Source organism: Magnolia sinica, chromosome 7 (assembly GCF_029962835.1).
Source record: "Magnolia sinica isolate HGM2019 chromosome 7, MsV1, whole genome shotgun sequence".
NCBI classification, from domain to species: Eukaryota; Viridiplantae; Streptophyta; class Magnoliopsida; order Magnoliales; family Magnoliaceae; genus Magnolia; species Magnolia sinica.
Window position 1 is genome coordinate 94,597,114 of NC_080579.1, and position 72,089 is coordinate 94,669,202.

At 39.2% G+C, this 72,089-nt stretch overlaps 3 protein-coding genes across 3 annotated transcripts; 2 read left to right on the top strand and 1 right to left on the bottom strand.

The window, feature by feature from the left end:
* The first annotated feature begins 12,427 nt into the window (after window positions 1-12,427).
* Window positions 12,428-21,235, top strand: LOC131251794 (uncharacterized). The gene is made up of 10 exons (XM_058252754.1): window positions 12,428-12,509; window positions 14,367-14,772; window positions 15,474-15,677; window positions 17,698-17,755; window positions 17,951-18,013; window positions 18,708-18,783; window positions 18,931-19,046; window positions 19,515-19,604; window positions 19,723-19,854; window positions 20,866-21,235. Exons 2-10 carry the CDS (start codon window positions 14,396-14,398, stop codon window positions 21,001-21,003), a joined length of 1,254 nt encoding a protein of 417 aa, XP_058108737.1. The 5' UTR covers window positions 12,428-12,509; window positions 14,367-14,395; the 3' UTR covers window positions 21,004-21,235.
* Window positions 21,236-22,870: 1,635 nt separating this feature from the next.
* Window positions 22,871-29,488, bottom strand: LOC131251795 (17.4 kDa class III heat shock protein). The gene is made up of 3 exons (XM_058252755.1): window positions 29,291-29,488; window positions 24,430-24,685; window positions 22,871-23,349 (listed from the first exon to the last, which is right to left on the bottom strand). Exons 2-3 carry the CDS (start codon window positions 24,655-24,657, stop codon window positions 23,092-23,094), a joined length of 486 nt encoding a protein of 161 aa, XP_058108738.1. The 5' UTR covers window positions 24,658-24,685; window positions 29,291-29,488; the 3' UTR covers window positions 22,871-23,091.
* A 29,107-nt stretch (window positions 29,489-58,595) lies between these two features.
* Window positions 58,596-59,442, top strand: LOC131251796 (auxin-responsive protein SAUR76-like). Its single transcript, XM_058252756.1, has one exon. The coding sequence runs from the start codon at window positions 58,788-58,790 to the stop codon at window positions 59,166-59,168; it is 381 nt and encodes a 126-aa protein (XP_058108739.1). The 5' UTR covers window positions 58,596-58,787; the 3' UTR covers window positions 59,169-59,442.
* The last annotated feature ends 12,647 nt before the right edge of the window (window positions 59,443-72,089 follow it).

Genomic DNA, 72,089 nt, shown 5'->3' on the forward strand with positions numbered 1-72,089 from the left:
TTTTTAATAGTCTACGTTCATTCAACACTGTTTCCTGTAATGTGGTCCACTTGAGAATGTGATATACCTCAATTTTGGTTTCATATCACAAAACGATATATAAAAATAAAGGGACGGCATGATAAAACATACATAATGGTGAGGCCCACATCCGTTTCCTAACAATGTTAATGATAACTAGGGTTTCAGTCCGAGTGATAGACTATGAGAAGTTTCAACATGAGGTCTTGGTTCGAAACCCACAGGTGGTGAAATCCCACTACTGTGTGCACGGACGCGTGTGTAAAACAAAAAATTAAAAATGTTACTGATAACTAGTGAAAAGTGGACTAATCATGATGCATAAAATCAGGATTTTACTGCTTCCATCAAGCTGAGGATCCGGATTCCTCTCAAATATACTCTACATGAGTACAATTTTCGGATGAGTTGCCTTCCAATCAAATCCACCATGATTTTTGCGGATTTCTCAACTCTTATCCTTGAGGTACACATCCATACACAAGCACTTATTTCACTATGCCATATATATGTGGGTAATCTGTACTTTTTAGATATTGAGGATAAAAATCAGGTCATTTCATACCTCAGGTGGGCGACGCTATATCAAAACAAATGAATGGCTAGAAAAGCTTTATCCATCAGCGTGATCCATCAGAGTGGAAGGTCAGACTTTACACGTGTGCTTCATATTTGCACGCGTTACCGCTTGTGGATGTACACGTGTGTATCACTTGTTATGTGAGGATGTCCATATTTAGAGGTGTACATGAGTTGAAACGGCTCGGCTGAGCTCGGCCACTAGCTGAACCCAGCTTGAACTTGGCTTGGCTTGGTCCTGGAGGGCTTGATTAGCCAACTCAGCTCAGTTTAGTTAGTATCTCAAGCAGTTCGAGCCAAGATTAAGCTGTGTTCGCCTTTACAGTATTTTTACAAACACATAAATTACGCCCTCAAATTCTTACTGTATATAAAATAACAACAACAATTTTATAAGTACTTCATTAAATACTTGTGAGCAACATCAAAATTAAGAAAAAATGGTATTTGTTTCCTATACATGCGTACCTTCTTTGCCATCAGTGTTGACTCATTTTGTCAAACAATTGGTGAGCAACATCACTATCAAAGCAACTAACTCATCGAACTGGTTCGATTTGAGTTGAGTTGACCTCGGGCAAGCCTGAACTCAATTTGAAATTTGATCCTGCTATAAAAAAAATCAGCTCTGCTCGGCTCGAACTCAGCTTCCAACCGAGTTGAGCCCAGCGAGCTAACCGAGCTAGCTCGGTTCGTGTACAGCCCTGTCCATCTTCTCGCAATCCTATGTTCACGCGCGTGTAGACATCTACCCAACCACACCATGCACACGTGCCACATTGGTCCCGTGTGTCAATCTGATCTTTCCATCAGGCGAGGGCCACACTATTTTGGGCCTTCCAGCCTCGAAATCAGACTGTTTCTTTCCTGAGGTGGGTCACGATGTACGGACCAAACGGACGTCTATAAAAGGATTGCTCTACCTTTCCGTTTGTTTTGGGCATCGTGATCCAGCCGAAGATCTAATTAGGATAGCCCACCTGACAGAAAGCCCTCATTTTGCATTTTGGCACGTGGGCTCATTAGTGGATGGGTAGGATCCTACACACGTGTGCCTTCAGTGGCTTACTATGTAATATGTGTGTGCTGGATCACGATTATTTATGTGGTGGGCCATGATGGGATCGTACTGATTGACGAATCCTAATTATCTTAACCTGAGATTAACAAAGAAAATGATCAATGGTGTTCATTTAGTGGGTACGAAAAGGTCTCCAATTAGATGGTTTGGATTTTATGTAGGCCATTCCGAATGGGCCCATCCAATGAAAGGTCTGGATTTCATACAAGTTGAAGGAAGAGTACCAAAGGGTTGTGATCCAGTGAAGGGCGGTTCTTGTGTAGGTGTGGAACACGTGCAGATATCGGGACCGCACGTGTGAGAGATCCCGGCCATTCATTAAGTAGGCTACTCGGTAAAAATGCCATGGACAAAAAAGAAAACAGGGAAAAAAAGGAAGCTGGCTCACTGATCAGCAGGCCAAACATGTATGACATAAACGTATGGTTAGAGAAAGACTCTCAACCGTCCAAATTCAAAGTACTCGTGTCGGTCGCTTCACGAGCGTATTGGCTAACGGACGCTGCTACTGGTGGGTGTTCTGTGGCCCCATTTACTTAAGTGTTTTATCTACTCCGTCCATTCATTTTGCAAGATCATTTTATGTCCCAAGCCAAAAAATGAGGTAAATCCATATCTCAGATGGACCACATCCTAGGAAACAGTGGGAATAGAACTCCCACCGTTAAAAAACTTACTGGGCCACTAAAGTTTTGAACCAAGCTAATATCTATGTTTTCATTTCATCCAGGTCCATATGACCTAATCGAAAAATGGATGGACGGATGAAACATATACATCATTAGAACGGCGTGGATAAAACACATACATAGTGGTGGGCCCACAGACCACCTACCGGTAGCCACCTCGCAACTTGAAGCGTCTGTAAGCAATCTGCGTTCCTCATGAATGGTCCTGATCTCTGACACATCTGCCACGCACGGGATATCTGACACGTTTCAGCAAGTACACATGAGCGGCTTCCGTCTGAAAAACTTGATACTCTGCGGAGTGTGATGGATGGTACGCATGTACTTAGAAATTTCACATGTGCATACAATTGATTCAAATTAGACGGTCCAAATTATGGGCCCTAATTTAGATACATCGCAAACCAAAAATTGAGCTTATTTTATCATCTGAATATCTGAATTTTGGACATTTAATGGACGGTTAAAAATAAAAAATTATCCTGTAGCTCCATTTAAGTAAAAAGTGTTCACGAATCAGAGTTTTAGACTGTCCGACCAATTTGACTTTGTGACTGTGAATTAAATACAATAGTTTCCACAATATACCCGGTTTAATTCGAGTTAATCTAAAGCATGTGTACAATTTTCGGAGTGCCTGCTTATCAAACGTTGTACTCCGCCAGAGTATCGAATAACTCCCGTCATTAATGATCACTTATCCGTCCGACCACTGCTCGTGGCAACATCCAATTCATCACGTGCTATCCAACTCGGACGCGGACGGAATCCATTAAAGGAAAAATGATTTCGTCGATCCTTCTGCATTGAGATTGCAAAGAACTCAACACACGAAGAAATAATCAGCATGAGATACAGAAAATCTGAACCGTCCATATAATTGTAAATACTTTATTGTGTGACATAAAATCATAATTTTACATTTTATTTCTTATCTGTCCGGATTATATGCTTTTTTACTTTTTTTGTTCTTAATTCAATCACAAAAAAGGGATAATATAGATAATTTGTTCCTTTTAGAATTATAAATCTTCATTCCCATTATTTGGACGGACTAGATTCATCATATCCCCTTATACATCTGTGATAGAAGGTAAGGCGCATGGAAACTCAGTGCAAACGGTTTCACTGACTGTTTTCCAGTCTTGAGCACGTGAAACATGCACTACTCTCGTGTCTTTCGCCGACACCGTCGACACGTGTCTGCAAAACGACAGAGCGGGTCCACCAGCCCAGTGCCTCTGGAGGCATGTATTTTCGTGCATCTATGTCGTAAATCTCATATGTAGAACGTAGTTATGAAGATCTGAGCCATACATCATGTGGGACCCAAGGTTGATTGGTGATTTATAAAATGTTAAACAAGTGGAATATCCTACCGAATGAAAGAACCTGCTTTTCTTTGTACTTTGAGCCATTGCTGATTTTGTCATTTAGCCCTTTCGAACCACTGTCTAAAGGCATTGTATCATCCAACTACTATTATTTTTCGTAATATGGTCCATCTACTATTCGTGTGATGAACGGCTTTGATGTTGCCTATGTGTGCTTCTTTGCGAATCGGTCACGTGAAAATATGGTACTTCCCATGCCTCCCACACGAGCGCAGATTAGTTGTTAACCAAACCGTGTGGGGTCACCTTGATGTATTTGTAATACATCCGCACTTTTCATATATTGCTTCGTATTATTTTAGAACGCGATCCTAAACTTAAAAAAATAAAAAATTCAGTTGACCATATTACAAGAAATAGTGACGAATGACGACTTACTATTGAAAATTTATTATAAATAACAAAACTTTTGGACGAGATCTTTTCTGTATTTTCCCTTCATCGGAGTCTTCCTGACATTATCAATAGGTTGGGTTGTAAATAAACGGTACCAAAACCTTAAGATGAGCCTTTGGAATTTTTAATAGTGAGGCGTTCAATCATCATTGTTTCCTGCGGTGTGGTCCACCTGAGATTTGGATATACTTAATTACTTTTTGGGACCAAGTCCTAACATTGTCCAAATAAACAGATGGACAACGTGGATATACAATACATCATTAAAGTGGGCCCTACAGTAGGGTAACACCTAATCGCCACCCTCGCAAGCGCTGTATCCAGCCGCAAAGAAAAAATTAGCAGGGTAGACGCTTACTTTTTATGCATTTTTTATTTCTTGTCTAAACAGCTAAAAATTTATGTTACGAAGATAGATTTTTCCAGTACGGAAAGAAAATTTTGGATAAAAACATCCCTAGTTTTTAGGTAAAAATAACTGTAAAAGTAAGAGTATTTTCATCTTTATTAGGTTGACCGTATGAGTAAAAGCCTAGATTGGTAATATAGGTTTTGTTCGGGTCGAAAAAAAGAAAATAAATAGAAGGTCACATTTATAGTAAAAAAATAACCAGCCACAAAAGTAACAGGAACGAAAGAAACAATACAAACCGTTGTGTTGAAATTCCCATGCGACCTACCTCCCTAATTGCTATTGGAAAAGGAAAATCTGTATCAGAATGAAGTGGATTGCTCACTAACAAGAGCTCCCATGGGGCCATTGTAATGTATGTATGTATTCATGTTGTCCATTCATTTTACCATATCATTTTAAGATATAAGCTAAAAAAATAAGTAGATCCAATTCTCAATTAGACCAGAGATGACTCTTGGATTTAATGCATTTTGGATTTATTCATTATGTATTTAATGCAAACCAAGTTCACTATTTGGTGTGGTCCACTTCTTGCTTCATTTTTAGACTTATACCTTAAAATGATATGAGAAGATAGGATGAAAAAAATGGGTAAATAGATACATAACGGTGGGGTCTACCAGAGCGCTTGTGGGGCGACTAATTGTACAACCGTGTTATGCAATCTGCGGATTACATACACATTAAACTCTATGGGCCCACCATCATGTTTGTGTCTTATCCACACCGCCTATTGGTTTCCCTCATTGTGCCACATGAACTTAAAAATTGAAGCATATCCAAAGCTTAGTTACACTACATCATAGGAATGAAGCATATCCAAGGCTCATGTAGAGTGCACCTAGGGGTGTACACGAACCGAGCTAGCTCAGTTAACTTGCCCGACTCGACTCGAGATAGCTCGACTCGACTTGGTTTGAAGCTGAGTTTGAGCCGAGTCGAGCTGATTTTTTTAGCTCGAAAATGAATTCGAGCCGAGTTTGAGCAGGCCCCAGCTCGACTCGACTCGACTCGAATCGAATTAATTCGGTGACTCAGTTACTTTGCCATTGACGTTGCTCACCAACTGTTTGATAAAATGACTCAACAAAATGTTTCTCTGTTTTTGTTTTTGTTTTTGTTTTTTTTTTTTTTTTTTAAAATATTACTTAGAAAGTGTTTGAGATAATACCAATAAAACCATTGCCTTTGTTCGTAAAACAATGGGATTTTGAAGTTGCAGTTCAGGTGTTTGTGGAAATGCCTCAATGGCGAACTCGGTTCGAACTTGGCCCGAGCTGCTAACCGAACCGAGCCGAGTTCGAGTTGAGGTCAACCACTATTCGAGCCAAGTCAAGCTAAGGCCAGTTTGATTCGGCTCGACTCGATGTACACCCCTAAGTGCACCACAGGAAAGAGTAGTAATTAAACACTTACTCATACACTATAATGGGCTGTAAATGGGCCCAACATGGGGTAGGTCTCCTTCTGAATTTTGAACTATATTACGATTTTTCAGGCCTGAGCCCAGTCGATTGACAACCTAAGACCTGACCGTCTAGTAGGACATCACAGATGGACGGCGTGCAACGAAACACACATATGAGAGAATCTAGTCGCCACAACTTGGAAGGGGAAAATATTAGACAGCTGGGAAAATTGATAGATGCCATTCTCCAATCTGTGTGAATTTTAGTGTGTAGCATCTATGAGAATGGCCCACTAGATGGACGGGCCCAGTCTACCACGTGGCTATTCAGAGGCTGGTTGCCTAGAGAGAGGGGGCAATAATTGAGAACGTGGAATCCAAGAGAAACAATCAGCTTCCACTCCTCCGCTCTGTACGCGGATCGCACAGGAAGTTCATGTGGTCGAAGCTGTTTGCGGCCTAAAGATAGCCTGCTACAAATCCACTCCGTCCATCAGTTTTGAAAGACAAAATACTAGAGATTCTAAAAAAATCAGGTAGAATAAAAACTCATGTGGATCACACCACACCAAACAGTGGGAACGGAAACCTCCACCGTTGAAACTCCTAGAGCCGACCATGATGTTTATATGCTATCCAAGCCGTTCATTGAGTTATTATCACTCGGATAAACTCTACTCACGAATATCAACCTGATACAAAACTTCTGTGACCCCCAAAAAGTTTCCAATGGTGAGCGTTTAGTCCATTCTTTTTTGTGTGGTGTGGCCCACATAAGTTTTGGATCTGCCTAATTTTTAGATTCCTGTTCTTTTTTTGTCTTTCAAAACTGATGGACGGAGTGGATTTAAGAATGGAATCTCTGCTGGCCCCGCACTGCTTACATCTACAGGAACTTCCTATAACCGGGCACAGCCAATCCACGTCGGCGCTCTTGGGGCCTCTAATCATTGAACTTCTGGTGCAAAGTCATCTCGGTTCATCGCAATGAACCAGCCTCAGTCCATTATCACCAACCACAGGTGAATCGGCGAGGATACGGTTGGTGAATCAGTATCGTGATACTGGTGTGGGCCCTATCGTTTGATGGCCCAAAACCACCGTAGATCATGTACAGGGATCGGGCGATCTTAGTTGCTCTATCTGCAACCGTCCATTGGGCTAGGGGCATAAAAAACATGTTCGACCGTCTATATCAATGGGGTCCCACCGAAGGATGGTCCAGATCCCCCTAACCTACACAGCCACTTGGTCAGAAGTGTTCGGTGATGAGCCGAGGATAGTTCATCTACATGCACCACAGACGTCCTCCCTTGGCGTGATTAATTCCTTGTTTATCCACCAGGCGAACTGTTTTTACACTTGTTGCCGTTCACCACAAAAATCAACGGCTGAAAAAGCTCGGACCGAAAAAGTAGAAAAGAACAACTATCCATGTTCAGTGGATGGATATGTTGTAAGACGCTTATCATGTGGGCCATACATGATCATCAAATCTGACCGTTGAATATTTAGATTGAGCCAATCAATGAGCCTCACTACGGTTGTGATTATTGCATATAGGTTTGGGGCAAGACGCTTGAACCACGGTTCCTATACTCGGTGATTATACCAGACATGCAAACTTACGGTCGGGAGACTCTAGTGAGAGACGTGTGACAAGTAAGTATCTATCCCTTTTTCCTATAAATAGATGGCTTAGTCCCCTCACCAACACAAGAGAGAAAAACCCTAGTACCATTAAAGGTTTTCCTAAAGGGTGTGAGGTGTGGAAGATTAATGTTCTTGTCCGCAAGTTCAAGGAATCAGGATGTCTTTTTAATCAGGTATGCCTTCTAATTTATGATATTAAATTTTTATTATTGATGCATAGACGATTCATCAATTCCACAATACAAATATATCATATGTATTTAAACGAGAATGATAACGTGTGTCTAAGCTTCCATGTGGTCCATCGTGATGTTTACGTGGAATATTCTAATTTCTAAAACGTGTATAGGATGCGTGGCCTCATGTTCACCATGCAGTTCAAGTGGTCCACGCCACATGAAACAATGAGATATCATATTAAAAACATCAATATTCAGGGGGTGTGGCTCACCTGGGCAATGTAATGACCTGATCTTGAGGTGTCACTTCATCCTGTTGGGGAGCATATGAATATTGGATTGAACGGTCTCCCCTTCCCATTGCTCCCCATGGTGGTTTAGGCCACTCGAGTTTTAGATTAAGCTGACCCTTGGGATGTAGCAGGCTTCAAAAGGGTATGCAATCTGATGAATGGTTTGGATGGCCCCACATAGCTGGAATGTGTGGGAAGACATGAGAACCTGTGCCTATAGCTCTATGCAAGGGATGCGGATTCTGGGTCCCACCATGATGTATGCGTTACATTCACATCGTCCATCCATTTGGATAGATCATTTCAAGGCACGAGCCAAAGATCCAAAGCTTAAGTGGACCCTATCATATAAAAAAACAAGTGGGGATTGAAATCCTACAATTAAAAATTTCTTAAGGGCTACAGAAGTTTTCAATTCAAGTTGATATTTGTGTTTTATTGTCATCCGTGTTAACTTATGAACAGCTTTGATCTCAAATAAATTTATGAACAGCTTAGATCTCAAATAAACATATTGGTGGGCCCTGGGAAGGTTTCAACTGTGGGTGTCATTGTCCCTACCATTTTTTATAGTGGGTCCATTTGAACTTTTAATCTACATCATTTTTGAGCTCATGCCCTAAAATAATCTCTCCAAATGGATGGACAGTGTGGATACAACATATACATCATGGTTAGCCTCACAAAACTTGGTGACATCACTTTAATAGCAAAACTCCCGCTTAACTAGCCTGTAGCTTTAGATGTATTCGTGTTAAGAGTATTTCATAATAGTAACGATGGTAGCAGCAGCTATCATTGTTACATTCTCAACACAGGGCATGACGTCCATCATAGTCTTTTTATCTTTTATTATTTTAAAAATTGAAGAACTTTTATATATATATATTAGGGGTGTACATGAGTCGATTCGAGTCGAACTGGGCTCAACCTAGCCTAGCCCGGTCACCAGCCAAACCCAGCCCAAACCCGGCCCCGACTCGGTCATCGGGCCAACATGTCTAGCCCGAACTTAGCCCGGTCAGCAATTGGGTGAGTTCGGGCCAGCTTCGGACCTTACAATAAGTTCATAGGAAGGGTTTTGGCAGGTAATCCATGTTCCATTACAAGGCCCTTAATCAATGGTTTAGATAGTTGAACTATAAATTCTACAAAAAATCTAATTAGTTAGGACATTATAATTCTTTTTTATATATAGATGAATTTAGGCCGTTCAAGTTATACGTCTGTGAGGTGGATGAGTCACTGTTACTTTAAAGATGGGCGGTGAATTATCCCAAAAGGATAAAGGAGAAAGAGACAAGTAAGGTTTTAATACACACACACACACACCACTCGACCGAGTCGGGTTTTAGACTGAGTTGGGCCGAACTGGGAATTTATCCGAACTTGGTTTCGGGTTGAAAAAAATGGCCCGTCCCGACCCGAACTCAATTTCGGGTCGGGTCAAGTCGAGATTTTTTAGGCTGAGTCGAGCGAGTTAACCAGGCTAGCCCAGTTCGTATATAGCCCTACTTATAATAGATTTTTTCTGTGCTTTTATGGGCACATTAACAACAATTATAGGTCGTTTTTTCTATAATGGCTGTTATAAATTGACGTAATAATCATTACAACATAAAGACATATCTCTATCAAGAAACAAACCAAGCTTGGAGCTGCATAATTTCCTTACCAACACCTAAGTGGATCCTCCGAAGATACTTCGGTAAAAGGAAAAAAATTATAGTGGCCCACCAAACCGACAGTCCCTACTGTCATTGATACTGAGGAGATTTTTGAAATGTGCATTTGTAGCACGATTTATTGATCACACCCGTACAATCGCAGTGTCACGAATCTCACCATATATTCTGGCCTAAAATCTAAGCCTAGTTATAAACCGGACACTCGTCATTCCGGTCCATTTAGGTTTTCAAGCATGGTGTTGAGACTTAGGCCAATACGTTGCAACTCGTCCGAGTCGACTCGGACATGGTTTAACCATGGTTTCAAGGTGTTTTTGGGCAAGCGGGCTGAACCCCGGCTGGGGACGTGTATGTTTTATTATGGGCCAGGCATGGGCTTTTTCCTTATAATTACCATGGGCCTAGAATGATCTAGGGCCTATGTTTGGCAGTGGGTTGGGCTTGGATGGTGTGATCCAGACCCAGCTCATCCTACTGCCTGCTAACAGTTCGTGAATGGATGGAATCGTAAAATGACCGTTCATTGCATGACCACTCATCTGTGGCATGGTTGTGTAAGTCAATGGACGGTCCTGGCTGTCCAATTGAATTACTGGTGGGGAATATTTACAGTGAGTAAACTGTGCTGGATAAAGGAAGTCCCTTTTGCTGATGTGGCAGGTGGATCCCATTCCCTTAGATGGCTTAATATTGCAAATCACGACCGAAGGTCTATCCTAGCTATTGCCATAGGAAGCCCAGGCAACAAAAGATTATGTGGGGGCCACTGTGATGTATGCATGACATACACTCCTATCATCTGGGCTGGCCCATGTTAGGATGAGAACCCAAAAAACGATTGAACTAAAAATAAAATGGGCCATGCCACAGGGAAAAGTGGGAATGGACACTCCTACCATTGAAACCTTCTTGGATGGTATGATATTTGTTTTTTTTTCCCTTCATCCTGGCAGGACTCGTATTACGAACAGTGGGGCGGCATAGAAAAATAACGGTGGGACCCATGAAGGTTTCGAGGGCGTGCCTCTCCGTGCCTACTATTAGACATGGTGTGTGTTAATTAGAGTATTAAATCCTTTAATATACATTGATATACTATCTTTTGATAGTTTTAATTTTTTTATACAAAAGCAATGATTTATCATAATATTAGAGTAGAGTGTATTTAAATTAAATATGTGAGATCACACGCAAATCACAATAAATCCCCCATGCAGAAACATATAAAGAAACATACGGTAGATAAGAAATTATAGAAAATTGGATGGTCAGGATTATCGGTTTGGCATAATTTCAAAAGATGAGGCCAGCCCACTAGCCACGTGTCACGAGTCCGGCGACAAACTGTGTAATCACTTGCTGCGGTTGGTTGAAATATAAAGTATATGGCGCTTGATACTCAGGCACTCATGAATTACACACGTGGCATACATGAACTCAAAGTAAACCGACTAAAATTTCGCTAGACATTATATCAAAGTGACAATCTCAAAATAAAATTATTTGAGGAAGCCTGACCTCCGATTTATGGACAACTGTTCGTTGAAACAGGACACGCTGGATCTTGCTCATTTTCACCGTCCAATAACTGTTCACCAATCTGTTTGTTAGATAATTAGGGGCGGTAAATTTCTGGTTGATTACATAACTAGGACACATATTTCGGAATTTTAGTTGACTTAATTGTATGACATATATGAAATTTCTGAGTAGTTTCTAAGTGACTGTGTATCATCTAACATGCTCCACCAGAGTATCAAATATTTTCTCAAATAAAATGATAATTAAGCAAGCTCCGCCAGAAATCTAGCCTATAAAAATCCTCCGTTTCAGAAACGGTAAGCGTGGCAAAGGCGATAAGGTAGAGGCTGGCGTACTGGAACTTGATAGAGCTATCTCTCTACAGTGTACTTGGTACGGTGTGACTTATCATTTTAGACCGTTGAAATCAACCCTACTACTGATGGAAATTGGTTTTCAAAAAGATATAGATTAGATGATTTTATTGATGTCATCCGTGAGATATGAAAGATAAAATAAACTAACGGTCTACATTTACTAAAGTAAAGTAAGAAAAATAAAGTTGGATCTTACCGTCCAAAAGGACTTATTTTAATGAAAGGAATTTTTTTATCAGGACCACTAAATGAACGGTCAGATTATTTTATTATTATGCCGATTGTACTGATGAGAGATCGGTCTACCATAATGCTTTTCTTCCGGCTATAACGTACCATCTTCCATGTTCTGCACATAAGATCCTCAAGGCGATTCGCGGAAGTATGGTAGAAGAGCGGAATCTTGTGCCAAACTGAGAAACTTCCTTGAATCTGAACCGTTCATCATTTCAGCCCCGACGTGTGTACATTTACTGGTTCAAAAAATTAAGCTGATAAATCCAGTCCGTTCGTGTAGTTGGCAAAAAAATTGTAGATTGTATGGCCGAGAAGATAATGACAACAGTCTATATTCAAAAATACCAAGAAAATGATGTGTAGGCTAGAAAAATCTTATCTTCCACCTGATGAATGGCCAAGATCTCTCCCAGACAGGGTGCCGCGAATAGGCTTTTTCGTCTCTCCCGACGCGCGAGGATCGTCATGGTACTCTTACGAACCCTATATAAACTCTATATAAACTCCCAGAAACCTTGCCGTCTCTTCTTTTCCCGCGAGAAAGGTAAAAGGGGAAACGGAAAAAACCCTAATCATAGGTAAGCTTATGTTCTTTCATATTTCATCTAGAAATCGAATTCAATCTTAGATGGTTAGATCATTGTCAGGAAGAACATATGCGAAACAAAGGTTAGATTAGAGTGATTCCTCACCGCCATGTTTGCGGAGGCCTGGCATTCATGTAGGGAAATCTAGACCGTCCAAGTCGTGGGGCCTTTAGTGGATTCAGCATATGTCGAGAATTACACTTATCAAACGATCCTAGCCATCTGATTGGTTGATTTCAAATGGATGGTTGAAAATAAAATGGTCGGGCTGCCGAATTCAATGGGCGTTTGATAGATGGTTGTGATTATTAGATCAGTGTGGTCCTTGGGCTATGCTCCATCTACAATCGGGCTGACAATTTGGAAGGCTCGGATTGCCATTCATGTCAATGGAGAACTATCACCATTGACATGAATAGCATTTGCAAAACAACTTTAAATTAGGGTAATTGCTCATCACCATCTTTGCGAAGTCCTGCCATTCATGTAGGGTAATCTATACCGTCTAAGTCATGGGACATGTTGTGGATGGAGCATATGTCGAGAATCACACTAATTGAACCATCCTAGCCATCTGATTGGTTACTATAACATAGACAGATTAAAATAAAATGGTCAGGCCGTGGGGGATGATAGATGGTTATGATTGTTAGATTGGTGTGGTGTTTGGGCTATGCTCTATCTACAATTGGGCTGGCAATTTGGAAGGTTCCGATTGCCATACATGAATGCCATGTATCCAGTGTGGATGCGTCACTGCTTTTTAAAAGTTATGGAGAATTATCACCATATTCTAACTAAAAGAAAAAGAAGAAGAAGAAGAAGAAGAAGAAGAAGAGAAGAAGAAGAAGAAGAAAAATGATGTTTTCTTCTGGGCATTGTCATTTCTGCAGTTCCACCTGTTAAAATTATTAGTTTTGCTTAACAGGGATAATTTGGTTGTAGTAAGATTTTTTTTCTTTCTCCCTCTGCTTCCTTTTTACAGATTTCAATCTTGTTATGACCAAAGCACCATAATGGGATGGAACTAACAATTTAAGATGTGGATATATCGACTCTGTTTCTTTTTAATTTCCTATTTACTGGGGATGTGAGGCTGTGAGCTTGCTTCCACCTATGAAATGGTAGCAAACCCATGATGGTGCACGTGGGATAGATGTGAGTCAATCCACATTTCATTTATTGGTGGAGTATGGCCCAAAATCAGACTGTTTTATCTTAACCATTCGAGTGTCACCATCAGGAGAATCCGGTTGGAGTATTTTGGACCATAGAACAATCCAAGGTTGGGACCACTAGAGGGATGGTCCAAATCATCAAACAATTTCATCCTATTATGGATGACTTGTCTAATCCTTGACTGAGGGTTTGCATGTATCCTTGGTTTTCCGTTTGTACGATTGGGGTCCATGTTTCAGTGAGCTAGACTGTTGGCTAATGGGCCCCTTTGTGGATGGACCATGCCTCCAAAACCGAGCGGATCGGGAGACAGGAGCCATACAATCTTTTTTTTTTTTTTTTTTTTTTTAAATTTAGTACTTCAGTTGAATGCAGCCTGGCTACATTGCTTTCCTTAACTATTTATTTACTGGTTGTCAATCAAAGGGTTAGGATCGTCTCATCAAGGAGATTAGTGGAGTGTGGTGCATTCAGAGTGGAATCCATTAAACCAACATTTCAGTTACTGAACCACCAGCCTACTTATACAAACTGAAAACCTAGGGATATTACACACATCCTTGGGTTGAGTACCCTATTATTCTCTAGTAGCATGATGCATGGGAGTTGTCTTGAGATATTGTTGGTGATGAAAGTATCTTTTTTTTTTTCCTCTTGGGTTGGTTGCAGTGACTTGGAAGTAGCCGCAGTCATTGAACATGGCTCTGGTGATGTCATGTCTGCCAAATGTGGAGTTCAAAAACTCTTATTTGAAGAGCTTTACAGTATGCAGGTGTAAATATTCTGATGACACTTCTCAAAAGGTTAATCGGCTATTGAAGTGGGATGTCAGCAAATGCTCTTTGTTCACCTTTCCATCTTTTCCATCTTTCGGCAAACGGATTGCCTTTGCAAGGAGCCCCTCTAATAAAATGGTTTCTAATGGATACATCAGTGAAGATACATACAAAAATAAGATCTATAGAAGGTTGGATTCTTGTTTGGTCATTCCCCCTCCAAATGGTAAGAAGCCCCGTGCTATTATCAAGTTCTTGGGAGGTGCCTTTGTTGGTGCAGTTCCTGAAGTTACATATAGGTGAGGAGTTTTCTCTTGTCAACAAATCCGAAGCTTTGTTACAAGAATTGTTAGTAAACTCCATCGGGAATGCTAAGACTACATGCACTTGAAGGTTCAAAGATCAAGTGGCACATGCATGCAATATCTGGATTGCTCTTCTAGAAGCTTCATTATGGATGGGCAATAGCCCAATAATCATGCTGCTCAGAACATCGGCAAAGGTTAAACTGGAGGAGTTTTGAGGAACATGGTATGGTAAAAGAAACTGTGAGGCCAATGATTCATATCCAGTTGACAAAATTTCTCCATTCAAGAAATTAGGATTATTTTGGATGGTGTGATTTTTGGACTATGGCACGTCCATGGTGGGCTGATGAGTTGCCTGATTTAGTCATGTATCCCATGAAAGTGTGGGCAACAATTGCATGTGATATTAGCATTATTCCACTCTCCATTGCTTGCGAGCAAGACAAATCCTTTATTTTATGTCTTGCTCGGATATCAAGCATTTCTCAGTGCCTGCATATCAAGCATCATCCGTGCCATATTAGCATATCTCAGTGATATATTAGCATTTATTAATATCTCATAGCTTCACATTATTCTTAAAAATCTTGTGAATCATTTCATGTCTTCTAGTTATATGCATCTTTATATGTTTCCTGAATGCAATGCTGAAATTGACTTTACAATTATCTTCTCACGTTTTGTATCTGCAGCCATCTAATGAATCTTTTGGCGAAGGATGGGTTTCTTATAATATCCGTGCCATTCAACGTCACATTTGATCATGCCCAAGCTGCTAGGGAAGTATATGAGCGGTTCAATGACTGTATGGACATGCTTCTCACATCAGGATTGGCCTATGCCAATATAGTTTCGACCGATCTCATCGACCTTCCAGTTTACTCCGTTGGTCATAGGTAAGCACGCATATTTGTCCATCTGGCTTGTGAAGCTGTTCTTATCTCACCATTCGTATGCCAAACCTTAATAGATTGTTTCCGTCGGTCTTCTTATTTTATGACCATCACACGCGAGTTGAAAGGATTGTTTAGAGGTCTTACCTAGAAATTGTGTTAAAATATTTTACTAACAATATCACAAGGTTTCATAGCCTAATTAGTATTGGTTTAATTTCTAAGTAATAGTATGTTTTTGAGGATGTGGATCACTTATCCAGGTTTCTGACTGTCCTTATCCAAGTGCCCCAGTGTTTGGATTGGGCTGTCTGATTTGTTTTATGGATGCATAATGTGGCCTTCAACTGCTGATTGAGCATGCGGCATATTCCAATCAGCATGGCTATGGTATGCTCCAAGATCAGGATGTCATAAGTTACACTTCTGTGTAGATATTTTTTGTAGAGAAGTATTGATCCTAAATGCATGCCATATGATTTCCTTCTGTGTTGAGTGCTGACTTGTCCAATTTACTTTCCTTAGGTAGTTCTTATTCGTCTATTCCTTTCTCTGTGCTGTGAGAATGTTTTCATATCAATTTTAGTGCTCAATGATTTAAAAATTTGGCCAAAAGCTCATACGACCATGAGCAACTATACTACTACACTGATGTTTTTTTTAACAGGTCATTCTCTTGTTTTCTTTACTTTGTACTTTGAGGAGTTATATCATACTAAGGCAGCGGATGATGCTTGGTATGCAGGCACTGAGAAATGCTACACATGACAAAAATTTAACTCAAGTTAAACTGACTAACTTGTGAAACCCACTGTTGCTAAGTCACTCAGAGATTGGTTGGACAATTACCTTTAAAAAAAAAAGATTGGTTGAACAATCCTAACCTCTGATTCATGGACACTTGTTTGTGGCAGTAGGACTATTGGGCATTTTCATTTTTAATAATCTAATAAATGTCCACCATTTTGATAGTCAGACAATCAGATAGTGTAATTTTTAGTTCATGATACATCTAAACTGGGAACCATTATTTGAACAGTTTAATTTGACTTGTATGGCGCGCATGCAATTTCAGTAATTTGTAAGTGCCTGCATATCATCCATCACACTCTGCTACAACATCAGAAGTTTTTCACTTTGTACCTTTTCTTTCTCTTGTAATAAATTCTGTAATTTATCCAAAAAAGAAGAAAGAAAGAAAGAAAGAAAAAGTACTCTCATTCTTTTAGCCACAACCAACTAAACTCCACATGGTAGGGGTTAATGCACCTCGTTGTCTCCTACCCGGGTAAAGGAGGGTTGATGTCAAACGGAGTCATTGTTCAACTTTAGCCAAACAATCATGAGAACTGAGCTGTATCCAAATAGCTGTGACAAGCCTATTATGGTGATGATGGTGCTTTTAGCTTTTGATACCCTTGAATTTGCATGTCCCTGACTCCCTAATGCATTCTAGACTCTATGAGTGCATTGTTTGTCTTTGTGCTTGGATGTGATTTTGAATCTAAAATTTAGGTTGGTGCCATTGCAAAGTAAATTATGACTAATTATTTAGCTATTAGTGTTATTATATAGTCTGGTCACTTACATACTCTTCTGACAACCATTCTAGCTCATTAGAAGAACAAAATACTTTAAAGCTCCAAAATAATTCTGCTACTTTTTCCACTTTTATGATTGATAAAAGTGTGTTAAAGGTCATGCAAGCAATGATTAGTTATATTTTCTATTCAAATTCTCCCTGTTAACCTTCTTGAGGATTTTGGATGGGGAAATGTTTATTTGGTATCCCCTCAACTGATTCACACAACAGCCCACTCAACTTTTTGGTTACACAACAGTAAACAATTGTACTCATGTATAACCAAGGTAGAAATGGTTGTGTATATATCAGTCAGTAGGTGTAATCAGTGGCCCCCTTCTGGATCATATCAGTATAAGAGTGCTGAAGTGTTCAAGCCTCCCACTTGATTTGATTCATGTATAGTCCTCATGTTGTTTCTGCTATCAATGTGGTTTGCAGCAATGGTGCACTCATCCAGTTGCTCATAGGAAGCTACTTTTCTGAGAAGATACCAAAGGTTTGGTTTTCCTCACTCTTTCAATTACTGAAAATTCTGTATGAGCGGGCATATTGGGTGGCACTTTCTAAAAAGGAGCCTCTCATGCAAATAATTTTGTTAAAGCAGAATGCAGATTATGAGGTTCCCTTTAGTTTAGAATAACTGAAGCAATGATGGAGTGTAACAAAGGCTTTCACCTATCTTTTGTGGAAGGCCAATGCCCTTATCTCGTTCAACAACAGACCAGCTTCAGAGGCTGTGCCGTACTTCGAGCAGGTGATTATCATATTTCTGCTAACTGGTTGACCTTCTACTGCACACTTCTACTTTTTTAATGTTTCTTTCTTGATATACTTACAATCCCATCACAAGTAACACGCAACCTGCATTCGTGCAAGAAAGTGCTGCCCATTCAATATTCTTGGAGCATTTTAAGGAATAAAAAATAACATTTGACAGCTGGTTGGGTTGGATCCTTTGGGAATATGACAATAAGGGCATTCTCAAAATTTTCGGTTCCAAAAAAGGGAAGACCTTAAATAATACATTGTTTGTAGTTATTGGATGCTCCTTCAACAGTTGTACATGGAAATTTTTACCCTGAGTAAAACCAATGAGGCCAAGACATTTCAGAAAATCAAACTTGCACGTTGGTCCTCAGTAGTCCATACTTAGTGTAGGACTGTTCCATGTAAAGATAGACTACTAGGCAAACTTCTGAAAGCCTTCAGGGACATCCATTTTACATAGTAGAAAATCTCCTAGAAGGATGGAGTTTCATACATCAAAGCTGTAATAAATGGGATGTCTGATGTGCGCTCCCATCTGTTTTTTCTCTACTACATCTTTTAGACCAAATTCAGTTGCTAGATGTTATATCTAGCTATATGTCCTTTTATCAAACAACAAAAAATGCTTCCAGTTTCTTTGATTTTATGCATTTCAAGTGTTTCTAAAAGCTGCTCTGCAGTTTGGTCCCATGGTTAGTCAGTTGGTGCCTATGATGGAAGCATCCCCCGTTTATGAAATGGCTAGAAATGCTTCAGGTACTTACTGTATTCAATTAGTTAATTTTCCTTTTCTTTTCCTTTTGGTTCTTGATTTAAATTAGATTACACATACCTAAGACTACAAATACCTAGCAGTTATATCTTTATTTTCTGTTCACTTATTGTATGGATTGAACTCTTTAGGAGATGCATGGAAGGCACTACTCGACACTGCCGGACCAATGATACAAGCATATGACCAGGAAGCCTTGGTTTCTTTGACCAAATTTGTGGATCAATTACCCTCTGTCATGAATCAGGTTTTTCAGTGGCTATCATTTATCATCTCTTTCCAGTTCCAGTTAAGTACGTTTGTATGTACTCTTGGGAGCAAGATTTTCAGTCCTGCTCTTGGCACTTGTATGTGTTTCCAGGCTGTTCCTAGGAAGGCTCTATCATGTGCCGTGGCATACAAATCAAACCTATTCAGTAATCACATGGGCTACTCAAATGTGGATCTTGGATTTTTTTTTTTTGCTTCCCACATAGCTGTCCATTTTTGTATAAATGCGGTCCACCTGATGAACAGACTAGTCTGGTTTTTTGGGCTGTTGGACATGCACAGTGTGGCCCACCTGATTAATGGTCCAGATCTTGTGCACATGCCCCGTTTGCATATGTGGTGCAAGTAACTTGAGAATCCTACTCTCCAGTGTAGCCACCATATTTCTTTCAAAGGTAGAAAGCTTCTTCACAAAGGCTCACCATCGCCTGTTGTATAATTGCAGGTTACCCAGGGGATATCAGAGTTCAGGCCAACACCCTCTGAAAACCGTGATTTCTGTAAGAAATCTTACAATGTCCCACACACTTTACTGGTACTCACTGCAACTCTTTTTTTTTGGGTCCTTTTCTTTTTTCTAATATATGTTTCATATAAAAAAGCTATTAGGTGTTGATCTCCCTTGAACATGCTGGTGTTATTCTGCATACCAGGTGAAATTCAGCTTGGATGCCATTGATGAAACCGACCTCCTCGAAGAGATCTTGAAGCCTCGTGTGGAGTCTATAGGTGGCATGATTCAGAAGGTTACACTGGCAGGGAACCATCTCACACCATGCATACAGGTACGAAACAGTGGATTCTATCATTCGAAAAAAATGTTTTTTTTTTTTTATTTCCTCTATCATGTTATTTTATGTTAATTGGGTATGCGATCATAGCTTATGATATCTAGTTGCACTTAAAACCTAGTAGAATGCCATCATCAGAACTGTTACTTGTGGGAGTAGTACAAATTGAGAAATACTGAATGTAGATGGATGCAGGGTTTCACGACAAAAGTTCTAAATTGGCATGCATGTTAATGCCATGGCCTCAAAATCAGGCTGGTCCACTCATAAGGTAGGCCATGTGTGTACGTCGAATATCAGACTGCTGATTTTTTTTTTTCCACATGCACGCATTTTTCTCATATAAATGCAGCCTGATGAATGGACCAACATGATTCTTGGGCCAAGGAAGCTCGCAGTGTGTTCTACCTGATGAATGGACTGGATCTCAAGTACATGTGCTATGAAACGATTCATGCAAATAAGCATAGTAATCAAAATCCTACAATTTACGATGTACGATTTAAATTGATCAAAGTGTTTTGAGATGCCTGCTCCATCCACAATGGGGATCACTATTTAGATGGTTTGGATAGCTGTGCGTCAATGTCACATGTGAGAGTACTAGTCAGCACAATTTCTTCAATGGCACAAAACTAAAATAGGAGTGTAGCTCTTCACCATAAAGTCATTCCTCCCATGCTAGTGAAAGTTGCCATATGCATACCCACGTGAAGTACGCCTCTGTCGGCTGTTATAAAACCATCTCAGACTTTGGTCCATGTCCCATTTCCACTGGGGCCCACAGCAGACAGGATGGATAATCTCTTTAAAGAAGTATCACATCAATGATAGATATGAATATAATGTACAAGTATGTGCATGCTACTTAAGACTTGAGATGAAAATAGATCCTCTACATCTTTAGATTAGCATGAACCTGCTGAACTTGTAACTGCTTGCCCGATTGAAATTGCAGTGCACTGTATTAACTTTTTTCTGTTTTTCTTCTTTTCATATGAATAGGATGTAACATGGCGAGTTGGTGATCTGTACACTCCAGCAGATGCCCTTGCTCAGGGATTGAAGTCTCTCTCGCTCAATGACACTAAAGTTCTTGCTCGAACCATCTCTGATTGGTTCAGAGATATTGACCGTCAGTAAAGAAAGAAAAAAGAAAAAGAAAAAAAGAAGAACAGAATCTTCCCCATTCATGTGTTACCATGACACTATTTCAGATGGCAAGATTCCACACTGTCCATGCTTTGGCAGGATGTCATGTATACTGTAAATCAGGGATTGAAGTATTACCGTCAATGTAGTGAAATAGCATTTTCCTGTAACCGTATGTTGCATACAGATTGTTTGTTACATGAAATTTGTATTTTTAGTTGCACTTTTGATTAAGATGGCTCCACTGCTAGACGCTGAGATCTAGGGAATTTTACGGCAAAAATCTTTAGAAAGTCAGATTGCTTATTAAGGATTGAAATTACCATTTTAATATTTTCTTTAAAAAGTGGTGAATTAAAAATCGTGAGGCCCATGAGGAATATGCCTGACATCCAGCCCGTCCAACAGATGCACTATACCATGATTACCAAAAGGACCTAAACTTTGGCAGATCAAATGATAAGATAGTCTAACTATAAAAACTAATACACACCACTCAAAAGCATCGATCTCTTGATTCGTTCAGCCAGATTTTCAGATGGTGTGAACATCGTGGTGGGTATCATGTGTTAAATAGATTGGATGTCATACGCATTGTTCCGTAAAATGCAAATTTCTTATAAAGGCATTGTTTCATAAAATGCAAATTTCTTATAAAGGCATTGTTTCATAAAATGCAAATTTCTGAGGAATTTTGCCAGAAAATTTCCTTATATCTAAATCACTTGTGAACATGGGCCAAAAACCGTGCTGTTCAACTACCGTGCCATACTACAGGTGGGCCTTAGACCAAAATGTCACACTACCAGACGATCCTTGCTTCCTTTTAGGGCCCGTAAGTAATGTCACCACAATTACAGATAGCATTATAATTGCAAAACCAAACAGACCTTTAAAAGAGGATTTTCACTCATGGGTATTTGGAACTGTTTCCTAACCACCCACTTGATATTTGCGTTTTACTTAATCAAGGTCCTTTCTGTTTTGCTACACTTAGCATGACACCTCCTGTCCAGTATGCTTCCACAAAACTTTCCACAACCTGTTGATCCAAGACCGTCAGTTTGATAGACAATGGACCATTCTTCCAACTGCTGGAGAATCATCTTCCCATTAACTGATTTGATCATTTTCGATATTCTTTCAGACGGTCCATCTTCACATCATAAATGGGATGCCTATAAACTCTACAATCTTTGGTCATGCCCCACAAATAAAGGAGATTGCAAGATGGAAAAATGGCCAACCACATTACTCTTAATTCTCCCCGCATTCACATGATAGCATGTTCTTCCTTTTGCTCATTTAATGTCGATGTACATCCTCTAAGAAGGCTCAAACCAGATCTCTACCCCTGGACAGAGGGACCAGTAAGGCCCACAGAACAGGGATACAAATTTCAATATTTGGGTGTTTGAGAAGGAAGCAAATTACCTGATGACCCAATATAGTGAGATTTGATTGGGTCACGTGCCGCTATAAGAGAGAGCCCCAGTTCTCACGGTAAGATTTCGAGCCATGTGCCACTATCAGAGATAGCTCCAGTTGACCAAACATGCTCTATACAGCTCCCATCTCTAACAGCAGCATATAATCCAACCAAATCCTACAACATTGGGTCACCAGGTATATCCCGGCAATCCACATCCATCTCAGAGACTAGGGTCCTTCAATCGGGCCCATACAGAGACAGTGAAGAAGAAGAATTGGTGACAGGCACCTTGCCATGTCAACAAGCAGGTGTTACTCACCCACTCCAGCGGTCAGGACCGGCACACCCTGAGCCTCATATGCATGGACCGGGCACATTGGGAAATCATTCACATCTTCATGGATCCATTCAAAGATGCGACAAAGGTAGCCCACATGGAAAAGCTGATTTTTTTAAAACCTACTTAATCAAAATGCATAGACCATAAACATCTACCGGAAAAACACAGAAAGCCTGCCCCACATCGATCTTTTTCAAAATACAGACCTTGTACACACAAAAAAAGGCAGTTCTTTATACTGTACCAGCAGTCCAGCACAAGGGTAGGGTCTCAGGCAATCCATCTTCCCCCCTTCTCTCCCCGTCCTTCAGGATATTGTGATTTCCACAGACTTGGTCTTGGGTGGCGGAGGAAGCTTCTCAACCGTAACAGTCAAAACACCATTCTCGCATTTTGCAGAAACTGCATTCGTGTTGCAACTCTCGGGCAGGCGGAACTTCTTTTGGAACTTGGGAGATGCCTTCCTCTCCAACCGAATGTACTTGCACCCTTCATCTTCTCCATCCTCACGCTTCCTCTTCCCACCACCCCGGATTATCAGAGTGTTTTCATCTTCAACTGTCACCTATACACAATTCAACAAGCAGCATTGGTACCATGAATGTTATGTTAGGGACCGGAACCAAGGTTTAATCTGATAATAGGTGTACGAATATCCTAGCGTTTGTTCACCACCAATTCAGCCCCGTATTGCCCTGTATCAGGCTGCTTCAGGCCTGAATCATTCGACAATACCGACAATACTGGAACATATCGGGCTATGAGGACCTGTTTCAGACAATACCTTGAACCTTCAAGGGTGTTGTCGGTCATGCGGGCACCATGGAAAATGGAGGACATATTTTAACCAGTGTGACCAGAATATCAGCCATCGGCTGACATTATCAAACAGTCGGATGGGCTTTGAAGTGTCCTGCCTCCAGCATCGAATAGTCTAGATGATAAATTGATCAGTGATAAATGGTCTCATTTTGGTGTAGTATGAATGATATTAAATCAAAGGACAAGAGAGGCTTAATGACCTATGGTCTAACTGAAGTTATGACCCTTGATGGAGGGGAATGGCAGAAAAGAGTTCATGTAACCAAACCCTATTAGTTGGGATAGGGCTTAGATGATGATTCACGGCATCAAATCCTTTCATCTCATGACCCAATAGGACTCCACTCATAGAGAAATGCCAATGCAAGTGGCATGTAGTGCAGACCCTGTCGATAATACATGTATGGCAGGAACAGTCGATCAGCTGAGCCATTTCATGGATGGATCATAACAAAAACAAAAACCAAAGCGCCATTATATTATCCTTAACCAATCAATCACTCTGCCCATTGAATTTGGTTGACTGCTAACCACATTAAGCTGTCTCTGCATCCATTCGACTCGGGCAAACACTACTCTCTAAAGATGATCCACCAGCATCTATGGTACCCAGCTATTCTATACAAATGTACTGGTTAAATCTTCAACATTGCACAGAACTGTGGCCTTCTCTTCCTACACTAGAATTTGAAACAGTGAATCAGACGAGAACGGGAACTCAGCAGACCTATTCATTGAAAAACCCCACACACAATACTCAAGCAGAAATTGAATGAAATCATGATCACCGCAAGAGGAGATGGAGAATTTTCAAGGCAGTTACCTGAATATCAGTCTTGGATAGTCCAGGCACGTCTAGATAAAACACGTACTCCTTGGCAGTCTCGAGTATGTCAGCTGGGACACTGTCCATCCCCTTACTTTCATTACTCTCGTGAGAGTGCGAGGGGAACACCATCTTCTCAATGCTTTCAGGGAAGTGATGAAGTAGATGGTTTACAGCGGTAGCCAAATTTCCGTTGAAGAGAGCAGCATCTGCAACTGGACTCATTTTTCTGCAGTTTTCTAGTCAGAGAAATCTGGCAAAATCGCATAGCAGAATTCAGATTGGTGCCATCTTTACAAAGCGAAAAAGGCGAGTCCAATTGTTGTAATACTTCTAGTGAGCTTTAGAAGGAAATGCATGTACTAATTGGTGTTTGGAAACATCAAATATCAACAATCTAAGATGGAAACAGGTGTCAGGATAGTAGAAGCAATTCCAGTCGTGTGCCAACTTGGCACCCATACTACAGGTTACGGGCCACTTATCACAAGCTGGGTACCATGAAAATACACAGTATATCAGTGACGACTGCTCCAGGTTGGGCACAATTTTAGGTCCCTTCTCTATCATGCACATATCCTATCCTAATTGATTAGAGGACAAGCTTTTTCTACTGCATCCCAAACACACATGACCAAACAGCATGATCTCCCAAGCATGTGCAACATAGGCAACATGCCAGAAATTGTCTTGCATTTGACTAAACCAAGCTTCCAAGTCTATGTCAATGGGATGTCATCAACAGTCTGGATAGGGTGGATGTGAGGATAGTAGAGGCTTCCAGTGCATATGCCAACTTGGCAACCATGCTGCAGGAGCCAGGCCACTGATCACATGATGGGAGCCATGAACATTCCATGAAATCAACAAGGTCCGCTCACCAAAAGGGCCATGATTGTATGTTCCATTTTTTCTCATATGCATTTGCTGTCTTGCTTATCTGGCCTGTCCATCCTACACAAACCCCACATGAACAAATAACCTGATCTGCTGAAATAGCTCAACATACACAAGGTACAAATGGTTATTGGACTCATTTCTTCCATGTTATACTCTATATAACACAACCAGCTTTTGGACATTTTTGCCCCATGACTTTGAATATTAGAAGGACATTAGAAGACATTTTAAACGAAGTCAAGGATATTTTAGGAACTTGAAAATGTGGCAGTTATCTAATGCATAGTATATATTTCACCCGTAAAAACCTTTGAATGGCTTAGATTTTACACACAACCAGCTACTTTTCAATTATTTCATGCAAGTAGCCTGTCCGAATTTCTCCTCCTCTTTGCAAGTAACTTGTATGAAGCGCACGAGAAAAGCCATTCAACAAAGGCTTGGTAGAATCCACTATGATGATTTTATGAAATCCATTCATACATTTGTTGGCTTGGCTCATATTAGGACATGAGCTTAAAAAACAGGGCATATCTAAAGCTCAAGTAGGCTACAACACAAGAAAATGTAGAGAGGGGTCTCTCTCTCTCTCTCTATAGCCTACACCTTTTCAAAATTTCTCTCTTTTTCTGCTATCCTAATTTCTCACACTTCCACTCTTTCCCATCCTCTTTGTGCATGGGTTGCACGTGCTACTTCCCAAAGTTTGAAGAGATTGAGTTTCCATGCCATGTCCATATGGAGGTACATCACTAGAGCAACCCTAGCTCAGCAGACTTCACCCATGTGTCAAAATACCAGTCCAAGCTTGAAGGCTGGTTTAAACCAGACCCAACCCTTGTTTCATCGATAGGGTTTCAGTTACGAGGTAGGTCCTAGGGCCGAGGAACTAGAACAGTAAATCTCATTTTTCAGTCTGCAGAAGTGGGCCCCATGGTCTAGTAATACAAACCATTGATTTAATGGTTCTAACCATAGATGGCCCATACACTAAAAACCCCTGCAAATTGAAAATTTCTGACCATCAATAATTTCACCCCCTTTGTAACTGAATGTGAGCCCCTCCTCATGGCCTAAGTGCTTACCTTAAGCGTCTACAATGCAACAATCAAGACTCACAATCTCATCCTAAGCAAGTCATCCTATCTTCCAAGTACCAACCCCAAGTGTTATTTACTAAACCTACTAGGATGCAAGAAATATATAAGAGAAAGGAAGTGTGCTTACCTTAAGCTTTTGATTACTCAAAGAGTCGAAAGCTCCAAAACTTACAACTTCTTGAGGGTTGGTTATAAATGAAGACCCCCTCCTCATCATCATCATTTAAGGTTTATCACCACTAAATGGCGTGGGCTACATGAATCCTGTTCCACCATCCCATTTTTTCAGGGGCCATAATTTCAGTTAGACCATAGGTCATCAGGCCTTTTCTTATTACCTCCATCCACGTCCTTTGGGGCCTTCCCTGGCCCTTTTATGAACTTAAACTTATACAAACTCACTCTTAACTAGAACTTGTACCAAATAAAGGCCCCTCTTCTCAAAAAGAGAAGAAAGAGGACTCATATACCTTATACAAACCAAAGAATGGCTAGGATGATACCATGTGTTGATAGTCCATTGACTGTAAAGCCTTCTGAGCTATTCTACACATTCACTCTAAAAGACTTGACTAGAAAACTCTGTAGTTGCACTAATTCGCAACTCTAGTCGTTCTTAGAATTCTTTACAGCTTCCTTCACTAATGATATTGCGCATGCAATGCACTTGGAGGGAGAGTAGGGAAGAGAGTAAAGAGAAAGACACAAAAGGAGATGCCACCATTTCTTGATAGCCCAATGGCTCTAGAAGCTTTCTAAGCTATCCAACACAATTCTCTCTAAAAGACTTCACTAGATAACTCTAGACATTTTAGAAAACTCTATAGTTGCACTAATTGGCAACTATAGTCCTCTTTAGAATCCTTTACAACTCCCATCACTATAGACACTACACATGCAATGCAGTTGGAGGGAGAGTAGGAAAGAGTGAAGGAAGAAGAAAGACACAAGGTTTAAAGGGTGCAGCTGCACGCTTCACCATGAGTAAAACATGAATCTTTTTAATAATAGGCGATCCATCGCAACTTTCTCCAATGTTGTGGCCTACTCGAGTTTTAGATATGCCTCGCTTTTAGACTAACATCAAAACACATGACAAATATACAAAGTGGATTTCATACAGTTATCATAGTTGGTCCCATGCAACCTTTGTTGAAAAGATCCCTAATAGTACCATTGGGATGGTCTACATATAAAGAAGAGCAAATTAAGCTACTCGCATAAAAGAAAATAGTTACTTTTTGCGAAGTAAAATCTAAACCATTTAGAGGCTTATTCGGGATGAAATCTAAACGGTCGGTCAAACAAAAGCCACATTTTCTAGTTCAAAATATCATCGACTTCATTTAAATAATCTTCTCATACCTTGTTAATATTCGGAAGCCAGTAGCATCCTATCAAGTATAGACATATACACTAGCCTACCATATAATACACACTATGTACAACAACTAGTGTACAAGATAAGCACAAATTGGCTAAGTCACTTAAAATACCTCTAGTAGATGATTGATCCATGGCAGCTTTATCCCATTAACTAATGCCAATGTAGCATGTGCTGGCGAGATCCAAGCCATTCATCTAGTGGACGCCACCATGAGTGTGAGTTGTCCAAGAATCGGCATCAGATAGGATTGACCGATGGCCCACATTCAAACATGGAAATTCAGCCCACCTGATGATCAAAACCAATCTGAACACACCCAAGGCCACAAGCACATCACATCACAGGCGTTAACGGTCCACAAGCGAGTCCATGGCTAATAAGCCCTGGCATACAAGACCACGCTCTTGGCCATTGAACCACACTAAGCCTAGACTAATTATCAGCTCTCAACCTAGAATCCAAGCCACCCATTAGGTGGGGCCCACAGCCAACATGACCAAGCCCAAAACCCGCGGGCCATCTAACAAACATAGACCACTAGCCGTTAATCACGGGTGGCCAACCTGACGAGAAAGGATCCTAACAGCAATTGAAATGAATAACCCAGATCATCCACACGTGTGCCGCGCAAGCACGTGTAAAGAATAAAAAGATTATTCCTAAATAGAATCATCTCCAAAAAAAACAAATAACAAGATCACATCCTTTTGACATATGAAATAAGAAAAAAAAAAAAGGACTGAAATGTTCAAGAAAATGGGAACCGGATTGGCTGGTGTACCGCACACCAGCCATATGGGTACTTGTCGTGCGAAGACGAGCGTTGCAGCTCCGAGTTGTACGAACGGTTCAAAGAAGATCAAAGTTACATGGCCCCAAAATGATGTGTTTATTATATCCACACCGTTCATCCATTTTTTGAGATCATTTTAGTGCATGATACAAAAAAATGATTCATATCCAAGGCTTAAGTGGACCACACCAGAAAAACCAGTGGGACGATGTTTCTCACCGTTTAAACATTCATAGGGACCACCGTAGCGTTTATTTTCCATCCAATCTGTTCATAAGGTCACACAGACCTGGATGAAGAGGAAAAACAAATATAATATCGATACAAAATTTCTGTGACACCAAAAGGGTTTCAATGGTAGACGTTCAATCCCCCACAGCTTTTTGTAGTGTGGTCCACTTTATCTTTGGATCTGTCTTATTTTTCGGTTCAAGCATTTGGACGAGCTCGCCAAATGAAAGGACGGTTGTGATATAACACATACCTCATGATGGGACCCATAGAACTTGGTGACGTCAACACACACAGCTATATCGCTGGTGTGCGGTACACGAGCCAATCCGCTTCCAGTAAAATGTTAAAAAAAAAGTACTAAAATGTTCAAGAAAAGGTCCAAATCAATGAATGAAATAGACCCTTAAAATCTATTTTTAGGAATAAAAGACACCGAACGCTTACCTTGCGAGTGAGAGTCAAAGAGCGAGTAGCGTAGCAAAAGCGAGCGAAAGATCAGGCTATTCGGACGGATGAGGAGAATCGCGGAGCGTTGGACTATAAAAAGCGGTAGAAGAATGTTCCAGAGAGAGAGGGAAGAATCGAGAAGAATCCTCTCTCCGTGGACGGAGAAGAGCTTTCCCTTTGGGACGGCGGATTTCCATACTCGCCACGTATTATCTATTCACGGAGACACTCGCCACGTGTTAGGCTTTCACAAGCAGCATATTAGGTCCGGTAAGGATCCACCCAATACAGTACGGCCCTTACCATAAGACCCACCTTGATGTATTTATTCTATATCCATTCCGTCCATCCGTTTTAACGAACTATTTTACGCTATAGACCCAAAAATATTACAGAACCAATCTCAGGTGGACCATATCATAAAATAGTGGTGAATAACTATTAAATAATTTTGTGGGCCAAAAATCATTGGATCAAGATGATATTTTTATTTTTTCTTCATCCAGGTTTTTTTGACCTTGTCATCAGGTTGGATGAAGATAAAGATTACGAAAACATTACGTTGGGTCTGATAAAAATTTTAATGGTAGGATATTTCATGACCACTGTTTCCTGTGGTATGGTCAACTTAAGATTTGGATCTGTTTCATTTTTTTAATTATAGATTAAAATAATTTAAAAAAAAGGATGAACGGCGTGGATATATAATACATATATGAAGGTGGGCCGGTAACGGCCGAACTGTCTTGGGTGTGGCCGGGGACGCACTTAATCCTATCGCTAGTAGAAAACCGTCCTACTCTGGCAGAGTGTGATTGATGATACGCAGGCTCTTAGAAATTACATACGCGTCATGAAAATAAGCCAAGTCCAAGTCATGGTTCCCAGTTTAGATAACATCCTGAATCAAAGCTAACTCATATTTGATCAGATTGTGGGCATTTATTGGACGGTTAAAATGAAAAAAATGTCCAATGGCCCTGTTTCAAGTGTCCACGAATCGAAGGTTAAAATATTACAAACAATCTTATTTTAGTATCGTGATTTAGAGAAGGTGAGTTCTACAGTTTAGTTGGTTTAATTTAAGTTAATGTGTGACACGTGTATAATTTATGAGTGCTTGCGTATCAAGCATCATCTGCGCCCGAGTATAATGTAACTTCCCGGTCAGAAGGTTGTGGTGGGACCGCGTCACATGTCTGAACGAAAGTGCTGGAGCGATTCGCGCGTAGAGGTACGGAGAAGACGATTCATTAAATGCATACGAAATCTGGGCCACTCATCGGGAGGGGCCTGCATTGAAGATGCATTTTACAAAAAAACATGATGTATACTCATTGTATGGGCCAAGTTTATGTACGAGAAAAATGTGCGGTCGCGATAAGCGCATGCTACCTTCTTAGTGGACTTTCGTGACATTTTTGGTACGTATATCTTTAAACCGGATGAGTGGTCCTGATTCTGCACACGCATGACCTATTACACTTGTCCCCGGAATCTAGGAACTACTTAAATTTTGGTTTGAAAAGTTATTTTGATACGTTGAAAGAGTATAGATATCCATGCACACGCAGTTGATTGCCTCTTTTGTTTTTTAAACACGTGCACACACACCCTCACACGCTTACGCCGTAGTGGGATTTCACCACTCACGGATACTCCAACCCTTACCAGGTGTTGAAACTCCTGAGAGTCTACCATGAGAGTCTACCATCGGAGCAAGAGTAAAGACTATTGGACCGACCGTGATGTATGAGTTTTATTTAAGCCTTCTATTGACGTAAGGATGAACGTGATGAGGATAACTAGTCTGAATCCATGGAACTTTTTTGGACTCCTCACATAGACTTCTTGAATCCACGAGGAACAAAAACAAAAAAATAGAAATAAATTCTAAGAAATTCAAAATTGATTAATTGATGACTAAAAAAGAGTTCACAACATTTTAAATAGGAGTACCAAGCAATGAGAAAGAAATCAGAATCAAATTACAACTAAAACTCCTAGAATCCGCGACTTACTATAAATAGTAAACTTACTATTTATAGACGGTCGTGATGTCTACTAGTGCGCAACGTTTTCGGCCAAAAATAGTAAGTGTCCTATTTGGCTTCACCAAACCGTTCCCCTAATTATTCTAAGCTCTTTTCATGTTGGACGCAACTTATAAAGCCCAACGGATGAAGAGTAATAATCAAACTAAAACTTACTATTTATAGTAAAAACGAAATTAAAGCAACGAAACGACCGTCAATCTAGGAGTTTTTCGCAATTCTGGGTTGCACAACCCCACGTAACTGGGTTGGTTGGCTGAAGTAGCTCGTTCTACCCCAAAATCATATATTTTACGTCAGGTAACTCATTCTGAATTGCGAGATACGCCTGATCTAAGGTCTGACGGTCCGGATCACTTCTGTCGTCAACTGGACCTTTTCTGATCCATCTTGGCCATGAAACTGTCTGCGACTCGCTCTACATCATCCATTCATTTCACCGGTAAATCCAAAGCTGAAGTGGACCTCACAGTAGGGATTAAATAGCCACCGTTAAAAACTTTTTGGGAGCTTCATATGTTTCAGATGAAGCTGATATTTTTGTTGTCCCTTCATCCAAACCCATATAACCTTATGAACAAGTCAAATAAATGTCATGAAGGTTTCAACGGTGGGTATCACTGCTGCTTCCTATGTTATGGTCCACTGCTTTGGATTTACCTCATTTTTTAACTTTTACCTTAAAATAATATCTAGGTATAGACAGATAGTATTGATAAAAACCATATATCATGGTGGGCCCCACATAGCTTTGCCAAGATGGATTATGGTCAAGGGTAGGACGAAAGTCGCTTTCATGACAACGGGAGATGGTATTGTGGAGGCAAATGATTGTTGTTTTTTTTACCAGTGGGATCCATCATTGATGGAAATTGATAGAAATTGATACATGATGAACTTAGCCATAAGAAAACATGCCTTCACATGAATAGTGGGAGAGATAAAAGTTATGTGTTGGCAATGTAATGATTTTCGTAGAGTATTAATGAACAACAACTGCGCAGATGTATGTGTTGTTTGTGATCAAAGGTGGTGTTAAAATCTTTTAAGAAAAGTTATATTTAATGTATTCATTAATGTTTGCATAGTAGCTTATATGAAATAAAGTAATGAAAATTATAACAAGCTTGATTTTTTTTCAGGCGGGGAAGTGGATTACGTCCTTCCCCACTTGGAAAATAATCCATTCGGGCAGAATTTTGTTAGGCTTACCGTGATGTATGTGTTTTATCCATCTCGTCCATTTATTTCACCAGATCACTTTGAAGTATGAATCCAAAAAGGAGGTAGATCTAAAGATGAAGTGCACCGCATAGTAAGGATTAAATAACCACCATTAAAAACTTCTTAGGAGCCTCATAAATTTCGGATTAAGCTGATATTTTTGTTGTCCCTTCATCCAAACCTATATGACCTTATGAACATGTCAAATAAATGTCGTGAAGGTTTCAACGGTGGGTATTACCGCTGCTTCCATGTTATGGTCCACTTCAACTTTGGACTTACCTTATTTTTTTAACTTTTACCTTGAAATGATATTTAGGTATAGACAGATAGTATAGATAAAAACCATATATCATGGTGGGCTCCACATAGCTCTGCTTGGATGGATTATGGTTAAGGGATAGAATGAAATCCGCTTTCATGATAAAGGGGGATGATATTATGGAGCCTTATGATTGTTGTTTTTTTTACTAGTGGCACTCATCATTGATGAAAATTGATACATGATGAACTTAACCATCAGAAAATGTGGCCTTCACATGAATGGTGGGAGAGATAAAAATCATGTGTTGGAAATATAAAGATAAATAATAATTATGATTATTGTAAAGTTATAATGAACAATAGCTATGCAGATGTATGTGTCGTTGTGATCAAAGGTCGTGTTAAAATCTTTTTTTTTAAAAAGTAAAGTTTAATATATTCATTAATTAATATTTGCATATGTAGCTTATATGAAATAAAGAAATGAAAATTATAACAAGCTTGATAAAAAAATTATAATAGATATTTTACTAATATTATAATTTAATAAATTATTAATAATTTACAATGAAATCAAACTTTTAATAAAGATAGTCTCCGTTGCTTACATCAGACAGAGTAAAATATACGACTGTACACTACATAGTCATTGAAATCAATGAAAAAAATAGTTAATAAAAAAATAGAAAAGAAAAAGTTACAATTCCTCACTTAAAATGAAAATATACTAACTATGAAAGATTTTAACCAACATATAAATTATTCATTACAAATATTTATTGTGCTTGCACTATAAAAGTTATGATTGATCACATTTAGATAGTTTAGATTCATCAACTACCCTTCAATGTGTACCATTCAACTCTTCTATGCGTGCGATCCTGGCCATAGAAAAGTGGGCCAATTATCACAAGGACATTATTCTAAAAATCATGCTAAATATATGATAGGAGTAATTGTCCCTTTTGTGGTCATCAAATGGATGACTGGGTGAAAAAGGCAATTATGAGACTTCATAAGATAAGTAAAAAAAGGTCCACCACCGATGTGAAAATGGACCTGTGACTTTGAACAAAGCTTTTGTGTGTGTTCATGCACCTTAGAGATTTCCACTTTTTCGAGCATGCATCCCGCGCAAGGTAATACTTTGGTATTTCTCAGTCAATCAAGTCAAGAATAACGTGCCATAGATAACCCAAGTGCGGTTTCTAACTATGGGCCCCGCTATGATGTATGTGCCTTTAATTCAAACCATCCATCCATTTCTTTTAGGGCATGATCCAAAAAATGAAGTAGTTCCAAGTCTTAGGTGGATCATACCACAGGAAACAGTTGTGATTGAATCCCCATAATTAAAAACTTCATAGGGGCCATCGGGATGTTTATTTGCCATCCAATGAATAGACCATACAAATATCAGCGTGATCCAAAACTTTTTTGTGACCAAAGAGAAGTTTTTAATAGTCGATCAGAGATTTGGATCTTCTTCATTTTTTGGATCATGTGCTAAAACAAAATTTCAAAACGATGTAAATATAAGAAATATACATCAAGATGGGTCCCACGGTCAGGGATTCCATTGACCTTGGAGGATAAGGGGATTCACCGAATCCGTACGTAGATAAGTTAACCGGTGACCATGGAGGTTGCTAAGGGCTCATTTGGATTGTAAGTTATTTAAAATAAGCTGGGAAGAAACATGTAAGTAATAGTGTGTAGATTTGGGGACCGGGCATTTATAATAAGGAGGGCTCTTCCAAGCCCATGTCTCTAATCCCATCATTGGGAGAGAAGTCATCTCCCAATACAACTCTATAGGAGTTGTATATTATACTTCATGTTGACAATTGATACGATTCTAGAATATCTGCAAGTTGGTGTATTACTTTGTATAGACTGATTTGATTCTGTAAATATTTTAGAGATATTCTGTAAATATTTGATTAGAGATATACTTTCCTATCTTAGAGATACTCGATCCTAAACTTAGGATCTAAACTTTGTATAACGGCTATTTATGCCCGTCATCTTGTAGAGGAAATATATGATTGTGATACTTTTTTAACTTGGTATCAAAGCCTTCCGTATTGTCCAAACCATCACCATCGAAGAACCCATATGACTCACGACAAACCCGAATCCTCTACTCTTGAATCATTTACCTCAGTTATCCATATCCAATTCGAAAGCTTTGGCTTTTATGCCTGTGTTATCCTCACTGAAGTTAACTATGACGTATGGTCCCAAATATTGGAGATGCAGATCGCAGGACATGAGAAACTCAAATATATTATGGGCAAAATTGACCCCCCCGAAGGAAAGTGACGCCACCTATGCAAAGTGGTATGTTGAAAATCAAAAGGTTAAAGGTTGATTGCTGACCTCTATGTTGCCGGAGATAATGAAGCGTTACCTATGACTACGCACCGCACGAAAAATTTGGAGTACTCTTGCCAAAGCATTCTATGATGGATCGGATGAGACACAACTCTTCGCACTGAATCAGCGCGCCTTCTTTACCAAACAAGTTGGCTGCCCCCTATCAACCTATTACGGTGAGCTCGTTCAAAATTTTTCAAGAATTAGATTATCGTGATAAAATTATCATGAAGGATCCCGATGATATTATCATCTATAAGAAATCAATTGAACGCTTGCGTGTGCACATCTTCCTTAGTAGACTTGATGCAGATTTGAACAGATCTGGGGTGAAGTTCTTCGGAAGGACCCCATGATGGATCTCAAAGACACTCACGCCTATGTACGTCGAGATGCTGTACGCCAAGCTACATTAATTGTTAAACCTGACAACCCTGAGTCTTCTGCTCTGATGGTTCGCCGAGCTAAGCCTTAGCCTCAGCAACCAACTTCAAAATCGAAATTTGACTAAACACGATCTCAGAAGGGCAGTTACGAAATAGGTGCTGCCAAACTCGAATGCCCGTGTATTCATTGCGGTGAAACAAGTCATATAAAATCACAGTGTTATGACTTGATCAGCTATCCAGATTGGTGGGATCCAGCAAAGGCACCGCGCAAACATAATTCGAAACCGAATCACGAGGTCTCTGTTGCTGTGGCCAAACCTTCCAATGACACTTCTGCAGAAGCTTCCTCTTTGATTGTTACTTCAGGTAACATTGGTAAGGTTTTACATATTTCTGCACTTAGTAGTAGTAGTACATGGATAATTGATTCTGGAGCTACAGATCACATGACCTTTGATAATCACCATATTCAGTTTATGAAACCATCCACAGAACATATAGTGTCTACAGCCAATGACACTCCCTCACCTGTGATTGGAGAATGTTAAATTACTCTTCCAAACAATTTAAATCTCGATTTTGTTTTAGTTGTACCTTCTCTTAACCATAACTTATTATCTGTTGCTCAAATAACCCATGCTTTGTATTGTGTTGTGATTTTCTAGCCTAATCTTTGAGTTTTTAAGGACATTTGGACTCGGAAGACAATTGGTTGTGGTATTAGAAGGAGGAAGTTATACTACCTGGATTTGAAACCTACTAGCTCAAATCAATTGGCTCAAATTTTCTTAGCAGAGAAGTCTGACAAAACCTCCAAAATATGGTTGTGGCATAGGCACTTAAGTCATGCATCTTTTGGATATTTGAAAAAAATGTTTCCAAGGTTGTTTTTCCAGTTAACTACTTCAGATTTCAAATGTGACATTGTGAACTAGAAAAAAGTCTCCGTGTGTTGTTTCTATTGAGTATGAATAAAAGTCTTGTACATTTTATGTTGATTCACTCTGATGTATGGGGGCCGGCCAATACCCTTTCTTTGAATGGTTTTCGTTGGTTTGTTTCCTTTATTGATGATCACACTCATATGACTTGGGTTTGCTTGATGAAGTGAAAGAATGAAGTTAGTTCCTTATTTCAGAAATTTTATAAGATGATCGCCACTCAGTATCAATCTCACATACAGGTTCTCTGCACTGATAATGGTGGAGAATTTGTTAATTAAGACCTGAAGCAATATCTGCAGTTACATGGCATTTCTCATCAGACGACTTGTTCTTATTCTCCTCAGCAAAATGGGGTTTAGAATGCAAGAATCGCCACTTGCTGGAAGTTGTCTGTGCCTCTTTGTTTGGGGCCCACATGCCCACCAGTTACTAAGGTGAAATCCTCAGTGTTGCGGCCTACCTCATTAACCATGTACCCTCTAGTTCCTTACAATTTCAAATTCCCTTTAACGACCTTTATTCGGCTATACGTGCTGCTACTGTCCCGAATTTATCACATAGAATTTTTGGATGTATAGCCTTTGTGCATCTCCCTAAATCCTTGAGATTGGAACCTCGAGCTCTCTGACGTGTCTTTGTTGGCTATGCTTCACTTCAGAAGGGCTACCGATGCTATCACCCCCTTCTCAAAAGATGTATATAGTTGAAGTCGTATTTCACGAAAATGACATGTACTATTCTATTCCCGAGTCTCCACTTCGGGGGGAGAATAGACATGAATTGCAGGCTTTGAATCTTTGTTTGGACAACTTGGATATTACAAGTAGTGAAAATTTGGATAATAGTGGTGAACGTCCAGAGGAGGCAAATGAACAGAATGCGCAGCTCTTAGAAGATGAAAATTGTCAGAATCAGATGGAAGTGGCTTCACCAGTATCAGCTTTCCCCCTTTACGAGGTACCATCTAACCAATTGCTCTCTGAACCCGATTCCTTTCCCGAACCCCAGGTAAATTCTGAACTTATTCTAAAAGTGCTACCTAATTGAGCCATTAGAGGTATACCTAGAGTAAACTATGAACCTGTTCTTAGTTCCAACCCTAAGTATCCTATGAGCAACCATGTATCTTATCATAGACTGTCAAAGGAAAGTGAGTCATTTATGAATCAATTGTCTACTGTATTTATTCCTACTAGTGTGCACGAAGCCCTGAGAGATCCTAGGTGGAAGGAAGCAATGAATGAAGAAATGAAGTCCCTTCAAAAGAACTCAACTTGGGAAGTTGTTCAGTTGCCTGAAGGGAAGAATGAAGAAATGAAGTCCCTTTAAAAGAATGAAGCAATAAATGAAGAAATGAAGTCCCTTCAAAAGAACTCAACTTGGGAAGTTATTCAGTTGCCTGAAGGGAAGAAACCTGTTGGATGTAGGTGGGTCTTTATAGTTAAATACAAGGCAGATGGAACCATTGAACGATTCAAAGCCCGACTAGTTGCTAAGGGGTACACTCAAACTTATGGAATTGACTATATAGAGACATTCTCACCAGTAGCAAAAATTAATACTGTTTGTATTTTGATATCCCTGGCGGTGAATCTTGACTGGCTGTTGTACCAGTTTGATGTGAAGAATGCGTTTTTGCATGGAGACCTTTAAGAAGAAGTGTACATGGAGCTGCCCCCCGGATGTAATATACAGTCAGAAGATGACAAACATGTCTATAGATTGAAAAAATTCCTGTATGGTCTAAAACAATCTCCTAGGGCATGGTTTGGAAGGTTCACGAAGTCTATGAAGATTTTTGGATATAAGTAAAGTAACTCAAATTATACCCTCTTCTTGAAGCATAATAAATGAAAGATTACTTGTCTTATTATGTATGTTGATGATATGATAGTAACAGGAAATGATCCAGAAGAAAGGAATGCATTGCAGAATCACCTTGACCGGAAATTTGAAATGAAGGATCTTGGTCTGTTGAAATATTTCCTTGGAATTGAAGTGTCAAAGTCAAAGGAAGGTATTTTTCTATTTCATCGAAAATATGCCTTAGATCTATTAAGTGAAACTGGTATGACAGCGTGTAGTCCAGTTAGCACTCCTATGGAAGAAAATTTAAAACTAGGCATATATTCGGATCAAGTTCCGACGAACAAGGAGCAATAAGAGAGACTAGTTGGGAGATTGATGTATCTTACACATACTCGGCCTGACCTGATGTATGCGCTAAGTGCCATCAGCTAATTCATGCACTCCTCGAGCGAAGAACATATGGATGCAGTTACATGTATTTTACGCTACTTGAAGTCATCTCCAAGAAAAGAGATTATGTTTACAAAAGGAGATAACTTAGATGTCAAAGGATATACTGATGCAAATTGGGCTGGAGCAATCAAAGATAGGTGATCTACGTCAGGATATTTCACTTTTGTAGGTGGAAATCTAGTTACTTGGCGAAGCAAGAAACAGGCTGTAGTTGCTCTATCCAGTGCTGAATCTGAGTTCAGGAAAATGGCTAAGGCAGTATGCGAATTATTATGGATCAGGAATTTATTGAAAGATTTGTGTATTAAGCACACCAGTTCAATGACACTATATTGTGATAGCAAGGCAGCTTGTGATATTGCCCACAACCCAATTCAACATGATCGAACTAAACATGTTGAAGTTGATAGGCATTTCCTCAAGGAAAAACTAGAAGCAAAGATTATTTAAATGCCTCATGTTCCGTCTCAGAACTAACTTGCTGACCTACTCACCAAGGTTGTGTCAAGTTGAGCATTTAATGACGGTCTCGACAAGTTGGGAATGAGCGACATTTATGCACCGACTTGAGGGGGAGTGTTGACAATTGACACGATTCTAGAATATCTCCAAGTTGGTGTAGTACTTTATATAGACTGATTTGATTCTATAAATATTTTAGAGATATTCTGTAAATATTTGATTAGAGATATACTTTCCTAGCTTAGAGATACTCAGTTCTAAGCTTATGATCTAAACTTTTTATAGCAGCTATTTATGCCTGTCATCTTATAGAGGAAATATATGATTGTGATACTTTTTTAACTCTTCACACGCATAACAAACTAACCATAACGAACTATGTACACCCATAAACTATGTGGGTCCCACCCTAATGGTCACATGATCATTTCATATCGATCATTGCATTGCTACATGGAATACCATACATGCCCCATAATTCTAACAAACATAGGAGGGGCCCTCAACTGTTTGATTGTGATACATTCAAATCGTCGGCTTGCATGCCATGGATTTCAATTTCCTACAACAAGCACGTGCAACAAAAATCCTTATGGGGCTTCCTTGACATAAGTGTAACATTAGCTGTTATTTCAAGTAAGCCATACAATTTACCTACAAAAGGAATACAATTTGCCTACAATAGCATGTGGCAAGAACTTTGTGTGACAACCACAGAAAGTTAGTTGGGGCTCACCATGATGATTGTGAGAAATCCACCCATCCATATATTAATTACTAGACAATATTTTGACATGAGCCCAAAAATAAAGGGGATCCAAAACTCAAGCGGCTTGTAGGACATGAAATGGGGAGGACTGAATGTCCACTAATGAAACACTCGTGGGACACAAGAGTTTTGAATTTGTTGCTATTCAATTAAGACACATGGCCACAAGTGTAATAAATAATTTGATTTTGTTTATGCATGTGCAAGTATGTATGTGTTAGGTGTGGCATAATTGTAATTGACTCGACTCGAATCAAATGTCTTGTGACCTAATCGTTCAAATAGCATATTAATATTAGATCTTTGAAAATTGTCTTGACTACTCAAATCATCGATTAACAAGATAATTAGACAAATTATGAAGGGGATGGTTAGTCATTCGAATGGACTCTTTTTCTTATCTTTATTGTGATAGCTTGATCAAATTTGTCCACAAAAAAAATAAGAAAGTAAAAGATGACTTAAAAGGATGAATGCTGATTTTATTAATACATATGAAAATTCAATACTATCGGCATATAAAGGTAAATAAAATAGAAAAAGTTACCGACCACAACCATGGACTGGATGATTTCTAAGACATGTCTGGTTAGAGTTGTAAATGGGTCAACAGACCCATTAGGGTACCCAAACCCAACCAATTTAGACCTGACTCAGACCCGATCCATTTTTTGAATGGTACGGGTCTGGGTCTAAGAACAAACCCAATAGCTAAATGAGTCTAGATCTGATTTCATTTATATTATGCTTGACCCGACCCAAACCTATTTAGTAAATGAGTAGGTTTGGTCTATGTTACAAGGGATCCATCTAGACCTGAGCTTGTCCAAACCTGATTTTGAACTTGATAAAAATACTTGCATACCTTGATAAATAAAGATATTAGTCTCTATCATTCCCATCTTTACCGGTGCCATTATTTTTATTTTTGTTATTATGAGAAGTTACTAAAATTAATTTGTATTATTAATTGGCATTGATTAATTTTGATATAAAATCAAAGTGACTCCAATCTGTTAGACCCGACCAGACCAGTTAAACCCATTTATAAGTGGGTCTGGTTCAAGATATGGATATTCCTTAACCATTCCCCATGAGTCAATATTGGAAATCCAAGTCCCAACTTGACTTAGGACAGACAAGTTGGATGAGGGTGTCGAGTCTTAAAACCATGAATTAAACTTAAAAGGCATAAGCGCAAGCCGAGCCTGATTAAAACTACTTGCCACATCACAAGCTCAACAAAGAGCCGAATCTAACCTATGGACAAGGATGGTTAGGGTTGGAAATAAAGGACGGCCTACAGCCCAAATGGCGTCAGTCACTAGGCTTGAGCACATGCAGCCCGATCCTTCATCAAGCTTGAATTTTCAGGCCTGAGCCTAGCCATGTGGGCTTAATGTCAAACTCAATCCCTTGTAGGACCAAGATTAAAAGCTTGATTAGCTGGCCCAGCCCATTGATTTATTTGTGATGAGCCGCAGTGGTGTGAGCCACCTAACCATGGAGGTGGTCCAGGAAGTAGAGGTGGGAAAGAAAAGAGGTCCATCTAATGTACACTATATGTATAGCTGTATCCATACCAATACCTATCCTAGCATATGCATACCTATACCTATCCCGACGAACTTTTATCACATTTTAGCCTTGTTTGGATGCATGAGTGGATTGAATGACGAACTTGGAGCTGTCAATGGACCAGTAATGATCCAAGCAAAATCAAGATTTTGACTAGGTCCAACCCAAAAAGATCAAAAGGAGGACCGAAGCCCAACCCAGCCCAGCCCATTGACAACCCTATTTGTTATAGCCGCACTGTATTATGTGTATGATTAACCATCCAGCAGGGTTGCCTAGACGCCCCCAAAACCAAATGGGTCCACCCATCATGTGGGCCACCATGGTTATTTGGAGGTTAGTGAGTGGTTGTGCCTTGTTTTCTATGGTTTGGCCCACTTGATGATCGGATAAGCATAGCGAATCCATCATCATGATGGGCCTACATAAATAATCAACTTTTACACAGTTGAATAACTTTTAAGTGAAAAGACCCATATAGTCGAATAACATTAAATCTCATTTTGGCTTCTCAATAAAGTATTCAAAATGCCATTTACATGAATAAAATATAGAAATAGAGCTTAAAAGAGAAAATAAAAACTACCCGATTTTCAAAAAATAAAATAAAATCTTACCATTCATAGCTTCCAAAAATCATATGTACCACGCACGCCACCTCACGGTGGGCCTACCTTAGGATTAGTCATGTTTTCATGTATTTGTTTGTTTCCTATCATGATGCATGTATTATTTTGGTGTCTCGAAATTTTTGTTCAAAACTCAATGCATGATCTATTGACCCACCAATTCTTCTATTAAAAAAAAAAAAAAAAAAACCATGATCGTGATTTCTTGTCATCGTTCTCTTCAAGATGGGTTTCCATTTTCTTACTGGGCTCTTAGGTCGTACATATTGTTATTTTTGTCTCAATGAAAAAAATCATTACTGGCAATGTTTGGCATAGGAAAAAGAGTCATTATTTATGGGAAATCAAGCTGTCCAATTAAACAATTCCATCTTCAAGTGAAATTCTTCAAGTGAAGGTACAATGATGTGACAATGCATTAAAAGGTAGGAAGAGAATATAATTGCCAAGTTCCATGGACTAGCACATTGATTGGATGTGAGGAAACGCAATTACCATTATTAAGGGCGACAATATTAGACAATATTAACAGGTTAGATGGGATATATATATATATATATATATATATATATATATATATATATATATATATATATATATATATATATATATATATATATATATCAGGTCAGATCTTTTACTGCATACGTATAACGAGTTTATTCTATAAATTTCGTGCGTAGGTCCCACAGTGATTTGGGATTTTTTAAATTTTTTTTAAAATTTTTATGGCATCTAACAAATTCGAAAGAGTTGCCCTAATATGAGATTGGAATGCCCGAAAAATAAGTTGATTCAACCATTATGTGGTCCAACATTCAAATGAAAGGTTTTTTGAGTGGTTATTTATAGTTTGGCCAACCATATTATTTTTATACAATTTAATATATTGATTAAGTGAGACGCACTATGATGATGAGATTTTTTTAAAATAAAAATTAGGCCTTTACAAGCATCAGGTGAGCACCACCATAGATTACAATATATACCTGTCGAAAAAACTATAAATTCGTGTGGTGGTGAACATGGTGGTTGGAGTAGTTTGATTTTTTGGGTGTCCAACTTTCAGAGTCGTGCAACTGATCTCTATGAGTTCGATGAATGGGCCGCAATTATAAGATTTAAAAAGGATTGTACCTCTTTTTATATTAGACTTTAAGGGCGTGTTTGGACAGGTCTATCCCATGGGATTAGATTGTATTAGGGTGGATGACAGGTAATGATGGCTGCATCAGTGGATTGCTAGCAGTCCCATGGTATTGCTATATCCAGGGAATCTACCACCGAGTATGTTTGGCCTGCCTGGCCAATCTCGGGATTACGCCCGGCCAATCCCTTCCAATCCGTCCACCCAAACATGTCCTAGGCAAAATAGATGGAATTAGGAGGGATTGAGTGGATTTCAAGGTAATGACGGTGATGTCAGTGAATTGCTGGCAATCCCATGGGATGGCTCCAATCCAGGCAGAAGTTCAACGTGCCTGTTTGGCACGCCCGGCCAATCCTAGGATTGCTCCTTCCAATCCCTTCCAATACAATCTAATCCCATCCAGTCAGCCTGGCCAAACAGGCCCTAAGGGAAGAAATGAATGGGTCCAACTAAAAATTTCACCCTCATCTCCATAGGAAATTGGATTCCAAATGAATAGTTCTTTGATGGTGATGATGACAGGTCATCACTCATTGTCAGCTTGGAATGTGTCTGTACCGACACTGATATATCAGAACTCTGCAATTAAGCACGGTTAAAGTTGTGGCTTGATTGGATACGCACTTTGTTGCCTTAATGACCTTGCCAGCAGTACCATGGCTTATTATGGTGTGACTGCGCTTTTTGTTGGAATGGTGCGGTGCGTTTGGTTGCACTAAATATGGTTTCATAATGTAGTAGATACCATGAAATTCCATGATATAATATCATAAATGTGATGAAATTTCTTAATATGTGGTGCACCCAAACGCATTGTAACGTAAAATATGAAATATGAATACTTTACGGAATTTATTTTTTTACTTGAACTCACGAAAGTTTCCAGCCTTTGTGAGACTATTGTTAACATTGTCATCTCACAAAATGGGCTTTGGTCAATCCTTGGACTTAGCATCCTGGCCCAAAATGTTTTGGGCTCGAGCCCATTCCTCATTTAGTGGACTGGTTGGTCTGGGCTTGGGCCTTTTGAAAAAAGTTTTATTAAGGCTGGACTTCTGTGAGAACAAGCCCACATGGGCCTTGAAAGTCCCCTTGAAAATTTTAGGTCCACTTAAAAATTGGGCCATTCAAAGGCCAGCCTCAACTTGACCCATTGCTACCTGACCTGAAATTTCAAGCTGCAAAAGAAAAGGTAGGCTGGCCCACCAGCCTTGGCCAGTTTGCTGAGAGTGTGCCGCCCGGCCCGAACTGTTTGTAGCCGGTAGAAAATCAGAGAATCAGTTTTCAGATCTCGCACAGGTGGCGCGAGTGTCGTTTACTATGCTTTGAGCACTTTATGGGCTCGGGTCCACTCAGTTGAGATTTCCACATTGAACACTTTATGGGCCCGGGCCCACTCAGTGAGTTGAGATATCTACATCAAAGATCGACAATATCGCTCCATCTTAATTCATCAGTGGTGGGCCCAGCTACTTTTTTGCCTTTTCGCACGTGCAAAGCCCATGTAGACCATCCAAAATTCCACCAAAGAGCGTGGTATAAGGGAGCTTGCTGATTCCAGTGCAACGTTTGTTGGGTGAGATTATTGTACAGCTACATGTGTGGGGCCGGCCATGATGCAGGACCCACATCCACTCCTTATATAAGGTGTGCCCCTTCAATGTCATCCTGTCTCTCAAAAATCAGGTTGACCCAAAACCCTGGTGGGACGGACCACAGGTAATAGTTGGGAGTTGGGATGGGGATGCCCACCGTTAAAAAACTTTCAGATTGTATGTGCGGCCCACTGTCTCATGTCTTGCCATCCAATCCATTCATAAGATGTTATCCATCAGGATGAACGGACTTAGTAAAAATCAGCCCATTCTGACGCTCAACAAAGCCGCACCATGTGATTTTGGAGTTCTAAGGAACTCACATGGTGTGGCCCATTTGAGTTTTGGGTCTGCCTGATTTTTTCTCTCCACAGAGAGAATGAGGGAAACCACGTAATGGACGGAGTGGATTTCATGCACACATTACAATGGGCCCCAAACGTAGTTGTGTGAGTGAAGCTTACTCTACCAAAAAAAAAACCGTTTGTAGTGCAACCGGTCCTGATGTAAGAATAAATATCCACCCTTGTACAAGTTGCATAAAAAAGCCAAAGTATCCATTGTTTTCAAGAAATCTCTTTGGGACAGGCATCTAGGCTTTTAAAACAAGCTGGCAAAAAAAAAGGATCTTGACCGTTGATCTAGTGAGCCTCACATGTACAAGAAAAGATGGATGGTTAGACAGACAGGCCAAATAGTCTACATTTTTCTACAATGTATGGTGCACCTAATGGCCAGAAATGATGAATAGCCCACAAACATGCAGCATTGGCTGCCAAAGAGGATTCAAAATTGCATGTAGGTACGGCTGAGATTAAAGGAAGTCATGGTCCACTTCCTCTTTGGGCTGAGGTTAGTGATTTTTATGATATTCGTACGAAATTCAGTACCAATATTTATTTTCATGAAATGAGTAGCGGATGGTGCTGTGTAAAAAAAAAGTGCTGAATTTATGTCCTATATTGTCTTGCTCCCCTTAGCAGTCAACGGGTCGGGTAGTTGCTTACCCGTTTTCAGACCCGACTAAGGGAATCCGATTCGGTCTGATGAGATTGGGATCTTGCATGGGGGCCACCGTGATGGCATTCAAGAGATCCATCCCATCCATCAATCATGTGTTCCGCCTCATATTCATCCTCAAGTTAAAAAAATAAGGCAGAGTGGCCCACCTGAGTTTCGGAATGGGCCTTGCCTTTGTGGTGTCCGTTCATCCTGATCTAGTATTTTGGATGAATGGATTGGATGGCACATGCACCACATCCCAACCATCGCATGTTGTGTGGCCGGCCTGAGTTTTGGATGGTGTGATTTTTCAGCTCAGGGCCAAGGACCTTATGGATGGTGTGGATCTCATGTGATGTTGGCACCGCAGTGCTTGGGTCCAGGTGATCATTCATCAAATAACAAAACCAAGAACATGACCAATTGCCAAACGGGTCCAAATTCATGGATACAAATGGGACCCGATTGTTAAATCGGGTATAGGATTTGGACATGCTGGGTGCGACACTAGATCCGGTTAAACAAGGACGGCCCTACGAGGTGGACTCGGTGCTAGAGCTGTACACGAGTTGAGCCTGGCACAGCTCGACTTGGCTCGGCCACTAGCTGATCACGGCTCAAATTCGGCTTGGCTTAGTCCTCGAGCTTGACTGGCCAACTCAGCTTGGTTCAGTCAATAGATCGGGCCAGTTTAAGCCGAGTTCGAGCGAAGATTGAGCCTGTATAGCATATTCTCAAGCACATGGAGTGCACCTTCAATTTTTCACAATATGCAAAATAACAATAATAGTTTACAAGTATTTTATTAAACATTCAATAGGCAACATCATAATTAAGATACAAAGGTATTTGTTTCATATCCATACCTTCCTCGCCACTAGCTGACACTTCGTTGAGTCATTTCATCAAACACTTGTTGAGCAATATCAAAATCCAAAGGACAAGTCATCGAACTGGTTCAATCCAAGTTCAATTCGATTTGGGGTTTGATTTGAGCTCGGACAAACTAGAACTTGGCTCAAAATTTTTTTGAGCTTAAAAAATTAGCTTGAATTTAGTTTCAAACCGAGTTGAATCGAGTGAGTTAACCGAGCTAACTTGGTTTGTGTATAGCTCTACTTAGTGCCCATTGTATGTGTGGGCCACCTGCAATAAATTTTAAAAGTTGTTTGGACAGTACGTATTTATCAACAGTGGCACATGGCACAATCAAAACATACAAGCCACTGACCAGATCCACTAAATCCGTGTCAGGTCCATGGGCAGACACACTATGGTGGCAAGGATCCAAATAAGACGAGGCTGGAATAGCCCAAGTCCAAAGTGAGCCACAAGGCCTAGCCTTAATATGAAGGCCCATGGGCCACGACATGCTGGTTGCAAATGGACCTGCATGAGGACTTCTCAACCTGGGCTAAGCCCATCAAGTTTATCAAAGGGTCCCGATAATGCCCTGGTGGGCCCCACCTGGCTATTTGCCAACCTTAGCCAGGCACGCATGCACCGTCGAATCGTTTTTACTCTTGGAAAGATAAGATATGCTTCCACCACATCCTACACCCCTTTTAGTAATAACTCCATGCACTGCTTTTGTTTCCACCGACACAGCACTCTGGATTTCTGAATGCATCGAGGAAATTCATGTCACTATCTAAGCCCACATCCTTTTGTCATTTTTCCCTCTCTGATAGGAATGTGGACGGTTCTATAATTCTCAACCGTCTATTAGAAGGTCACCGATCGGCATATGATCATCGTAGTGAAGAGCATTTTCAAGGTGGTCGTCCATCTACAGTGTGATGTAACATACCAACGGTGTGGATTAGATAACCATGGGACCCACTTGCCACATATGATTGTTCTCGGCTCCACTAAGCAAAATTTAAATAATGTTAGGGCAGAAGCATGTGATTTAGGATTTCAGATACGGCGCCATGTGAGATGATTGAAGTGATGATTGCGTCTGTTGGGTTTTTTTACATTAAAACCCAACGTGAGAGAATCAATCATATCCATCAATCACCAGACTTGGAACTGTAGCTGATTTCTTTAAGCACATGCTCAGACCCTCAAAATCCTAGAAATATCAATCTTGTCCGTCCAATCACCGGACCTGTACCCTACAAAATTTCCACACGCTGATTACACTCCACTGTGCGTTTCTCACCACCACACACTATGACCAGGGCTCATCATGGGGCGTAGATGCCATCCACCTGCAGGCCATCCTGACCGTTCAAATCATGGGCCCGTTAGTCTAGTGTGGAAATCTATCTTATTAAACTATCCTAGCCATTTGAGATGGGGGTCGCAACAGGCTGGATCTGCCCACTGATCAACTGGCCTGACCTACTTGTGAGGCAGTTGGACTTTGGGTTGGAAGATGTGGCCTGTTTAAGTAAATGAGCTGGCCTTTGCTTAAATTGCGTGGTGGTAGAGTGGTGCAGAGCATGTTGCGGGGCACTTTCATGGCAAAGATGGACCAGATAAGCTCCTTTAGCCCACCAACCCTGCTTCATGCTGTATTTGTGAGATTCTATAGATCGACCCTCAAAAGTTCATCTTATTTTTATTTTTGCTATAACTAGTAAATTGTACTTTAATTATAACTTCTGATCTTTTTGATTTAGAGGAGTTGTGAACAACATGAAAAGGGCTTTAAAAAATTAGGAGAAAAACATGATTAGGCCAAGTTTCTTTTTATTTATTTATTTAAATTATCAATAAATTTATTTTAAATTATTAGTAATTATTTCTATTTTCATCCCGTGGATTTAAGGAATCTCTGTGATGAGTCTAGAAAAGCTCCATGGATTTAGAAAAGTTACCCCCAGAAGGAAGATGGTGATTGACCTCATTAAATCATTCTTGGTATCATAGATGGGGTGCCAATTGGCATTCAACACTAAGGTCATGATTTCGAGTGCTCATATGGTATGCGTAATACACACCGTTATGTAGGGACCATCTTTGCTGGGTCAAGTTAGGCTTGGGCTTGGGTTTGATGAGTTTTAAGTAGGTTAGGTTGGGCTGTAATTAAGTGGCTAAGGTCAGGTTAGGCTTGTGCTTGGGTCTGATGAATTTTAAGTAGGTCACGTAGTGCCATAGGGTAATGGTTGAGACTAGGGCTGACCCTACTTTGACCTGAACCAGGTCGGTTGTCACATGTCGATGGGCAACGCGGCAATTTTCACTGTGGACGGAACATATCCCTGAAAAGCAAACTGATTGGGCCATCCAAAACCGTTTGATTCTTCTCATTGTATTAAGCATCCCCAATTGGAATGCTAGGATTATCTGATCAATGAGGCTTGACGGCCATCATCCATCCACAATGGGAACCTCCACTTGGACGGTATGGATTGGTAATAATGTATATAAGATCTACGGTGGATGTGGTGCCATTTTTTTTTCTGTGGCAAACGCACATTGGCGGGGACCTGATACCTGAGAAAGCAACCTAAAGTAAAACCACCCGACATGGAAATGTAGCCGATCTCCTCGTGCACATGCTCCCGACCCTAAAAATCCTGCCTCTAGATTATGCTCTTTTGAGAGAGAGAGAGGACCACATGCCAATATGAAACATAGATTCGAGATCCAATCCATCCATCATGAGGTGATTTTGTTGAGTTCCTACCCAGTATTCAGATTGGTAAACTGATCAGGTGGGCCACAGTCTTTCTACAATTTCTTAGTGTATCTAACATAGTGGCCTACCTGATGACTGATCGACTTGGTTTTTTCGGCGAGAACATCTGTAAGGTCAGACCCACCTGATGGACGGCTTGGATATTACACCCGTATGCCAGTTGGCACGTGTGGTGTCTTTTAGATTGTTTAAAAAAGCATGACCACAGTTTTTCTAAATTGTTCAATTGTTTCTAACTTTGTGGCCTACCTGATAAGTGGGCCGCTGCAATTTTCTGGTGAAAACACCTATAAGCTCAGCCCCACCTGATGGACGGCTTTGATATTGCACCTGTATGCTACGTTGGCACATGTGGTGGTGTAATTTAGATTGTATGAGAGTGTGTGGGGTTTATCTAAGTTGTGGAAATTTTTCTAATTTTGTAGCTACACGATGAGTGGACAAGCGTTATTTTCGGGCCAGAACATCTGTAATGTGAGGCCCTCCTGATTGAATTAAAGGCGTTGTGAGAGTAGTGGGCTTCATATGCTGGTGTTTGGTGGTGTCCATCGTTTGGTATTCAATAAAGAATCAGATGGCATTACCAGCCAAAAGCATCATCTGTTCCCGATTTTGACCAATCAAGAATGGCAATTTATTCACGGTGGTTTGTGGGAGAGGATAGATCAAAGTGCCTACTTTCCCCATATGTACCAACATCTCACACGTGTTTATGATCCGGGACACTCATCAAGTGGTCCACACCAGGATATTACCCTGTCAAAAAAAATCTAGAATGTCCAATCATCAGATGGGCCACACATGTTCATGAATATGGACTGCTGGCCATCCTTCTTCTACACATCCATTTCTCCTATGCGTGTATGGCCCAATTGATGAATGGGCATGACTGATATTTAGCAAATGGCATATGCATCGTGATTCCCAACTGATGAACGGCCCAGATCTTGTACACATGGGGCATGATGGGGCATGATGGTAAGTGTGCCGGGAACCACCCTGCCACTTCTCCATGTTGTGTTAGGACGGGCGAGAATCTTGTAAGCTTGCATTGTCTATCAAATAGCTGAAAAAAAGCATCTAAGCTTCTCTTTGTTTTATTATTTTTTTATAAAGTACTCTTGATTTATGTGGACAAGTTAATAAAATATAATTTTCATAAATAAATATTATCACATTTGAACTTTATTTCCCTACAATACTTAAATAATAAAAGAGTAACTCATGTTAAAAAAAAAAATAAATGAAAAAAAGGGATTATAATCTTAGGGTGCATTTGATAAAACTTAGTTTCATAACTTATCACTAAAAAATGTTATTTTTGGTGATTTTGACAACTAAATGATTTTTTTTGGCTATCACAACTTGACTTAAAACTTGTTGCGAAATGCTACAAGTCATTTCACATTAAAATTTTTGTTGAATTTTGACCAAAATATCCCTATTAACTTTTAAAATTGATAAAATTACCCTTAAGATAGAAAGGTGTCACTTCTCATTGGTCCACATCATGGCTGATGATTCAAGCTATCAAGATATGTCGGATTTATCTCTAACAAATCATTTGTGTGCTATACATAACATGACTTTTAATGTATGGAACTTCTTTGGGCCCCACAATGATTTATCTTTTAGATCCGCACCTTCCATCATTTTTTATAGATCATTATAGGCTTGAGATAAAAAATGAGGCACATCCAAAGCTTAAGTGGACCACACCACATAAAGCAGTGGAGATTGTACGACTACTATTGAAACCTTCCTAGGGTCCACTATGAAGTTTATTTGCCATCTAACCTCTTCATAAGGTTACATGGACCTAGATGAATGGAAAACACAAATATCATCTTGAACAGAGACCTTTGTGGCCTCAAGAAGCTTTCAATAATAAGTGTTCAATTCCTACTGAATCTGTAGTGTAGCCCATTTGAGCCTTATATCCTCCTGTTTTTTTGTCTCATTTCATAAAATGGTATAAAAAATGGATGGATGGTGTGGATATGATACATACATCATGATGGGTCTCATGGAATTTCCAGTGGCAACACTTCCGATTTTCTTTTCTCGACTTGGAATGTGCTGCACCACGAGAGTGGTTAGGTGAGACCTTGACATCACTGTTGACATTGCAACCCTCACAGCAGTGCTCTACTTGATGTGTGTATTCTGTATCCACTTAGTTCATTTGATTTTCTAGATCACTTTAGGGCATTATCTAAAAATTGACGTATATCCAATTATCAGGTGGACCATACCATAAGAAATAATGGTGATTGACCATTAATGGGCCACAAAAGTTTTGGATCACACTTATATTTGTTTTTACTTTTCATCCAGACTTATGTGAACTTATCAACAGATTAGATGGCAAATAAAAACTACCGAAACATTAAAGTGAGCCCTAAGAAGTTTTTAATGGTAGGGTGCTCAATCACCATTGTTTTCTAGAGTGTGGTTCACATGATAATTGGATTTTCTTAATTTTTGGTATCATGCTATAAAATGATCTTTAAAAAAATAAAAATGGATGTACATAGTATATACAAAATACACACATCAAGGTGAGCCCCACGATATAGGTTGCACCATCTTGGGTGAGGGGGATGTCTCACCTAACCTGGTCCCCTACTCAATACAACAAGCAACGAAATTTCTTGAAGTGTGAAATTTACGTAGGCCCCACACTAATGTATTTCTTAGATTCACACCTTCCATCTATTTTTCAGATAATTATAGGATATGAACCCTAAAACAATATACATCAAATATCGTTCTACAAAACTTCTGTCACCTTAGGCGTTCAATCCCCACTGCTTTGTGTGATATGGCCTCAAATGAGTTTTGGATATATCATAATTTTAGACTCCTATCCTATTGTGGACTTGCAAATCAGATGGGCAGAGTGGATTTTTCATGAACATCTCCGTGGGCTCCACACAACCTCGGGTAGAAGAGTATCTCTATGTCAAGGTCGCAAGCAATCCACTGATTCGCTAGCTAACGATGAACGATTTTGTTAGGTGATCTATGCGGCTCACCATGATGTATATGTTTTTTCTATGATGCCCATCCATTTTGACAAATAATTTTAAGGTATGAGCGAAAAATGAGGCAAATTGAATGCTTAAGTGAACCTCGTACATCACAGGAAGTTATCATTGAAAACTTCTTGGGATGCTCAGAAGTTTTGGATCAAGTTGATATTTGTTTTTTCCCTTCATACAGGTCTATGTGATCATATGAACAAGTTAAATGGCAAATAAACATCATGATAAGCCTTAGGAAGTTTTCAACCATACGAATTCAATCTCCATTTGAGCCTTCAATTTGCCTCCTTGTTAGGCTCATTCCATTGAACAATGAGCGTGATCCAAAACTTTTATGGCCCACGAATATTTTTTTTAATAGTCAATGACCATTATTTCCTGTGGTGACTTACAAGCATTAAGATGTACTATACTATTGAGCTAAGATAATAGTGCCATTTGTACAAGTGGGACCCATGATCTAATGATGAGAACCATTTGTCTGATGGGCCATCCATTGATATGCCTAAGAATTTTGCATTCAACACTTGCGTTTTTATAAACGTGTTACTTTGGAGAAGTACATCTAATGGATGTAAAAAAGTGTTTGACTTGTTAAAGATGGTGGCTATTTTTATTTATTTATTTAATTCAATAGTACTGGTGTTTTGAGAGACCGATGTAGATGAAGCATAGGTGTGCCAAATTTAGTGGCAAAGCAATAACATATTTTGTTTCTTCTTCTCCAAAGCAATCGCGACAAATATGACAAATTATAGTTTGTTTTTACTAAATAGAAATTTGTGAAAACAATATTACTTATTTTCAAATCTCAACTATATATATATATATAATTTTATTTTTCTAGATAAATTACTAAACAAATTTTTCGGTACAAATAGGTACATAAATTTAGTAGTTTAAGCTTCCAGTGCCTAAGTTAATTTCCAGCCCCTATTTTTCAGTTTACCAAACAAAGATATTGTAATTATTTTAGACTCGGGCGTAATATGACATTTGATACTCAGGCATTAGAAGATGTAGACATCACATTCAATATTAACTCAAATTAAACCGCTTAAATTGGTCTACGTAGCGTTGCTAAGCCGGAGTCCTGAAATTAGATTGGTTGAATGATATTAACCACCCATTCGTGGACCTTCGTTTGTTGAAATAGGACCAATGGATATTTTAAATTTTAGCCGTCAAATGAGTGTCCACACCAATCTGATATCTAGATGATGAAACAAGTCTAATTTTTGGCTCATGATACTTCAAAACTGGTACCCATAATTTGGACAGTTTAGTTTGACTTAATTGTCTGCCAAGTATTTAATTTCTAGGTGCCTGCGTATCAACCATCACACCCTACCAGAGTATCAAAGTTGACCTTCTTTTCTACATCATCCATTTTCCAGCCATTGATGGGACGGTTAAGATTGCCTGCTTTAGAAACATCATGTCTCCTCAATTTTCACGAACCAAGTTATGGATCAGATTATTGATTGGACCTATTTTTATTTAAACTACCCTGACCATTCATTTTATAAGAAATTGATCAGATGGTTAGTATCATCCAATCTGTGAGACTTTTGAACAGTAACATATGTGATGTATGGTCGAAGTAACGATCGGTCTAGATCAAGCAACCGGACTCTCTAAATCCCTGGACGCAAAGAGGAGCACCGTACTTCTAATCTCTGAGTGCACTTAATCATTTCTATTTTATTTTTATGAAGGAAGCATTATTTCAACATGTTTTAATTTGAAATTAATTTTGGACCATTTGTTAGTCGAGATATTACATTAAAACCATTCTTAAGAGTGGAATAAGAAGGTTATTTATTTATTTATTATTATTATAAATATTTTTAAATTTTTATTATTTTATTATTTTGTTTTAATATACGGAGTAGTTTAAGTCGGTTGGTCTTTACGCGGGAAAGTATCCTCTCCTAATTTCCATCGTTTTCTCCGTCTCTTAAAGCGGGATTATTATATGTTACGTGGCCCGCATGTTCGGATAGTATATACGGGTTTTTAAGTTCTGACAGGTGGGCCTATGTTTCAGTAATCCAGATCATTGGTCTGTTGATTTCCACCGTAGGTGGACAACTTCTCAAAAATATATCGGATAGGACAATCTTAATTTTTCGATACGTGGACCACAAATGGACGGCTTAAAAGAGACCGGTGGTCACATTCATCTGAAAAAGGCACTAATATTAGTCGTTCTGATCATCGCATCTGGAGTTTCTCCATCCATGCTGGGAGCCAAAAAACCAATGGTCTGGATTACTATCCATGGGCCCCACTTGTCAGAGCTGGAAACTCGTGTATATTGTGTAAAAAGTGCAGGGTACGTATGCAGAATTTCTACATTTGGTATAAGGGTTCAGAGGTTGCAATTTGTCGAGATGGACCAGCTTTGGTTAGTTGCAACTTGCAACTGGCCTCCGCAGCTTAGCTATGCTGTTGGTGTAATCCAGACCGTCCATTTGGATGTCCCTGTCGTCGATGGTACATGGTAAAATAAAAGACCACACTGGGTGATGAGTCACCGATCATGGATGGACCATCCACGGTGCGGTCTACCAGATGGATGCGTCACTGATAATGGGATATTCAGGCACGGTGGCTTCTCCGGCTTTCAGGCCTGATCTATATGGGCCAGCTGGATTTTCAGTTCAGATCAAAAGGATATGGCCCAGAGCTGGGACATTTTCTACCTGAGGGGTGGACCAATCGGGAGAACTCGCCAGTTTATGGCTTGGATTGTACCTGATTATGACCAAGGGCTATGATGGCCCCCAAATTCAAAGCTGAAAATAGGGTCCAGGCTCCTACCATACCCATAAATGGTCCATTGAAAAGCCTAAACTACTGCAGACAACAGCCACGTCGACGGTGATGGTGAAACGTACGGGACTGTAAGCGTTAATCGCGACGGACAAAAGAAAAGAGCTTTTGCAAATTCACCGGCACATGTCTGTCAGTTTCATTACTATTTGTTGAGAAATAATCAATGATTCCAAAGAGGCATCAGCTCACTAAGTAGTTACATGCAATTTTGGGGACCTAACAGCCCCTCTGGTTGGTGGAGGAAATGAGGATTAAATCAATGCCATTCCTTTTACTTGATATTACAGAACTGCCATCTTCTTTTTCAGGACCACCATGTCTTTACTCTTTATTCCCAGCCATGGCCCATTTACTGAACGGCTCTGATTTACGGCTATCGTGCTTGTGAAGGTGACGTGGATTGCATAGTGACCCAACTTGGTGTGTCCATTATGGTGTATGTGTTTAAGCTACACTGTCCATCTATTTTGCAAGTCCATTAAGGGCATGAGCAATAAAAATGAGGTAGATCCAAAGCTCTAGTAAACTATATTAGGTTGATATTTGTGTTTTACCTTCGCCCAGGTCCATGACCTTAAGAAGAGGTTGGATGATAAATAAGCATCATGGGTGTCCTTATCCCCACTATTTTGTATGGTGTGGCCCACTTGAGCTTTAGATCTACCTCAGTTATGAATATGTTAGATGACAAATAAACATATCTATATTATTAACATAGATGACATTGCCAATACTACTATTTCATGTGTTGTGGCTTACTTGAACTTTAGATCTACCTTAGTTTTAGAACTATATTCTAAAATTATTTGGTGGAACAGATGAAAGGATCAACAAAACATAAAATTTAGGGTTGGCCTTATGTATTCCAATTCAAGTCACCAGCAATCCGCATCCTTGTGATGGGACCAAATTAGGTGTTGCTGAGAGTGACCCTGTTGGCTGTCTCGGAACATTAAAAACATGATAAATCAAATCAATCTTTGGAATAATTTAAAACTTTTCCACCATAAATGAATCATAATGTAATTGTGGATTTATTAGGGTTTTTACCAGTTCTAATTAACAACCATATATGACATGGTAGAGCAATCTCTGTATAGGGTACATGACATGCCTATGTATCAATCAGGTCCACCCATATGCTAACAACAAGACAGATAAATATTGTGCTATGCATCAAACTCATGAGAAAATCTTATTCATTACTTTAATACCAATTCCTAATTTCATATTTGACTAGTAACTATTTTTATTCTCCACCATCACTTCAACGGCCACAGATCATATGGATAGGATTTTCTAATGGTGGTGATTTTTTAAATAATCATGGGCAGACGTAATTTGCACATTATGTTGCCCGTATGGGTCTCATGAAGAGAGGCTTCTACGATATTTCAGCCCGAATTGGTCTACTACCGTAGAGAATGATCCTTCTTGATTAAACGTTTAGCAATATCAAAATTAAAAGAAAAATAGAGAAAGAGATACCTATCACAATACATAAATTGAAATCAAAAGAAGAAGATAACAAAAAATGCAAATCATATTATATAAATCTACATGGGTCACTTCCGATATGTCTATAATTCATATCAATCTACTATACCCAAAAGCAAAAATGAAACAACAATCCATTGTACTCAGGAGCAAAAACGAAAAAACCGCTCAAGTTACTACACTGGCTAGATAACAAGATTATTAGCCCATTCAAGACAACTCTTGTAATTGACAAAGGAACACATGTAGCCCCTTCCTTCTCCCCAATATGTGATCTCTGCAGGACATCTGAGCCTTTGTAAAAGGTGGGTCACGCACCATGAAGATGATCATCAAAGAAATTCTTGGCGATCCACTCATTAGTGGGCTACTTCTTTTGAACGGTTAGATGTTCTACACGAGTTATGTGCTCGTGGGAAAAATGGTAGTGTACCGTGACAGTGGTGTATGCGATCCGAGCCAATCATCACAGACTCTAATTTGGGTGGGCCCTACCTGGAATTAAAAACTGATCTAACAATTCTAACCATTGGATCCGAGGGCAAAATGAAATAGACGGTGATGGAAAAAAGTCCATCAAAATTATTTTGACCATCTTTTTTCTTCTTCTAAGGATCGTACAGTCCATGGATTAGATGTGCCCGATTGGGATGAATTTTCGCATATGGTCCATCCAAGGAATATTCCACACCATGATCGGTTCTGATCTTGTACCAACTTACCATATGGACGAAAAATAAATGCTAAACATGCAGGTTTGGTGGATAACCAAACTCAATTATAGAGACCTTCTCTGCCCAAATTCGATGGTCATGCCAATTGATCCAGACCATCCAATCAATGGACCAACTTTTGATGGCCATACAAAAAGAGAGTTCCCTAGACGAAGTTGAATCATTCATTCCTGGCACTTTGAGGCTATTCCCAACCGATTGGACGGTCAAGATAAATGATCATGACAGCTGCTTGAACTGGCAGAGATGGCTTATTTCAGGCACTGGCGTGTAAACGAGGGCACTAAGATACGCGTTTGCTACATTTACTTAATGGGACAACTCATTCATGGCACAAATGGCGTACATGCATATCAATCCAAATCATCTTAAACCACATACCAAATAATTCTAACCGCTGATTGGACGGTTAGGATCATCCAATAAGCTCATAGTTTTGTTCAAAGCTAAATCCACACCGCAGCCCACAATGTGAACAGCCGAATACTCCAAAATTGTGACGAACTCACACTGTAATTTTGCGGCCCCTGCCGCATTCCAGACTGACCAGGTGACAGAAAATCCTAACCGTCCAATCAGTGGCCATTAATGGCACATAGACGGCCACGACTGAGTTGATGACAGATGGGCAATTTTGTTGATATCCGCCAAACCAGAACCACCTCAGTCCATGCCACTGTACAGAAAGTAACGTCCGTTCCTCTTCTTCCCGAAAATTTCCCACTGTTAATTTCTGTGGGCCCTTACGTATGCCCCAGAAATAACCACCCTTCAATCCTTCTATATATACACGAAGCTTCCCTCTTCATTTCCTCACCTCTCTCTCTCTCTCTCTCTCTCTCTCTCTCTCTCTCTCTCCAGAAAACCACCCACCCATCTTCCCAAAACCGGTTTTCCACACACCCATCTGCCCAAATCCGGTTTTCCATAATAAATTCCCGGTTTTTACGTTTCCAAAACCGCCCACATTGCACTTTCTCAAGACCATACACCATTCCTCCGTGTATATTCGTTATCTCCAAATGGCGAAAGGTGGGAAGCTTGCTAAGCTGAAATGCATGATCAAGAAATGGCAGTCAGCCAGCAAGCTTGGCCGTACGAACAGCAGCATCTCTGCCAACGATGACTACGACGGGTCGTGGCGGGCCGCGCCGGCGGGTCAGGTTGACGGGCTCCAGGCAGTCTATGTCGGAAAGTCTCGGAGACGGTACCTCATCAGCTCCCACCTTGTCGACCACCCGCTCTTCCGGGAGCTCGCTGACAGGTCATCACCAGGTGGGCCCAACGACGCTATGATCGTTGGCTGTGAGGTTGTGCTCTTTGAACACCTGCTCTGGATGCTGGAGAATGCCGATCCGCAGCCGGAGTCTCTTGATGAGCTCGTCGAGTTCTATGCATGCTGAGGATCTCCGGTGACCGGAGAAATATCGGCGGGGGTGGCCTTTGTGTATTTATTTATGATGCAGGGATAGAGTTGTAAATTTTGGAAATAATTTACGTTATGAGAGGTAGATTAGAAATATAGGAAGTGAAAAGAGAAGAGAAAGTCCCTTTTGGACGGTGAGGATTAACCCATTTGATATGCTAATCTTAAGAGGACCTGATGGGGATTGTTGTTTTCTCTTTTTGTTTTTAATTACTACATTTTCTTTAATTAAAATTTTTTATGGTTATATATTCCTCTCTCTCTCTCTCATGTTAATGAATTGTGGAACTCATGCACTGCTATCTAGACCATCCTCTCTCTCTCTCTCTCTCTCTCTCTCTCTCTCTCTCTCTCATTAGGCTATTGTGATAGTCCCCCACCATTTGAAAATGGTGGTGACTCATGTTTCTGAATTGTGGAACACATGCACTGCCATCCAGACCATCCAAATTATGGGACACCTTGTTAAATATTGAATCATATATCCAAAATCACACTCATTAAGCAACCTAACCATACAATTAATGGGTGTAAATGAATTGGTAAAAGAAAGATAGTACTGATCTGAATTCCAAGTACAGAATCATAAGGTTAAAATCATCTTCCCTATGCAAAATTTTTTCTTTATTATCCATCTACAATTGGATTAACGATTTGGACGGTCAGGATCTCGGTATAACGATGTTCTAGATGTGATTGAGGAGTCACCACCAGTTTTAAAATGATTATAAAATATTCTAAGAGTCTAGCGCCATCGCGCGCGCCCACCCCCCCCCCCCCCCCCCAAAAAAAAAAAAAAAAAAAAAATCCCTCATGGTTACAACTCAACCGAGTTCTCTTGTGAGGTCTTACGAGGGCAAAAATGTCAAATAAAAATAATTCTTATTTGTGGTGCCAATGATTGGGTTGTTAGAGATGCTTAGCACCAATCACCACAAATAGGGCTCTTTTTTTTAAAAAAATAATAAATATAAGTTTTTAATTATTTCACAATCCAAGCAGTTTTTAGATACTGTTTGGGTGTACCTAAATTGTTGTTTGTGGGGCTTCCCAAGCATACTTAAAATGTTGAGAAAAACTATGATACTCTAGCAATTTGTTTGCGATGGATGATATGTAGGCACTTGAAAGTCCATAAAAGTAATTCAACTTAAAATTTTCAAAATATGGGTCCCATTTATAATGTATTGTGAAAACAAACTGCGGTTATCTGATTATTTGAGTGCTATAGGATTGGTGGATATTTATTGGACGGTTAAATGAAAATATCCAATGGCCCTGTTTCAAAAAATATGTGCCCAAGAATAAGAGGTTGGGCTGTTAGTGTTTACCCTTTAAAGTTGGGCCCACACACGACACCTGTGCGCAGACGGTGGATCTTCCAAATGAGTTTTTTGGGAGGGACTAATTAGGCTATGGTCATACATATGCACATAGAATCTAAGTGTACTTAATTTCTTTTCATGTGGGGAATTAGAAGTACTGTTGGACTACCTTTCTTATGAGGGTGTAGAGATGTTATTAAAATGGAATTCATGTAATCACTCGAATCAATTGGTCTTCATGCATTCATATGCAAAAGGACTCTATTTAGAGACATAATTGTGTCATTTGTAACTGGTATGGGGGGTCGCCAAATGTTCTTCCTTTTTCTTACTCTATTCCAGTGAAAAAATATCTCACCAGTGGGAGTTGAGAACCAGGCGTCCTTTTATAAGGTATTATGTCAGCGGTGACGTTATAAAAAATGCATTGAATATACCGAAAAATAAAAATAAAATTCAATTACTTCATTTCACTAGGTTGAATCACGTAGAAATATACGTTGTCCTTAAAGGGTGATTCACCCCCTTATTAATTGTTGATGGGTTACAGGCGAATTGCTTCCAGAATAAGACAAGCTTGTATGGATCCGGCGTGCAGCAATCACGATGAGTTCACTTAGGAATAATTCAATGCAGCAAATTGTCTGGCAGAATCAAACAGTGAATGTGTTTTAATAGTATTCTAAAATGAGATATTATCTGGAGAATTTGATGAAAAGTGCAAAGTGCGCTAACTAGTGCCACTACAGCCGCATTGCCCACACCCTCCCCCTCGCCCACGCCCAGGTCCGATTGCGTGCGCACATATGTTTGCATGCGTGTGTTAAGACTACTTATATAAATCTTAAATCTTCAAAGTTTCAAGTAATTAGAATACTACACACACATCCACATATAAACTCCAAATCTTCTCCTATCATTTTCGATGTGGAACAAAAGCACACATTGCACTTTTCCATTTGAAATTCCTGAAAATCGTTTTGGCAGCAAAATTTCAAAATATTTGAAATTTTGAATTATTTTTTCAAAAAACCACAAATTTCAACAGGTGAATCCTATCCTTCAATGGACTCGTCACATATTTCTCGAATGAGGAAGAGATAAGCCATAGCTTCTTCGATAAATGTGAGTTTGATAACCTCGGGTCCACATGAGAATTGTACTTGCCACTATTTCATTGAACCTTACATAGTGCCACTTTGAATGAACCAAATTGTCAATTCGATTGCATATATTAATGATGCTATGTATAGCTTATGATTCTTACATTCTTCCACTTGAATCACTCATGTCATTTAAATATATGCAATGGATTTGATGCCATGTGTGGTCCATAATTCTAATATTCTCTCGCGTAGGTAACTCATAACATTAAGTTATATGAAATAGATTAATATGTATATGTCTATTACATACTTTATGAGCTCAAAAAACTTTACAAGATATATATAAATGGATTATGGACAATAACATGTATAATTCGGTCCATTAAGACCACTGAGACAGGACAATAACATTTGTCTTTACATTTATCAAAGTGAGACAGACATAATCATGAATATCAGTACTCCCAACAATATGGATCCTAATAGTTTGGGCATGTGATATGAATATCTAATCCCAAGCATAGCTATGTATGCAAATTTTCAAGTGGTCCCTACCACATCTGCTAACAGATGCCTTATACCTCAATAAAAGCTAACCTATATGATGTGATTTATTGGAGAAGAGTAACGAATTAAATATGATTTTCTCTCAGTTCAAAAATAAAAATCTAAATCCCAAGAGCTCTTGTGTACGATTACACACAATTTCTAGAATATAAAATCTAACTCAAGTGGTTGGGCCCTTTATTCACGAGGAAATGACTGCCCAAAGTAGTGAGTCCAATCATAAAATTTTGGGCCTACTAGCCATATGAGGGTGAATAAAGCCATCAATGAGTTGTAACCAAGGGGCCCCCAATGATTGCGCCTACAGTAGATAACAATCACAATTCATATAGATCACTTGGGTGGAAACCCATTACATTGGATGATTTCAAGGTTGAATACAAACTGTGCAATCTCATGTGTAGACTATCATGAATATTACAAGTGCAATACAATACATGATACTAGATACAAATAAAACTAATATGAACCCTTCATTATCCAAATGAGAACCATTATTACCCCAATCAATGGTCAGTAGCAACATTAATAAGGTATCAAACAACAATTCACAATTAGGCTCGACGTCTAAAATTATGCCCACTTGTTGGCAGATTGGCAATCATGATCATGCTCATGACTCAACATGTGTGTGTTTTAGTGTGGAAAGTTAATCTGCATCTATTTACGCCTTCATATAAGTGGAAGAGAAATGTTCCCATAGATCAACCAATCCTAGCCATTCAACAGACCCATGAACATTGCATGAAGGCCTAATTACTAGGGCCAACTTACAAGAATGCCTTTCCCAATCAATTAGTCCCAGCCATGGTGAGAGTGTCATTTAACGAAAAAGGGAAAATGGTCATGCCCAAATCAGACAAACACTGGAGACAGTAGCAACTGATGGAAATATAATGTATAACGTTTTTCTTACACAATAACTTTGGCTCATGATCATGAACAACACTTTTAAAAGATGAATAATGAGAAAGAGAAACATAGTGGTCACGAATCACATATCTTGGCTACACAAAGTCATGACTTTCGATTATATGAGAAATTGTTTGATTATTATAGTCTCAATTATTTGATGTATGTTCGGCTCTGATATCAAATGTAATAATTCAAATCAACAGATCTCCATCTAGCATATGCAAGAGACTGTAATTAGAGATATGCCCTTGGCATCCACTATCGTTAGCGGTGGAGGTCATTGGAGAAGATAAATTGAGTCGCCGAATCTTCCTCATTTTCCTTACCCTATTCCAATAGGAAAATGCCTTAACAGATTGAGTAGATTTGGGGACCGAGCATCCTTATATGATGTATTAGGTTGGTTATGATCCTAATTATCGATGGAATTGCCACTGAATCCACCAACTCCACACATCACTCTCTCTTGAACAATGGAGAGATAAGCTTTAGATTCTTTGATAAAATCAAGTTTAATATTCTAGGGTCCATTTGAGAATTATTGATGTAGAGCGGGTCAGGGACAGTTACATGGCCAAGATGGATCAGAAAAAGCATGGTTGACGACAGAAGTGATCCAGACCATCGAACCTTAAACCGGGCGTATCTTGCAATCCGGAATAAGTTATTTGACGTAAAATATATGATTTTGGGGTAGAACAAGCTACTGAAGCCAACCAACCCAGCTACGTCGGGTTGCATGTGAAACCCGGAATTGCGAAAAACCCTTGGATCGACGGTCGTTTCCCTGTTTTAATTTCGTTTTTAATATAAATAGTAAGTTTTAGTTTGATTATAACTCTTCATCGTCGGGCTTTAGGAATTGTGCCCAACGTGAAAAGAGGTTAGAATAATTAGGAGAACGGTTTGATGAAGCCAAATAGGACACTTACTGTTTTTGGCCGAAAACCTTGCGCACTAATAGACATCACGACCGTCTATAAATAGTAAGTTTACTATTTATAGTAAGTCGCGGATTCTAAAAGTTTGAGTTGTAGTTTGATTTTGATTTCTTTCCCATTGCTTGGTACCCCTATTTAAAGGGTTGTGAACTTATTTTTATTCATCAATTAATCAATTTCGAATTTATTAGACTTTATTTCGATTTTCTGCTTTCTTTCCTCGTGGATTCGAGAAGTCTCTGTGAGGAGTCCAGAGAAGCTCCGTGGATTCGAAGTAGTTATCCTCATCACGTTCATCCCTGCGTCAATTATACTCACCACTTTTTTGTGAGGCCCACAAGATACCATTTTAAATTATCTGAATCATCCATTTCATTGCCTACATGGATGATGTTATGTATGGCATATAATTTTAACAGTTTTATGCTGATAAAAACTTTATTACATATCTATTTAAAAAGAATTTAGTCTCCAACTCTTGTCACACGAAAGATGCCGTAATCCTATTAACGGTGTATGATGAAGAGAAGAATGGAACGAATTACAACTCTATTATCCGTTGATTAAAAAAAGAACCAAACAATTAATGATTTACTACAAATCATCATGATAAAGAAGTCCACATGTATGCGCTTTTGTACACCAAATCACATGAGATCTTTTGGCTTAATTAATGGAATTTTTTCAACTAATTTGATTTTATAAACATGAATTAAGAATAATAGTTTTACAATTTAATTAGTTTAAAATAAAGTAATATATGCCAAATGGATACTTACTCATGCTTCAGTGGTAGACTCACAAGAGTTTCAACATAAGGTAATGGGTTTGAGTACCCATTATGGTGAAAAACCATTGTGGTGTGTGGGGGGGTGTGTGTGTGTAAGGGAAGCAAGCCTTTAAGGACTAGGGCTTTCTACTAGATAAGGGGATATGAAACAAGCATGAGAAGCAGTCACTCCCATCAAAACATTGTAAGCAGGCATGATAGTCACTCTTAAAGTAATAGCATAGAAAGTGGAAAGGAAAAACATCTTCTTCTTTTTTTTTTCTCATAAATGGTTTTTTTTTAATTTTTATTTTATTTTATTTTTATTTTTTATTTTTTTTGTACATTTATAATTTACAGGATTGGCATTTTATGTTCAGTATCCATATCTCAAAAAGTTAAAAAGACTTAATGCAATAACCATGAATGATAGAAATTGAATCCTTTACATAGAGGGGAGGGGTGGATGTAGCCAAGTGGCTCAATGCAATGGATTATGAAGATAAAGAAACCTATTGAATTTTTCTTGTTGATTTCTTGTTAATTTCCCATCATTCCTTGTTGATTACTCTTTTTAAAAAAAAAAAAAAATTTTTTTAATTTTTTTTCTTTTTAATAAAGATGAAGAAACCTATTGAATTTTCTATATTTTTATAGGGGGTTAAGTCCTGACCCTGCTCTAAAAGCAAAGCAAAATGGAAAAAGGAGAATGAAAAGACCAAATGCTCAATCAGTGCACAAGGATAACTTGTGGCTGCCATCAAGAGTCATGTGTAACTCTCCTTGTATGTTTGATGTTTGCGCCTCGACACATTTTAGGTGGTTTTAGATGGCAAGGCTTCTATGTGGGAGCCTTTTCATTTTAGAAAGGGTTCCATGATCATTTTCTGATTTTGAAAAGTTTACAAAAGTAATTTTGGCTCTCTTCTTTGTTAGCCACACAAAAATCATAATAATTTTCCTTTCAAAAACTAAAATATGTTTTGAACATGTAAATTTAAAAGAAAAATACTTTACGGCATATTTGAATGCCCATTTACCATAATAAAGGAACATATAATGATAATGAGTACGAATATCAAATCTTATCTCTTATAAGACCAACTTTTCACATGTTTGGATATGAATGATATAATCATAATAATTGCACTTCTATATGACTGAAATGTCACATCAATAGAGAAAATACAGTGATTTTTCAATTTGGATAGGAGATTTCAATAAAATACAATGTAAAATTTGTAATGATTGCCCAGTCCTTCATCGATCTCATTTTTCATTTTTAATTGACTATCATATTACATGCTAATTTTCATATTTAAATAAACATTGTAAATTTATAATAATTGCCTTTTCAAATTCTTTTATCATGGTAAATGACAATCCAAACAAGCCCTTAATACTCTACTAAGTTCGATGGATGATAGCATAAACAATTAAAAGTTACTGAAACTGCATATGTGGCATAAAAGCAATTCAAAGTGACAGAAATTACTCTAATTTGGCTATCTACGTTTAAATTGCTTGACATTAATATAATGGTTAAAAATGGAAAATATATAAAGTCTTATTGCAAAAAAAAAAAAAAAAAAAACAAACAAAACAAATTATGCCCATGAATTAAGTAATAAAATTGCTCAACTAATCTTATTTTTAGGCCGTGACTTAGCATTACAACAGTGTTATTGACATTCGATATCCGATTTTGTCACATGACAAGTGCATGCGTGCCAGAATTGAATTTGCGACTCAATTCAAACAGAACAACTATGACCCCAAGCGCTAAGATAGGAAAATACATAGTATATGACTAAGATCGAATAGGATTGGTCTCCTATTCAGCCACTTGCTAGTATATAAATAGGATCCGACGATATTCAAAAGTTATGGTTTATCCTCTGATGATGGGTTACATCTTTGCCTTCCATATCAAAGGACTTTTCAATATGGATAAAATATCGAGAAAGGAAATCTTATAATTGGTCATGAAGAGCACCAGTAAAACACCTTCCCACATGGAAAACTGAATCTAACATATGAGCGTAGATCCAAATTATAACTAACATTACCAACTACTTGATTAATGCTACATATAACACTATGGAATGTAAACAACAACGACAAGTAAATGATTACACTAAGAAATGTTATTGACTGACAGAAAAAGTGAAGTGATTACACTAAGGAATATAAATAACGAGTAATTGAAAGATATATTGAGTTTGTATGAGACAATCTTTTTGTTGAATTCCTCTACTATTTATAACTTTAATCCGACCATCTAGATGCTTTCCACGTTCTGACAGTTGTTGTAATCATTTCATCACTACATAACCTTTTGGATGCTTCCTATATTCTAATAACTATTGTAATTGTTTCAACAGTATATGGCATTCTAGAGACTTTCTTCTAAACTTACACATGTCCTAGTAACTGCTCCAGACCTTTTTCTTGATTTAATTGCATTTCACTCGATCTCTCGGTCGACCTCTTGGATGATTATCGGTTGCTTGATCGACTTCCTAGATAATATTGATTACTTGATTGGCCTTTTAGATGACTATCGACAGCTTGATAGACCTGCTTGAAGACTATTGACAATTTGATCGACTTCCTAGATGATTATCGGTTGCTTGGTTTGCCTCTTGGATGATTATCGACTACTTGGTCTGCTTTTGAATTCCTCTCAGCTGCTCACTGTTTTACTATTCTGTCAGTTGTGATTCCATAAAAAAAACTCCAAGCATCTTTGAAGATCTTTAGCATGTAATATTTTTTTCTTATTATAACACGTGTCATTTCCAATTGAATTTCCATAATTTAGTAAGTTTAACTAGGAATACGGTATAACAAGTGTATTCTACAATTTAGTAAGTTTAATTAGAGTTAATATATGCCACATGTATCATTCGTAAGTGTGTGTGTATCAAATATCCTACTCAACTAAAATATCAAAGAAGCTGCCAATTTTAAAATATATATCACATTCTGATATGTAGTAGCTTAAATTCATTTGATCCTACATTTCTATCGGTTTGAATCCAACCGCACCCATTCTTAGTCTAGCCTTAAAGGCCCACATTAATTTATCTAAAAATGTAGGAACTTCTCTTGATGTTTGATCTTTTACTCTCTTTTTTCTTAACATTTTTGCTATCTATGTACGTTGTTTTTGGTTGCATTTGGTTTAAATTTATAATTTTTGCTAACTAATCATATGCATTGAATTGAGTTGATGTAATTCCTTTGTAGTCTTATGTGATTTGGTTTGCTTCTCTATGTTGATCAGATTGAAAATGACAAAATTCAGACCATCTAAATTGATGTAATTTATGGCTACTAATTTCTTCTTTATCCACAATGTTTAGTTACGAGAATTAGGAGATTGATGAAAGCATTTCATGAATTGAAAGGATTGATCGATATCACAAAAGTAACAAATTGAGAATATGAATTTAAATAGGACAAGGTATTTTTTTTAAGTCTCACAAGCAACTACTTATAGCCAAGAATGGTAGACTCTGAGGAGTTTCAACATGAGGTCTTGGGTTCAATACACATAGGTGGTGAAATTCCACTATGTCGTGTGTGGGTGCATGTGTAAAAAAAAAAAAAGGTTTTGCATGTGAGGTCAACTATTTACACATGTTATGGCATGTCCACGTGAACCATTGAGATGTCGCCACATGTCGACACTACATATGAATGATGGAGGAAATCCTATTCGCCTCTCAAGAATATTTTTTGCCCCCTATGACCATCACCCTTCCAAATCTATATAAGGAGCATTCAATAAAGAGCTAATGGACCTTACCAAACATAATCTCTGTACATAGTGAAATGATGCTTATCTTAGTTTTAGCTTTTACTTCCTCCACTTTTGTCCAACCCTATTGCCAAACGTCCGAAATTTAGGATAGCTTAGATTGTTATCGTCCAGCGCCATCGTTGCAGTAAGCCTATGAGTATAGTATAAATATCGGCAATCTACCGTCGTCGAATTCTCAATCAATCAAAGGCTTATTTCGAAGATTATACACTAGTCACATCCTACTAACCATTTGCATTGATTGTTTGTTCATACAAGTGATCACAGATATTTATCCTTTATTTATTTCGCTACTTATTTTATTTCCTTGTTAATTGTATTGAATTTTAATTATAAATCAATAAAATCAGATCTTTCACCTTTAGTTTTTAAAATTTTCACATCCATTATTATTGAGAAACCTAAGGCATGTGATCACCATTGTGAAAAAGGTAATTAGCTCAAGACAGAAGGAATCTAAAAAAGGTAATTAGCTCAAGACAGAAGGAATCTGAAAAAGGTAGTTAGCTCAAGACAAAAGGAATCTATTTAGAAGTATTAACCCTTATCTTTTAAGTTGTCTAATCACTGGAACATTGGTGGTTGGACAGTCAGGTTAACTTTCACAAGACTGATCCTACGATTGATTTGATACTTGAGATCACAAGCATTCAATCAAAATCGAATCGTATAAGATTTTAGCACGTCCACGCTATCCTAATTGCATAAGTTTGACTGAATATGGTCTCATATTTGATTGAATAACGACACCCACCATGGTGTGTCATATGACATCCAACCCCACCAGTATGGTCACCCCATCATAAAAGTTGGACATCTCAAAAATCAGGCTGATCCAATGATCAGTGGGCCCCACACACAGCTGGTTGCACGATTTTCTCATCTGCAGCTAGTTGTGTACAGGATGTTTATGCTCCAACGGACCACTACTTGCATATATGGTTTAGTACACGTTTGGAAGTACCCTCAAATCATGTGTCCAATTCAAACGTCTGAGGCCATTTGTTCAGTTATTTCAAGACACCCAAACACAAGGTCAGAGAATGTTTGGATGCTCAATCGAACTGAATTGCAGTTTAAAACGCAGTGGCATCCAAACACCAAACTTCAGTGCATTTCAAATGAACTGTCCTTGCTAACTCCTATTGTTGGGATGCTGTGACCTCTAATGAGTACTATTTTTAACATGTGGCCCATCTATGATGGGATCTTGTTGATGGACGGTCCATATAATCAGGATGTGGGGTTGAAGGACACGAGCAGCTTGGACCATTCTATTTGCACTTTGCACAAGTGGGTTCCTCTATGGTGGGATCTTCTTTATGAACGGTTAAGAACAGATTAGTAAATGGACACAAAAGAAAAAAAAAAAAAATCATTAATAAAATGTTAGGATCATCCTATCCATCAATGTATTGGCTAACTTGTGATACCATTAGATGAGTATCGGATGGTGGATCGGGACCGTTCGACATGTGGAACATACTCTGGATAGACCATGGTTCGGGACCTATCGTATGGAACACTGTGCATTGGATCATAGCCGTCCAATTGGTGGCCCAACAATGGACGTTAGAGAATGGAAGTGGTTAACTTTTGAGTTTTAGCAAGAGAAAATGAAGAGCAGTGATGGTACAGATTGTATGACCAGTGTGATTTATTGAACAATAGGCCACCCATACTAGGGTCCACATGGTAGACGGCCTAGATCTGCCCTCCCTTCTCGCCCACTCACTTTCCAGGCGATTATCCTAGGGGACGGTGTGTAGTGAGGAGCTCACAAGGCTATAGCGTGATGTGGATTCTCACTGTGATGCACGTGCTTTATCCAAGCCGTCCATCCGTTTTTTCAGCTTATTTTAGGGCATAATCCTAAAATTGAAATATATCCAGTTCTTGAGTGGACCACACAACAAAAAACAGTGGGATAATAACGTCCACCGTTGTAACCTTTTTAGGCCCACCATGATGTTTATTTTTTATCCAAGTTGTTCATAATGTCTCACGGACATGGATGAAGGGAAAAAACAAATATAAGCTTGAACTAAAACTCCCGTTGCCCCAAAGAAGTTTTCAACGGTGGGCATTCAATTTCCACTTTTTCCTATGGTGTGGTCCACTGGAAATTGATATATATTTCAATTTTAAGATTATAAAGTAAAATTAGATGGAACAACGTATGGACGGTGTGGATAAAATACATACATGACGGTGGCCCCACAAAGAATCCACATCACGCTACAGCGTGGTGAGCTCCTCACCGTCCAATCGGCATCCTAACTCCCATCCAAGGAGTTTTCCTAATTCCACGCGCGTGTAGAGCCGTACACATTTACACAGGCGCGTGTGTGGAAATACCAAATACGTGCGTCAGATCTGAGCTTTGCATGCGGTTAGAACATGTTCTTAGATCGTCTTCCTAAAACAATTTTACTCTTCAGGTGGGCCACAAAGTACAAAAGTAAAGATCGATAACAAATTTTCTGGCCATTCATTTGTTTTGATATACGGTGGCCCACCTATGTTGTGAAATGATCTGATTCTTGTGCCAGAGGGTTTAAACAGTGTAGATCACTTGATAGAAAGCTCAGATCTCACACAAGTGTCACATGGTGACACATGAAGAACCCGCGTGTGGATGTGTTCGGTCCCACACGCGTGTAGAGATGGAAAACGCCATCATCTTATTTGCAGCTGCCGGGCCCACTTTTTGGACGGTTTGGAGTCTTTGGACCGGTACATATGTAAGACGCGTACAACGGCTAAAAGTATGTGCAGGGCCCGTCGTACGCGAGCGCATGAAATACACCTGTACTCCACATCAGACTATAAAACGACAAGCTTCTTTTTTGTTGGCATTCAACAAACTTACCGTCAGAAAGACAAAAACGCCCACGTCTCTCTGTGGTGGCGACAACCGCAGTAAACGGCAGATTTCAACGCGAGCATAGGGGTCTTTTCATATGGAGGGAAGCTGTGAAGGTACTTCCCACCCGAGGTTTGCTCGAATATAATGCGACGTATTAGAATACGATACGTCGGGACTTTAGCCTTTGAATCTTGGTCATCTTCCAATGATCCAAACCGTTTATATGACAAGGATTAATTTTTATGTTGGAAATATGACATATAAAATCTTCAATTCAACTATTTCAATCATTTCGTAACTTGGCTCTTTTGCTCTGAAAATAAACGGTCACTATAACCTTTGCTTGATCGATGGTTTAAAATATTCAATTTAATAAATCTTTCGAGAATCCTCCATCTATGTGGAGTCCTGTAAAATATACGGTTTATATCAAATTCAAAGAGTCCCAAATCCAACGGCTAGAATCCCGACGTCTGTAATTTCTATACGTCGAGATGTATGTGTGTAAATCTCCATCCTCAAAGCAGCAAGGCGAGAGTTGCCGTCCGAAAAATGCTCGCTCGGACATGCCCACGTG

Bases quoted from the DNA above. Each gene is read 5' to 3' on its own strand.
- LOC131251794 (XM_058252754.1), top strand. From the start codon at position 14,396: ATGGCTCTGGTGATGTCATGTCTGCCAAATGTGGAGTTCAAAAACTCT. The intron at 17,756-17,950 runs GTTTGGTTTTCC...CTTTTGTGGAAG, and splicing joins TTTCTGAGAAGATACCAAAG to GCCAATGCCCTTATCTCGTT. The intron at 19,605-19,722 runs GTACTCACTGCA...TCTGCATACCAG, and splicing joins ATGTCCCACACACTTTACTG to GTGAAATTCAGCTTGGATGC.
- LOC131251795 (XM_058252755.1), bottom strand. From the start codon at position 24,657: ATGAGTCCAGTTGCAGATGCTGCTCTCTTCAACGGAAATTTGGCTACC. The intron at 23,350-24,429 runs GTAACTGCCTTG...AATTGTGTATAG, and splicing joins TATCCAAGACTGATATTCAG to GTGACAGTTGAAGATGAAAA.
- LOC131251796 (XM_058252756.1), top strand. From the start codon at position 58,788: ATGGCGAAAGGTGGGAAGCTTGCTAAGCTGAAATGCATGATCAAGAAA.